General features: G+C 42.8%; 1 protein-coding gene across 2 annotated transcripts; it reads left to right on the top strand.

The window, feature by feature from the left end:
- The first annotated feature begins 28,793 nt into the window (after positions 1–28,793).
- On the top strand, positions 28,794–58,849 carry ITM2B (integral membrane protein 2B). 2 transcript variants are annotated; one of them, XM_057425636.1, is made up of 6 exons: positions 28,794–29,020; positions 48,883–49,011; positions 51,065–51,268; positions 53,272–53,382; positions 56,934–57,084; positions 58,120–58,849. In XM_057425636.1, exons 1-6 carry the CDS (start codon positions 28,922–28,924, stop codon positions 58,206–58,208), a joined length of 783 nt encoding a protein of 260 aa, XP_057281619.1. In that variant the 5' UTR covers positions 28,794–28,921; the 3' UTR covers positions 58,209–58,849. The 2 variants fall into 2 exon arrangements, with proteins under 2 accessions (XP_057281619.1, XP_057281618.1); XM_057425635.1 differs by having other exon boundaries at positions 51,062–51,268.
- The last annotated feature ends 6,800 nt before the right edge of the window (positions 58,850–65,649 follow it).

Genomic DNA, 65,649 nt, shown 5'->3' with positions numbered 1-65,649 from the left:
CCATACAAGGACGATGTTACGAGTCGTTCAGCCAAGTGGACTACTATAGACAAAGGCATCCAGTCTCTGAGGGAATCGGCCATCGTAGAGATGATCTATCACATCAAGGCAAATAACGAGGATATACCCATAGATCCAGATGAAGTTGAATGTACACGACCCATGTGGTGAAAACTTAGACAGAATGCACCATCATCATATGCCCATTCATTGGCAACAGTAACCTGGAATGATGTAGTACCACTAACAGTGGATGAAATGGTTCATAAACTCTGAGAATTTGAAGACAATCTCACCCCTTCCATCATCTCACCTGTGTAAAAACTGTCCCAGGACCTCAAACAATTGAGGGATGATCTATCTGATTTATCCAGCTCCTCACGTGTACCAACACACGTCTCAGCTATTAACAAAAGGCGTCCTATTGTTCGAGAGAGGAGATACAGGAGGTATACGCCACGGGGTACCCTATGGTTTTACCTGCGGGATCACGGAGAAGACATGACAAAGTGGGATGGAAAACCTACTTCAGCTTTGGAGGAACGGGTGAGTGAATTGAAGAGGGGGGCAAGGGCCATGACTGATCATCCCATGAGAGCTACAGCTTCAGTCTCTGATGAGCAGTTTCCCAGATGGAGTGGAAGAGCTGATTTTACTCCAGCTCCTGTGATAACGAAGAATAATCCCTTTCACCACAACTTAAGTGTCCAATGCTGTGATGACCATTAGAGGGGCCCTGCCTCCAGCCAGGTGGACGTAGGGGACAATCGGATTTACTGGACTGTGTGGATCAGATGGCCTGGCACATCAGTCCCACAGAAGTATAAGGCTTTAGTAGATACTGGTGCACAGTGTACCCTGATGCCATCAAGCTGTCAAGGGGTGCAACCCATCTATATTTCTGCAGTGACAGGAGGATCCCAAGAGTTGACTGTGCTGGAGGCTGAAATCAGCCTGACTGGGAGGGAATGGCACAAAGCACCCTATTGTGACTGGTCCAGAGGCTCCATGCGTCCTCGGCATAGACTGCCTCAAGAGAGGGTACTTCAGAGACCCAAAAGGGTACCAATGGGCTTTTGGTATTGCTGCTTTGGAGACTGAGGAAAGTGAGCAGCTGTCCACCTTGCCTGGTCTCTCAGAGGATCCTTCTGTTGTGCGGTTGCTGAAAGTCGAAGAACAACAAGTGCCAATTGGACCACAACAGTGCACCGGCGGCAATATCGCACCAACCGAGACTCCCTGATTCCCATCCATCAGTTGATCCGTAGACTGGAGAGTCAGGGGGTGATCAGCAGGACCCGCTCACCCTTCAATAGCCCCATATGGCCAGTGTGAAAGTCTAATGGAGAATGGAGACTAACAGTAGACTATCGTGGCCTGAATGAAGTCACACCACCATTGAGTGCTGCCGTACCGGACATGCTAGAACTTCAGTATGAACTAGAGTCAAAGGCAGCCAAGTGGTATGCCACGATTGATATTGCCAATGCATTTTTCTCCATTCCTTTGGCAGCAGAGTGCAGGCCACAGTTTGCTTTTACTTGGAGAGGTGTCCAGTTCACTTGGAACCGACTGCCCCAGGGGTGGAAACACAGCCCTACCATTTGCCATGGACTGATCCAGACTGCACTGGAACAGGGGCAAGCTCCAGAACACCTGCAATACATTGATGACATTATTGTGTGGGGCGATACAGCGGAAGAAGTCTTTGAGAAAGGGAGAAAAATAATCCAAATCCTGCTGAAAGCCGGTTTTGCCATAAAACAGAGTAAGGTCAAGGGACCTGCACAGGAGATTCAATTTTGGGGAATAAAATGGCAAGATGGACGTAGACAGATCCCCACAGATGTGATCAACAAGATAACAGCAATGTCTCCACCAACTAATAAGAAAGAAACGCAAGCTTTCTTGGGTGCAGTGGGGTTCTGGAGAATGCACATCCCAAATTACAGTTCGATTGTAAGCCCTCTCTATCATGTGACCCGGAAGAAAAATGATTTTAAATGGGGCCCTGAGCAGCAACAAGCCTTTGAGCAAATTAAATGCGAGATAGTTCACGCAGTAGCCCTTGGACCAGTCCGGACCGGGCCAGATGTAAAAAATGTACTGTACACTGCAGCTGGGGAGAACGGTCCTACCTGGAGCCTCTGGCAGAAAGCTCCAGGGGAGACTCGAGGTCGACCCCTCGGCTTTTGGAGTCGGGGGTACAAAGGATCTGAGGCCAGCTATACCCCAACTGAGAAAGAGATACTGGCAGCCTATGAAGGGGTTCGAGCTGCTTCGGAAGTGATTGGCACTGAAGCACAGCTCCTCCTGGCACCCCGGCTGCCCGTGCTGGGCTGGATGTTCAAAGGCAGGGTCTCCTCTACACATCATGCAACTGATGCTACATGGAGTAAATGGGCTGCACTAATTACACAACGAACTCGAATAGGAAATCCCAGTCGTCCAGGCATTCTAGAAGTCATCATGGACTGGCCAGAGGGCAAAGATTTCGGAATGTCACCAGAGGAGGAGGTGGTGTGCTGAAGAGGCCCCACCATATAATAAACTGTCAGAAAGTGAAAAGCAGTATGCCTTGTTTACTGATGGCTCTTGCCGTATTGTGGGAAAGCATCGGAGATGGAAGGCAGCTGTATGGAGTCCTGGACGACAAGTTGCAGAAACTGCTGAAGGAGAGGGTGAATCGAGTCAGTTTGCCGAGGTGAAAGCCATCCAGCTGGCCCTGGACATTGCTGAACGAGAAAAGTGGCCAGTACTTTATCTCTATACTGACTCATGGATGGTGGCAAATGCCCTGTGGGGGTGGTTGAAGCAATGGAAGCAGAGCAACTGGCAACGCAGAGGTAAACCCATCTGGGCTGCTGCACTGTGGAAAGATATTGCTGCCCGGGTGCAGAACCTGGTGGTGAAGGTACGTCATGTAGATGCCCATGTACCCAAAAGTCGGGCCACTGAGGAACACCAGAACAACCAACAAGTGGATAAAGCGGCTAAGATTGAAGTGGCTCAGATGGACTTAGATTGGCAACATAAAGGTGAATTATTTTTGGCCCGGTGGGCCCATGACACTTCAGGCCATCAGGGCAGAGATGCAACATATAGATGGGCCCGTGATCGAGGGGTGGACTTAACAATGGACACTATTGCCCAGGTTATTCATGAGTGTGAAACATGTGCTGCAATTAAACAAGCCAAGCGGTTAAAGCCTCTTTGGTATGGAGGACGATGGTTGAAGTATAAATATGGGGAGGCCTGGCAGATTGACTATATCACACTGCCACCAACCCGCCAAGGCAAGCGCCATGTGCTTACCATGGTGGAAGCAACCACCGGGTGGCTGGAAACATACGCTGTGCCCCATGCCACTGCCCGGAACACTATCCTGGGCCTTGAGAAACAGATTTTGTGGCGACACGGCACCCCAGAGAGAATTGAGTCAGACAATGGGACTCATTTCCGGAATAACCTTATAGATATTTGGGCCAAAGAGCATGGCATTGAGTGGGTATATCACATCCCCTACCATGCACCAGCCTCTGGGAAAATCGAACGGTACAATGGGCTGTTAAAAACTACACTGAGAGCAATGGGTGGGGGAACTTTCAAGCATTGGGATACACACTTACCAAAGGCCACCTGGTTGGTCAACACCAGAGGATCTGCCAACAGGGCTGGCCCAGCCCAGTCAGAACTTTTATATATTGTAGAGGGGGAGTACAAAGTTCCCGTGGTACATATGAAGAATTTGCTGGGGAAGACAGTCTGGGTTATTCCTGCTTCAGGTAAAGGCAAACCCACTCATGGGATTGCTTTTGCTCAGGGACCTGGATATACTTGGTGGGTAATGCGGGAAGATGGGGAAGTCTGATGTATACCTCAAGGGGTTTTGATTTTAGGGGAAAACAGCCAATTAACTTAATTGTATGCTGTTGCCTGCTGTGTAATACTTTTATAGCTAGATGTCTCCAGGTCACCTGAGACTAGCCCTGACTTTCCTCTAACCATCATCCCAACAGAGAATGAACTTTGATAGAACCGGATGAGTTTCGCAGTAAAGAAACAACCAGCATCAGCAGGCAACGATCCAAGACTGCACACAGCCTTTCCTGCCCTGAAAGATTGTTACAAGAGATGGAACCTGATATCATGGACTGAATGGACTCGGCAGCACTATAGGGATTTGTCCATGCACTAAGAAAATTATCTCTTTCTCTTGGTCTGTGTGTATATGGATGTATATATGTGGGAGAGCAATGGTATATTGAAAATGTGGGATCTGAGCATGACGTGAATGGTATGGAATAAGGGGTAGATACTGTCCTGGGTTTAGCAGTAGCAGTCAGTTTTTCTCCTTCTTGGTAGCTGGTGTAGCACTGTGTTTTGACTTCCAGCCTGGGAACAGTGCTGGTGATACCGATGTTTTCGGTTGTTGCTAAGTGATGTTTACCCTGACCAAGGACTTTGTGAGGCTCATGCTCTGCCAGGGAGGAGGGGAAGCCGGGAGGAAACATTGGTGGGACGCCTGACCCAGGCTAGCCAGAGAGGGGGGTAACTGGGGGGTAACTGGGAGTTACCCGGAAGGACACAGGCTTCTGGGTCAGACTCATTTTTCTCTGCGGGTGGTATTGTATTCTCTTTCCTTGTTATTTTCTCTTATCATTGTTGTCATTGGTGGTAGTGGTGGTGATTTGTGTTGTACATTGGTTGCTGGACTGTTCTTGTCTCAACCCTTGGGAGTTGCACTCTTTCGATCCTCCTCCCCATCATACCGGGAGCGGAGAAGGGGAGAGCCCTGGGGGGGAGAGGGCCTCGATTGCTTTCAGCCTGGCACCACTCACTGGGAGCGAGTGAACAAGCTGTCTGGCTAGGGTTTAAACCACCACAACGTCATCTACCCAGACTTGTGCAAAGCGTTGGACACTGTCCCACATGACATCCTTGTGTCTAAATTGGAGAGACATCAATTTGATGGATAAAGAACTTGCTGGCTAGCCGCACACAAAGAATTGTGGTCAATGGCTCAATGTCCGGCTGGAGACCAGTAACGAGTGGTGTCCCTCAGGGATCAGTGTTGCGACCGGTCTTGTTTAACATCTTTGTCGCTGACATGGACAGTGGAATTGAGTGCGCCCTCAGCAAGTTTGCTGATGACACCAAGCTGTGTGGTTCGGTTGATACACTGGAGGGAAGGAATGCCATCCAGAGGGACCTTGACACGCTTGTGAGGTGGGCTGATGCCAATCTTATGAAGTTTAACCATGCCAAGTGCAAGGTCCTACACCTGGGTTGGAGCAATCCCAGGCACAGCTACGGGTTGGGCAGAGAAGAGATTCAGAGCAGTCCTGTGGAGAAGGACTTGGGGGTGCTGGTCGATGAGAAAATGAGCATGAGCCAGCTTCAGTGTGAGCTCACAGCCCAGAAAGCCAACTGTATCCTGGGCTGCATCAAAAGGAGCGTGACCAGCAGGTCGAAGGAGGTGATCCTGCCCCTCTACTCTGCTCTCGTGAGACCTCACCTGGAGTATTGTGTACAGTTCTGGTGTCCGCAACATAAAAAGGCCATGGAACTGTTGGAACAAGTCCAGAGGAGGGCCACGAGGATGATCAGGGGACTGGAGCAGCTCCTGTATGAAGACAGGCTGAGAAAGTTGGGGCTGTTCAGCCTGGAGAAGAGAAGGCTGCATGGAGACCTCATAGCAGCCTTCCAGTATCTGAAGGGGGCCTATAGGGATGCTGGGGAGGGCCTTTTCATTAGTGACTGTAGTGATAGGACAACGGGTAACGGGTTGAAACTTAAACAGGGGAAGTTTAGATTGGATATAAGGAAGAAGTTCTTTACTGTAAGGGTGGTGAGGCACTGGAATGGGTTGCCCAGGGAAGTTGTGAATGCTTCATCCCTGGTGGTGTTCAAGGCCAGGTTGGACAGAGCCTTGGGTGATATGGCTTAGTGTGAGGTGTCCCTGCCCATGGCAGGGGAGTTGGAACTAGGTGATCTTAAGGTCCTTTCCAGCCCTAACTGTTCTATGATTCTGTGATTCTTTGTGTTGCTCAAGGGTCTGTGGTAGGGCCAGTTGAGGCGTTATTTCCATAATTTTGATCATCCACAAACTTAGATACTGAAAACTCATTGAACTGTCATTCTTCATTAGTAACTTATGTGGGTGCTTGCAGGTAGCCAACAGAGACCTTTAGAGAGTCACCTCATCTGCTTCTGAAATGGATGAAGCCATTCAGCAGCATTGCCAATGCAGAATCAAAGACTGCCTTTCAAATTCACACCATCCCTCCAGAAGACAAATCCTAACTACAGTTAACATTTACTGGTGTATGTCTCTTTTTTAGCTCTAACTGCAACATAGTATTGACATAAGGTCATGAAAAGCCATGAAGTCTTATCATGCCACCTTGTGCTAGATAGGTGGCAGGCAACAAAAATAATATGCTAAGACTTCAAACATAATTAAAATAAATGTATCATAGAATTATGGAATAGATCACACTAGACCAATAGATACAGTATCACTGATATCTAGGGCATTTTGAAATCCTGAATGTTTTTCCTATTTAATCTAAGCTTCTAGTGGAAAGTGGTGTTGGCAGGGGTGTTGGAACTAGATGATGTTTAAGGTCTCTTTCAAACCAAACCATTCTGTGATTCTATGATATAAATTGTCTCTTGTGTCTTGTAAGAACACAGAATCTTGCTCAGGTCCAAGATGTTAATCAGAATTTCATATGTTATGTATATGGCAACACTGGCATTGGAAAATCCTGTGTTAAGAGCCACTTTGTAGGCATGAACTTGGGCACGTAAAGCATGTATGCAAAATGCCCTGTGGAATACAGGATATGAAAAGTAACTAGCACAATCTGTCACATGTTAACAGACCCTGAAAAATGTCATGACAGAAGAATAATTTACATGTTATTGTTTCCTAAACCTCACCAAAGTCCTTTCATAATCTCTCACCTGCCCTGCCCCCAGTAAGAGATATATACTCATTTACAATAGGGGGGAAGATGGCCAGGCTGGGATCAGAAGTAATTCTTGTCCCCAGGTGCTTCATAAATCACACTTAGGTAATCTGGTAATAAAGATGGTAATGGAAATGATGCTGTGGCAATGAGTTATAGGCATTTGCAGGTGGTAGGACAAGGAGTTCACCCCAAGAACGCTCTTACTCAGTTGTCTGCTTCTTCCCCCCACAGTATCCCTTGTGCTTCTAATTCTCCCTTGTCTCTGATTTTGTTCTGGTTACTCAGGGCGTGAGTCATACACCTTGAAATAACAGTCACACTCATTTCCAGATTCAAGCTTCAAAGATGCATGAGCAGTTATGGTACTTCGAGAAATTAAGGTTCAATTTTGCCAAGGGTTTACCTTATGAAGTGCTGAGCTATTTTGCCCTCAGTTCAATAACATGCCTCTCCCTGTGTTTAAGTTTTGGACTTGGTTGCTTGCAATTAAGCACATGTTTAAGCTGTTTGGTAGATTGTGGTCTGAGTATACAGTACCTGGCAGATTCCAGTTGTGCAGGACAGAGTACTCGGGGATGTGTTTGTGCTAGGGCTACACAAGTACCTTTATTCTAGATGCTGATAACTCTGCCAAATGCTTCTATAGACCCTGCCTTCCAAGCCCTCACATTTTGTCCTGTAAAATGTGTATGAAGTGTATATATTTTATATATATAAGGTATAGTTCTACTGCTCTTGGAGCATTTCCACAAGCATGGAATTGTATCTGGCATGGATGCAGGAAGGATACTTACTGAGTTGTGGGCAGTTGAATGAACTTACTGGGTGGCTTCTTATATGACCACTCCACTGTCACAGGAGAATATCCTTCCACATTCGCCCAACAGCTCAAACTCCCTACACAACCAGTATGGGTTAGATATTAGTGCTGGAGAGGGCACTATATTGTACTCTCCCCACCAGCACTAACTATACTATTTCTGTTACGTGCAGCTGAAAGCAAAATCAAAGAATCTGATGAAGTATGTCTAAACTTCAGAAGTCAGGAGTGCCTCCACAATAGTCCCAAGTCCAGGCACATACACCTCTCTGGTATGTAAGGGTGAGCCGTAGATGTGCACCAGCCTATCCTTTTGCCTCACCCACTTCTTCACACCTTTGTTCCATGGGAAATAAGCTCAGAACAAAAGACAACCATGACACATTCTTCCAGACCCCCAAGCAAGGAACATATGTCAGGCATTCCAGTCCTATGGCATTATGCATGTAGCCACATGTCTGGTGGTGTTTTAGGGACTTCAGTCCTTCTCTTTCTGTTAAGTCCCACCACCCATTTTGGAATACAGTTTTCAGAATATACTTTTAATGAAGCGTAGATATTTCATAAACAAGCTTGCTTTTGTCTTTGTGAAAATAATGTCCCACCCCTATGGGATTTCTCCTTCTCTCTGTCTATCTGATGTCCTCTGCTCATTAGGACCCACATAAAACTCCTGTCTAGTGCATTCACACCTGCCTTTGGTTCTGTCATCTTCCTAGACAAACAGCTGCCTCTCTCTCACCAAAACACACAATCCAGGTACCCAGGTGCAGCCTCACAGGAGAGGACCATGCCAGACTCTGTAGAAATAAAATCCTAAATCCATAACCCTCCTTTTCACCCAGCTCTTCTTCCTGGCCTGAAAATAGGTGCCAAGAAAACAAGAAATGTGGAATTTGACGGACAGAATAGTGTTTTTCTAAACAGTATCCTAATACTACAGAGTTGGTAAAAAAGAGGAGTATTCAGTACTTAAGGTTTTTAAGATTATTCATGCAAAGATATGAAACAGAAATTCTGTCTGACATAAGCAGTTAGAAAAAGGTTCTACACATAAAACTTAAAAATCTTTAAACTTTAAAAATTTTGCAGAGACTTTAGTTTTACCTTTTTACATCATTTTAGTGCCTGTCTGTTGCAGACTTCGTACAAGTATTTGCTGTTAATCCCATGTGCCTGGTTACCTCAAGGCTTGTTTTTATCAAAACAAAAAGCTGTGGTTTGTTTCAACATCTGAACATCAGCAGCAGATTAGCCATGCAATGTCCCCAGTTTCAGACTGACCTCTGGCAATCCTGCTTCCTGGTAGAATAACAACACCATGTGTTCACTTCCTAACACCTGACATGCACTTATATTCCAGAAGTAACGGTATGTAGGAAGGGAATCTAACATTCAGTCAAACCCATTGTCTTTATCTTTCTGAGAGATGACAAACTTCTGTTAGCAGAAGTGGAACTGAAACAAGTCCTTTCCAGCTAGAAGTTTCACACATTTTCAGGAATATGCTAACCGAAGTTTGCTGAAAATAAAATGGAAAGTGATGCGGAAGCTAAAGTAACTTCACGTGCTATATTCAAAGCCAGACAGTGAATGGATTTCTTGAAATACCGAATTCTAACTGTAAAAAACCTGTCAGAATGCATCACGTATGAACACAGAAAGACATTACAGACCATAGGGAGATGAATATCTGTGATGAGAAAAAAAACCCAACTGGCATGTAGGGAAGTGCTTGAAGCTTTCTTTGTTATGACTACAGTAAAAATACACATCTATTTTCTTAGAATAACAAAGCGTTCATTCTCTTTTCTGCTTGGAGCTCTTGGGCATTTACAGTGTGTTATTAGCAACTGTACAAACGTCTTGTGTCTTGAAAAATCAAAGGCATTAGTGAGTAAGGAGAATTAATACCTTCCCTATAACCCTGCCCCTGGATTTCCTTAGATGTTTTGCTTCAAGGATTTACTGGATAAAAAACCCCACAATCTATGCTGGAATCAAGGACTGGTGCTCAGGACCTCATCTCTCAAGGAAGCACCTTGAGGGTTTCGAGTACAGAGTTGGGCTTCCTATTATTGCTTGTGCTTTTCCTGGCTTTGTGATTCTTTGGTGCTTTTTTGTCCAGTGGTCTCTGCAGTGAGAAGGAAGGCTCATGCAGCTTAGCCTACTAGCTCTGGTCTAAGAAGCTTCCATTTGAGAAGAGGAAGTTGCAGGTTTGAACACTGTCCCTCTGAGGAGAACCCTGATCTCTTTTCTCCTTGGGTAGATATTCAAACCATTGCATATTTCTCCTCAGAGCCATTTTTCAGCAAGACACATTTGTTCCCAGGGCATGAGCTAGTTACCTAAATCTAGAGGTGATTGAAAAGAAGGAGGGTTCAAAATATGTTCTGGTCTCACACATGCAAAAGTCTAAAACTGAGAAGTGGAAGAATCTCAGCTCTACTCTGCCTTCTCATTTCTCACTGGTTGGTTTTGTTACTAGGAAAAGGATGCACCACAAACTAACTCCCTCTGTGCCTGGAAGGGGAGAGAGATGCCTAAATGAAGCTCATGAATCACAGTCCTTGAGTACCTGCCTAGAGATAAAAAACTCAGCTTGAGTCCCTTGTGAATCTTTCCCTTTTGTTCCTAGTGTCTAAGCCTGAAAACATGCCTACCATGCATATGAAACAAATAAAAGGTTGTTAAAAGGGCAAAATGTCTTTATTTCCTTTCTTTATGCTATCAGCTAAATGTTTGTGCCCCTTCCCTTGCATAAAATGCACTTGTGAAGTGGTCCCATTCAGAAAATAGATTCCTGAGGAAACAAACCACTTTCTGACAGGTTAGACTCTAGCTACATTAGCTCCCTGAGCTTGCTTTGTCTTCTGGCGCCATGGCACCAACGCCATACAAGACGCAAGGCCAAAACGTGCCAGAAAGGAAGAAATGTGTGAGTGAGGAAGGAGGAGAATCAGACAGCAGTAGCCCAAATTTAGAGCAGCTTATGCTGTGTTGGAATGGTACTCTGAGGTACAGTTTGGGCTGTTATGTGCCCAGTGGGTTGCTATCATCCATACCTCCTGTAAAATAAATCTGTTTGAACTGCACACAGGGTCCCAAAATAGATTAGATATCACCCACTGTAGGGGGTTGCGATTAAAAAGAAAAGGAAAAAAAAGACTTGGCAGTGAGCAAGGCCCAGGGGTGGGTTTCATGTGATGCTGAATGCAATTTAGCAGCTTGCTGCTGCTGAAAGGGGGCTGATCATCTTTTTTTCTCCTGCATTTCCTCCCCCACAGGCACATGCCAATAATGCTTGCCTTGCAGCAACTCCAGCATTTATCTTTCACTTATTTTAAGAGCGGGTCAGTTTGTCTTGCTAACCACATCAGAAAACGGAGCCAGCTAAAGAGAGAGTGGTCTGCTGGGCTTAGGAGTTGAGTCAGCTTTCTTGGTCACCTGCGCTGGTCAGATGAGCACCACACGAAGCAACGCCAGGGAAGGGGCAGGAGGCCCGGCTGGGAGCAGGAGGGTGCCGGGGGAGGCAGGAGTAGTATCGCAGAGTGCTGGCAATACCAAGCTGCTAGGTTGGCTCAGTTTCCTATCACCCCAGATCTTCTTGGACTTTGCTATCCAAAGCACATTATTAAATGCATGCAACTCCTGCGTCAGAGCCCTGCCAGCCTTTTAGTATATTATGGGACAAATGAGTTTGCAGATCCTTGCAGATTCAAGAACCAGCTTTGTTCTTGGCTCTTGCTGGCAGCTTGGGCAAGTCGTGGAACAGTGGTGCAATGCGCATTGCCCTTCCCTGCCCTCGGGGCAATTCTGCTTACTAAGGGAGCAATCTAATTCCCTTCTTGAAGCTTTTGGAGAATCTGTATCACCAGCCCCCTGGAGGGGAGCTGCAGTAATCCAGATGCTAGGCAACAATAGTAGGAAACGCTGTGATGAAGCCTGCTTTCAGTAGGGAAGTATGTCTCCTAAATGACAGAATACCTACTTGAGAACTCCCCCTCTTTGAGCAGCAGTCTAGCGACTCCTTTGTTAAGAGGAGTTAACATTTTGTTCTCTGTCAGGTCAGAGTTTTTACAGGCCGTTGTTAGAATGGGCCCAGCCTCTCTCTGCTAGCATTTTTAAGCCAAGAGATTCACAGATTTGTTTCATAGGTCACAGCTCTGGCCCTTCCCTGTTCCACAAACAAAAGCGATTTCAGTTGGCCAATAGTCAAGCAGTAAAGGGAGCTCTTTTGCCCCTGAGGTGCAGGAGGATCCCATTTGAGTGATTACAATCTATAAAATCAACCACATTCATTGGACAGAGAAACCATTAACTCTGTCCCTGACCCCCAGGCACCCAGGCAATAGGATCTACTCAGAGGGGTTTGAGTCCCACTGTGAGTTGGTAGAAGCTGTGGTGGAAACATAGGAACCTTTCTTCCCCTCCCACACAAGTTAAAATATGAGCTTTCCAACTCCTTCACACTGAAGTCGATTTGCTTCAATGAAAATTCCTCTGTGTGGTACATCTGCCGAGTTCCTTCCTGCAGCATCTGTTGCTGAGCTATTGTTGAGTATGTAATGGAGCCATAGGAACCCTGGACTCCAGATTATTCCTCACAGAATCATTCAATTTCTCTGGTTTTATGCTGCCAATATCTGTAAAGAGGATGTGTGTGCTTACTGACAGAATTTGGGAAGTTTCAGTAACATGGCCAGGGATTTCTAAAGAGGAGGTGTCCTGAGTTTTTTGGCAGGGTTGAAAGAAGCAGGCGTGAGTCACTGGCAGTGTAGTAGAGCTTCCGTATCTTCATTTGGGGTAGTGGCTGCATTTTCTGCTTTTCCACACTCATGCCACAGTGTGCATGGCCTTTGCACCCCATTGCAGGTTCTAGTTGTGCAAAAAAAATTATTTCTTGTGACTGCAGTCAGTGCCTGGTGTGGAGCCTACTTTCTGAGAACACGCTTGCCTTAGGCTTGCTCCATGAGTCTTCAGATATGCTTAGCATTAAAATGTGGTTAACTCGGTTTCTAGCCCAGCTGAACTTTTACAATTAAGAAAGACATTCTGCAGTGAAATCAGACTTTTTTGTTTGTTTATTTTTAGCTTCAGTGCAAATTACAGTGATGCAGTCATGCTCTGAGCATATTTGTGCTCTTGGGTGTCTGTCTGTCCTCCCTTTGCAAGTAACTCCTGGCCATTCTGAGCCCAATTTCACTTACAGCTAGCAGTTTCAAACATACTGGGTCCTTACATATTTCATGAAAGAAGACAGTTGAATATAGCAGAGGGAAAGTCTACAGCCTTATACGGAAGAAAATGTATACGACCAGCCCAAGCCATGTTAGGCATAAAAGAATCTACACAGGAGAGCAATATTCTATGTCCCAACCTCATTAAAAGTTTTGATTAGAGGTGACCACCAGAGAATCCCACCATCAGATGAAAATGAGCCAGAAAACAGGTTTCATTTGCTTTGTCACATATGGAAATACATGATTACTTAGGAGAGTAAAAAATAAATACTTATTTTGTCTCCCCGCCTTCTTGCTTTTCTTCTTTGCTGCAGGCCTGTAATACAGAACCAGGTCCTGTGTCACCAGGAAGTGAGGTTGATAGCTATGCAGAGAAGGCTTAATTTTAAGAGAATGTTCATGGTAGGGGGGTTGGAACTAGAGGATCTTAAGGTCCTTTCCAACCCTAACTATTCTATGATTCTATGATTCTATGAAATGTATCCTTTGAATTTAAACATGGAATGTTTTACTTCCTATGGTCTTGTATGTCTTTTCCTTAACCCCACGTTAGTTAGGTCTTAGCAGATCACTGTGTGTTTGGTATGTCCATCACTGAAACTACAAATTAAATGAATTAAAAGGCTTTATTGGAGAAAAGCACAATAAAACCATGCTTTAAAATGGTGGTAGGCTTCTAGCTACTTTCAACAGTCCACACATCACCTGTCTTGTGGTGAAGGCCTCATCTTCCCAAAACTGAATGGTTCATACTATGAATTTTCTGAATCAGTTCATAGCGAAGTGCAAACAGAAATATAATATAAATTTCAGTTGCCAAAAGAAATAAACTAAATGTTTTAATGCACATTCCTGGTGGCTTTTACTGTCTCTCTTTGTCTCAGCCACAGTGTCTAAATAGCCACCAGATCTTCTGAAGTATTTGGAAGTCTGGGGCTTCACAGAACAAATGCATATGAATATGCAGAGACTGATGTTGTAATAATTACTAATCATATTGTAGTTTTATATATATAGTACAACATACGCTATACCTTCATTATGATGAGTTATTCTGTTGACTTTGACACATTTATTCATGTTAGTAGACAAATGCGCTGTACTCCCTATACTGGTGAAGTAAACAGTGAATATCTCCTGGAACTAGAATTTGAGTGTCCAGACTATTAAAATGGAAGAAGGAACCCTGGTAAGAAGGATCTTCTGACACTTGATCCAGGGTGTGCACCCTTTACCCACACAGTTCCTAGATGCAGTATGGTAATCAGCCAGCAATCAGCCACCCTGTTTGGGGAGATAAGAGACTTTAACAGAATGGGTAGTTATAGTGGGACTCAGTGGGATCGTAAGCACATTCAATTTACTAGCATAGGCATAGACTTACTATCTTGCAGTTGTTAACGTGGATACAGCTAATGTGAATTTGTGAATATAGAAAGAATCTCCTTTAAAGTCTGACAAATTATTTGCTGCTTTTGCTTATCCATTTTGTTCTTTTAAAGACTTTTTAAACATCAATTTCTCCTTCACCTTTGAAGCCCAGCTGTCAGCATTTCCCATTTCCACAGCTGACCCTTAAAGTAGGGTAGACTACTTATGCTCCCCTAAGTAGCAGCGATGTCAGCAAGTATTGCAGAAGCAATGCAAAACTGGAAAGAAAGACCTGAACTCATCTTTGGCAGGATTAAAAACCTGTAATTTCTCAGTGTAAGAACAAGCCTGTGTAAGACAGCATTAGCTCAGAATGCATTTTACATTAAAATTCAAACACTGTCACAGGAGAAAGATGCTTTTCTTCTTCTTCTTTTTTTTTTCTTTTTTTTTTTCCCCCAAAGGAAAACATTCTGGTGCATATTTTGATCATTGTTTGTTCTGCTTCTTATAGAAGTCTGCAAGGGAAGAGTCAAAATAAGAAAATATTGTTCAAACAAGGCAAAACTTGAGTAATTGAGAAGTCAATATATGCTTTTCATTAGTCATAGATGTGTATTAGTCAACAGTTTCAAACAAGTTATAAACTGCTGTTCAGTCCTCAATTACTTTCTATTCCTTTTCCTTATTGCTACTTTCTTATACTGTCAAAGCATCTGGAGGCCCAGTCCTGACTGAGGTCTAAGGTCACCATTTTGCTCACACAAAGAACCTAGGCTTGGTGGGTTTATCTTTCTTCCAAAATGTTTGTTCAACTATGGGTATTACTCAAATGATGCAATACTATGAATGTATATTTATGATTATCATGGACAGATGGTCTTGAATTAGCCCACTGTGTTTTGTTGTTTTAATAAATTACATGCTTTAATTAACAGAAATATCGGCCAGACATTTACCTATCAATTTTCCATAGGCTTCCTTTTCCCTTTTACTCATAACAGGAGCCATTTCACGTTTCGGTGTGCAGAATATCCATATTAACAGAACCTTTTGTTGGTAATTTTGAAGCCACCTGTGAATCAAGTGCTTACAGGCAAATAATTATTCTCTTGGTGTACTCATATGATCATGAAAAGGGCTGACATTGTCAGCATTCCTTGCTTTGCTGTAAGTATTCCCATTTTACAGAGGAGGGCAGTAAGAAACAGTTTAGTCCCTAATTTTTGAAAGCTGTTATCGAGCAACTTGTACCCTCTGGGTGTGTCTAAAATCGTGGGACAGAGACTTTTCAGTTCCTAAAATGTACCCTGATCATGTTATAACTGTGTAAGGGAATAAGATTCTGATGTACAGTTTTTGCTCCTTCCTGCATCATGGTTTTCACTGGAAAGAAATTCACATATATGGAATAAGAAGGCGCTACTGTGTGCTCCAACTGCTATCCACTTGGACAGGCACAAGACCATGACAGGAGTGAGGACAATGAAAGGGAACGACAGAGGGATGCACCCCCACAGTACCCCCCACACATTGCCTGCTACCAGTGACAGTAGATATGTAGGGTGAAAAACTTCCATTAGGGCTAGCGTCCAGATAAAAGAACTTCTTGGCAAATATGGCACTAGGGCACTATTTTTTAATTGGGGGTTTTGGTCTTATTCCAGGATCATTCCTTCCCTCATTTCTGTTTGTTTGCTGCTATAGAACCAATGTGGATACTGTGGTATTACATATTCATATTACAGTTGCAAAATAATACTCTCCTTTTTAGAAAGTAACTTTTGATAGCAAATCTGAGAAAGCAACAGATTTCCTTCCTATGGTCAGTTCATCTATAGCCTCTCTCTACAGCCACATTTTCTTGTCCCTGATACTCACCTACAGATCACAGGAGGTTTTTTTCTGTTTGTATTTCCTTTATTACTCTTCATCTATGACAAGTATTTCAGTTTCCCTGCAGCAGACTGGCATTTGTTCTGGGATGTTTCAAGGGGAGCTAATTTACATCAGGAAATTGCTTCAAGGTGTCCCATCTGGGACAGTCAAAAAATCTGCATACTCTATATGTGCTATGTAGATGTATTTTGTTATTTGTTTTGTACTTCACACATCACCTCTGGCTCACAAGCATATTCCCACCATGACCAGTCTTTGTTCTTTTCATAGCAAGTGGGCAATAAACACATGGTTGCCAATTGTGGCATCCCAAAACAACTGGGAAGGAAGAGTCCATCAACAGCTGGAGACCAAAGAGGACTCCCATGGGTCAAGGCTATCTTCCAGCTCTGAGGAAGAGTGCTAAGGGACAGAAACAGGTCCCTTCTTTGCCTGGAGATACTGTGAAAGGACTGATCAGAATGTTCTTCCCTCCTGCACAAGGTTATTTTTTTTGTGCCAGGTCCCAAGTTGGAAATGCAGAATGCTTCATTTACCACTCAGCATCAAGTCAATGGGTGCCATGCAAGAACTGCAAATGGATTAAATAAAAGCAGTTCCAGCAGGGAATTTACTGACACATCCTACTTTGCTGACTGACACTAGTCAGATTCAGAGCTACATATGTTCCTAGTCACAGGCGAAACAAAACACTGTATTTCTGCAAAGGTCCATTTCCTGCTCCCTGTCCAGCTTTGATCTCAGCCAGAAAGGGGAAAAAAATGGGATTGCTTCAAAGTGGGAAGTAGCATGTACTTGAAGTAAACTGCCACATTTCCAACCAGCCCATGGCATGGCTCTCATTACATAGCAGATGTGGCTTTTCTTCTTTCTCTTTCCTCCCTTTTCCCTCCATCCAACCCTTTTTTTGATCAGTTGAACTGATCAGGCCAACAAAAGCAGTCCTTCAAAGAGGCTACACAGCACTAACAAACATATGCACTGAATCTGCTACTGCCATGGCTCACTTCGAGATCTCCATTCTTTGTGCCCCTGCATCTTTCTCTAGAAACATCACTAAGCTTGTCATCTTACACTGCCCCTCAGGTATTCCATTACATTCCTTAAAACTACCTTTTTGAGAATCGCTGACAACAGCTGTAGCTGTCTGTATGCTGTAGACTGTCATGCAGGTCTGTCATGATCATAGAATCATAGAATCAACTAGGTTGGAAAAAAACCTCTACGATCAAGTCCAACCGTTAGCGCATGACTGCCAAGTCCACCACTAAATGTTGTCACTAAGGGCCTCATCTATATGGTTTTTGATACCTGAGTTGTTGTCTGGTTTGTCTGTTCTGTTGTCTTCAGTTTGAAGTTTAACTGCTCAGTCCTGAGAGGTAGGGATATTCTGTCTTGTGTCTGTACAGCACACAGCACTGTGGTGTCCTGCATCCGTTGCTTCAGGTTTCTAAAAATGCATGCAATCTGATTGATCCTAATTGCTCGTCTCCATTTCTAATGCTTAATCATATTTTGTGTAATCCTACTCCCCCTACCTAAATGAGTATGAAATTATACTCACACCAGAAAAATCCACAGGGATAGGAAACAAAAACTATTTTCTTGACTTCTCTTTAATTTTTGGGACTGTAGTGTGTCTCCTCAAGGGCTCCTACACAGGCCTTTTGTGTCCTATGTCTATGGAAGTGCTATAGCTACCCTGTAACAGGCTACTCAAACCCACCACCCCTACAGATTTCTACTGCTTCACTCCAAAACAGGCAGCCTCTGCCTGTAGCACATTTAGGGAGTGGAATTTCCCAGCCATATTTGCCTTTCCTACATCTCTCACCAAGCAGAAAACAGCCAGCTTGAGATGGTATTAAGAGCACAGCCTTGCTCCTGTGTTGATGCTTCCTGAGGCAGATATGTTCACTCCTGCTAGATAAACGCCGTGGTTATAACCACAGTGTTAAAAAAAGATCGTGTGTCACTGAGTATTTGGTGGCTGCTCTGTGGTGAAGAGAAAGCTGTCTGAAGCTGTGCAGTTCAGGATGTGCTTTAGTAGCAGGGCAAGTATATATCCGAACAATGGGTTAGATTAGAAAAATACACAAACTGTTGTGTGACAATAATGCAAAAGAATCTTGTAAAGGTACTGATGACTCTATGGCGAGAGAAAAATAGGGCATACTGGAGTATGGATGGGCAGGCCATATGTGCAGGGTTACTGGTTTGGTGGAGTTCTGAGAAATGGCATCCTGTAAACTGTCTTTTCAGCATCTGTTCTTTCTTAATGCACTGTGAATGCACTCTCAAAGCACTGGACAGACTGAACACAACTTGCCATCACTCATAAAATATTGCTGTTCAGGCCATGAGGATGTGCTGCTCTAGCAGAGTATATCCTCACTCACCGTCTTCCAGAGTGACACATGGCTCCCTGGAGGAGATGGACAGCTGGGAGGGAAGTTCATGTTTGTGGGGGCTGTGGAAGTGGCTAGGATTAACTCTCGTACAGGATGATCTGCCTGAAGACTCTTCCCAGAGCCCTTTCATGTCCCCAGGCACCTTAAGGCAATATGGGAGAATTTACCACAAAGCAAAGGGTCTCAGGGGATCTGGTTCCTGGAAACTTCCAGTTCGACTGGATCCCCACTCTATGAATCTGTAAAATTTGTCCTTTTTAAAGCCATCTTTCATACTGTACACAAAAAACCCTTCCCTATGTGACACTTTCCATTTCAGCCCCATGTTTTATACCTAAGGCACCATGAGGTCATTTTTAGTACCTTGCTGGTGGCTCAGTGTCCCTCTTCACCCACTCCCTACTTAAAAGGTACCATAATCACTCCCACCTCCCATTCTCCATAGATACACACCAGTCTACCCCAATTTTTCCACTAGGATCTCAATTCCCTTCCTGTGCCAAGGGTTCTCTGCCCATACCATTTTCCCTTGCCAGCTACCCTCCTACCTAGTGAAAAGCTTTTGTCTCCCTCTCATTTTTCCTGAGGTCATGGTTTAGCTGACCCTAATTTCCTTATACTAAAGACTTTATGGTCTTCTTTTCAATCCAGGCTCCCCCCACCTCCTTCCCTCCCTACCTCCTGGGCTGGATTGATACCCATTCCCCCACTGTTGTTATGGGGTTTTTCTTTTGTCTGGGAGAGGAATTATTCAGAGTGTGGGTGTGTTCCAGCTGTATTGAAAGGATAAACAGAGAGGATGGATGGGCACTGTTATCTTGGAAGGTGTTAATGGATTTTTAGTTCACTATACACTTAGAAAAGTGCCTGAGACTGCAGTTCTGATAAACATAGGGGAAAGGCTCTGAACCCTCTTCACTCTTTCTTCCTTCTTCATTATTATTTACTAAAATCAAGGTTTCTCCCAATCCACTTGTACCAAGAATACTTCCTGAAATTCAAGAAATAAATAGGAAGTGTTCAGAAGTTACTGCCTTAGAGAAGATAGAGGTACCATGAAGCTGAGTGTAGGGCTCAAATACTCAGTCCATAACTCATACAAAACACAGGGTGCAGCAAATATGATAATGTATTCAAAGATGTCTTCACACTAAAGAACATCTTTTTAGGCCTCCTAAACCAAAACAAGGTGGCAGCCCCCATGCATACTGTGAAAAGCATCATATGCCAAAACATGTCTACCCACTATTTTTTCTTTTGTAATAACTTACCACTTTCCTCTTAATTTGGGTTTAAAACTAGCATGAAAATCGCCTTAACCTCCACACTCACAGTCTCATTAAATCATCTATTTCTCTTTCTCTTTTTCCTCTGTTTAGTTTTTTTTTTTTGGCTCCTTCTCCTTCACTCCTGGTTTGCATTTATTTGTGTTTGTTCTTGTTTTTCAAATATGGGACCTGCTTCTATTGTCTTTCCTCAGGCAATTCCTTATTGAAAGCAAATGGCAGTCTTACTGGAGAAAAGGCAAGAGAAATGATCCATGTTTTTCATATTAGGATCCGGCTTCTGTGGCAAGCTGCATGCTGGTAGAGATATTTACCAATATACAAGTAGGCTCAGATTTTATCACAGTTGACTGGTTAAATACTATGTTTCCATTTACAATCTATGTAAGGAATTTATTGCTCATAAAGTTTTCTATTTTTAATCTCTTTCTAAATGATTTCCACTCAAAAGGGGCCATAGTATTTAGGGATCTAATTCTTGTGCTATGAATTATTGAAGACTGAAGGAAAACTAACTGGTATGCTGGCAAGGTATATATATATTAAAACACTGAACCATGCCTTTGACTGATGATGGCTTCTTATCAATCATCTGAGTGATGCAATTTGTGCAGAACCCTCTGTATTCTGCTCTGTCACTTCCAGAAATGGCCAGGTGTTTCTTGGCATGTAGATTTTGGTGATCTTAACAGGGAATTGTAAGCTCCTTTTTTAGGAGAGTGAAGATGGATGATTTATCTCTAAGGCAGTCAAGACTCATAACTGCACATCTTCATTCCATGTGACTATTGCTCTTGACTTCAGTAACTACAGAACAAAGTCACAAGCATGACAGATCTTTGTCTCAGCCTCCCCAGAGCAGGTAGTTGAGAATTTTTCTTAGATTGAGACTACAGTTTTCTCTCTGGGCCTTCGTGTTTCTTTACAAATTGCCATTACTTTTATTTTTCCTGCATAATTTATCTCCCTAGGGAGAGTCTGAGCCATCCTGCACAAGTAGGTAGTCACCTTGCCACAGCTTGGTTTACACTGTGCTGGTGCACTCAATGCTGCATTATACTGGATACAGAGAAGTTCTTACCAACAGACCACAGGGGTTTCCTGGGGAAATATTTCTAACATGTCTTTCAGCTTCTTCAGTGTTTCATTTTTGTAATCACTACTCCAATAACCAGCCTCAAAAATATAAAGGAAACTTTATTTGTTACCTCTGTAGCTTTAAATAATCTCGGAGAGAAAAATATTGGGGAGAGATTGCTTTTATTTCTCTTTTTTTTTTTTCCCTCTATAACCAGGCAAAAATTGAGGCTTGCTGGGGAGTAAACATCTTTCCACAAATCCATTGGGATTTGAGAAGGTGATCTTGCAAACTTTCTTGAAGGAAGTTTTAAAACAGGTTTAAATTACTGCCAGATACCTATTTTTCTTTGGCCCAGGGAGAATACTTACAAGCAGTATGCTACAGCCCACTCCACATTCTGTTGTCATTATAACCATGGTTTTAACTTTCCTCTTCTTGAAATTGTGAGCAATACTGGGAAGTCTGAGCCGTATGATATGAATAAGCCACTGTCTGGGGACGCATGCTTATTGCTCTACTTTACTAGAATTACCATATCACAAAGGAAACCTCCCTCATGCCAAGCATTCCTTGGGAAATCTTTCCTCGTTCCTATTAAGCCAGGTGACCTTTTTGAACTTACAGATGTTTTAAAATATATATATTTAAAATATATAAAAGGGGCTGGGCTATTATACAAGTCTGTAAATTGAGTAGAAAGGTAACTAAATGTCCTAGCATCTTAATCTTACCTCAGATGCGAAGGTAGGGATACTCCTGACTACCGGTGGATCCCATCCTCTCTTACCAGTATTCTCCCTCAGCCCCTCTTAATTTATGTTGTTCCTGTTGTCTTTCCAGTGTGCCCTGCCTGTCAGGAGAAGAAAAAGAATGGATGAACACAGAGATCTCAGCATTTGGGCTATTTTACACCTCCACCACCTCCACCATGTTCATTACCAGGCTGATAGTGTCAGTTGTTCAGGCATCAAGAGCAAGGTTTTGTATTACATCTAAATCAAAGTATCTGTGCACTGCTGCTGCCTGCAAAGAGCCCTTTCACTGCTCCTTCCCCTTTCTCCCCCACCAGTGAGCTCCAGCTGCTTCCCTGGAGGCAATTCTAGAGATTGTGCAGCTAAAGGAGTGAGTGAGAGGCTCAGAGCTGATCCACTGCAAGCTCATGCGCCAAGCCAGTGCAGTAATAAGGAGAAACATTTTACTCTTGGATCCAGCTTATTGTGACCACACCAAGGCCTGGTTCATAGGAAACAACTGGGGTAGCAGATACATGCAGTTGTCCAAAATTAGGTGTAACATGAAGCTTTTGAAGATATCAGGTGATGCTTTAAACATACACATCTAGGTGCAGTCTCTGACTCCTGCTGTTTAGGAAAGTTTGTCCTAGGTGTGGCAGAGAGCTAATGGAGAAATTAACCCTTCAGTGCAAACCACATTGAAACCTGTTTAAACAAGATAGAGCCTTTCATGCTTTCTATTGTGTAACTCATGCAGCTTTGCAGAAGTTTATACTAAAAACCACCAGTTGCTAGGTAGAATTAATCCTACAGCATCAGGCTGGAAAGGTGAGTTTCTTACTTTTTTTCTTTTTTTAACCAAATGCTGGTAAGCATAGAAGAGATTTGAAAATCAACAAATGCTTTAGGGAAAAACAAAGAAACAAAAAAGACCTTGACAAGCAGAAATTTTGACAAATTTTGCAAACGAGAATTTTGTTTCAATCCCACCACTGACATTCCAACCCCCTGCTTGCGTCGAACCCCCAAATGAACAGCAAGGATACTGTCTGAATGGTTTGTACCACAAAAGTGCCTATGGCACAAGGCTAGTTAGCCTGTGTCACACAGCAGTGTGCACGCTCACACTTAGGGACAATCACAGGTGCAAAGACATGAGAACATAGCAATACACAGAAAACGGGGCGGGGGGGGGGGAAGGAGTGAAAACAAAAGTGCAGAACAACGGTAAGAGGTAAGATGATTTGGACTAGTGAGGTGAGCAGCCTATTACTTCAACCGTATCAGAGCAATCATCTTACCTGCCTGATGGGGCACAGAAGGCTGCATCCCAAGTTGCAAGACTGCAGAGGAACAGTAGCAGTAGGGTCTCCCAGTGCAGGGGTCCATCCAGCAGACTCAGTGCTTCAGGCATGGCCTCATCTTCTCCTCTGTATAGACATCATTTGTCCCAAGGAAGAACAATGCTATAGCATTAAGTGCAAATATGTGAGATCCTATTGATCTGTCTGGGAAGCATGAGATAAGGGCAACTTTACAAATCTGTGGTGACCCAGCTGCCACAGAGGTGATTCTTCTGTTGAGCTATGAACACACATAACTTGAGCAATGTTATTGTTTTTGATGGACACAACAGCTCCTTCCATGTGAGGGTGACCCAGGGACAAAGAAAGGAAAGTTTGCACCAGTAATGATCTGCTATGAGATCTCATGACCAACATGGATGGGGCCACTTGCCAGCTAGGGAAGGCCTGGGAGGCCAAATGAGGACGTTTGTGTTTGATGCAGCACAAAAGGAGACAAAAGGACAGGTACAAAAAACGCCTGAGGCTTAAACAGAAATTTGAGACTATGACACTCTATGATAGGATATATTGCAATGGAGTAAGGTGAATTTGTCCTTAACCTCTTAAAGCAGGTGTCCTGGCGTAAATTAACCAGCAGTTCTGGAAGTCTTGGGTGCTAATGGACAAAGCAAGAAGGAATGATAATATCAGCTCAATAAAGCCTAAAAGAAAAAATATATTAGCAGTGTGTATTTAATGTATAAAAAGGTGGAAAATTATATTTGTTGGGCCAGGAAGGAGAAGGCAGCTGCTATGATACTAGAGGACAAGGGCTTGCACACATTTTTTATTTCTGTGAATGGAAATGGGAAAAGGCAAAGAGCTTAAGGGAAAAGAGAGGGAGCCTTCAAAGTTATTCCGTGCCCTTAACTTCCCTGAGAATTTTTTCTTTCTGTATCTGATTTGGATTATAAAATCCCTGCGGCAGCAGTAGTCTTTAATTTGAGTCTTCTTCAGTACTGACCAAATCACTGATGCTTAATGAGCAAATACAATGTCAATAAATTAATATAAATGTTGCCTTCTTGCAGTCTGGTGCTTTATAGATGACATCCAGTTAGAATTGAAGTAAAAACATTTGTATTGAACCTGAGCTTTAAGAGGAGAGCATGAGTCTTTCCACTGCCTTCAAACAAGGGAGGATCTAGCTCATGTTGCAAACAATTCTTTGAAATTAAGAGTGTGCAACTGAGTACTGTACACACAGGTACATTTCTGCATATTGCATATGGTAATTTCCTACCGAACTACAGACCCAGCCAGGCAAGCTGCTGTGGACCCTGGGGTTCCATGTGGGTGCAGGAGACGGTCATGCAAAGCAGGTTGCATAATTCATTGCAGTGGTGCCACTTAAGCACTCTAATGGGCTTTCAGCAGGGATGACTGAGGTTCCAGAAGGCACGAGCCAAGCTGAAATAGATTTGTCAAGCTTATTTCATGCTTTGTTGTAGTAGCTACATTTTAGACAGATTGTGAAAATTACATTATTTTTTAAGATTTAGATTATGATACTGCCTAGAGACTAATAAAAATAGGGGATTCTGCTGTAATGGTTGGGTCCCAATATATGCAAGTACACCAACAGTCTGCAATCTGAACCATCTGCAAGTTAAGAATGGCAAAGACTTATGTAGCATTCGGTTTGCCAACTTCAGCAGGCTCTGGGTTATTAAGAAGAATATAGAGGCTGATAAACAGATTCATATGCCTTTTGATGTGTTTTCTTTCCTATCCTGTTCACAATAGTAAGTGCCATCCTTTCCCTTCTGCTCTAGCCATCAGGAATTTATGTTGTTCTTTTTGAGTTGCAGGAAAGGTAGATTTGGAGGTGGTGGGAAGTTTAACTCAGGAGAAAGCTAAAAAAATGCTGCCATGGCCATTTCCCTCCCATCTAACCTAAACAACAATCTGGAAAAGATTTCCCAGATCAACACATCAAGCAATGGGGAAAGGAAGAATCCTTTTGCTGATAAAGTGGCATTTCCAGCACAGGGTTTTGTCACTGGAACTGTACAAGTAAAACTAGGAGTCTTTTTTTTTAAAACTAGAAGTCTTGTATCTTAAGATTAAATCTACTCTCAGGACAATTCCTTGTGAATGAATTCAGGGATCCCACAAAAGGGACAGCACAACAGCAAGGGGGTTTTGGGCCATTTGGGCTATAAGAATCTGGTAGATGAGACTTCTCCAGGTGGAGCTGTGGGGGCTCTGTAGAGAAGAAGTGGGGTGGAAAGCAGAACAGGGCAGAGAGGAAAAGCCAGCCATGGTGTGAAAAGCCTTCAAATGATGTAAATGGATTTCAACTTCTAGATAAGAAGGCAAGCTGAAGAAATGTCCGTCACAGAAACAATTTTTGCTTGTCTCCTCCCTCCCCTTGCCCAAGAAATGAGAATGATACACATAGTTAGGCAGATACATTTATATACATATATATATATATATATATACATGAAACTGGAAAGAGGGGTTGAAGGAAAAGCAAGACACACCATAGCAAAATGTCATGCAGTTAACAAGAAATAAGGAGTGGAAGAAACAATTAAAAAATACTGTGACACCATATGGAACTTAGCACATTCAGTTGCATTTAAAAGCTTTCTAAAAGAAACTTTAAAAGCAACTACATCCTCCTCACCTCAAAATAGTGTCCTTTGTTGGAAGACAATATCATTACTTACCTACCCCTTGCCCCCTGCAGTTTTACATGTTTGAATCCACAGATTGTCTAGTACAGGCATTAGAAACTTATGATTCTAGTGTAAGAGACAGCACATAGGCTGGTTTTGAATTGTAGATGGGCAAGCAGAGGTATGGCTTGGAGCATTGTGGCATTTTAGGAGAGACGAGAAACAGAAAGTGACTCCCAGTCCTGATGGATGCAATAACCATTTTCCACTCAGGGTAAACAAGGAATCAATGAGATGCCCCCTTTTTAGTGTCAGCTGAAACAATGGAAAACCTCTGCCCAAGGACACAAAACACACAGATTTAAACAGCATAGGTCATCTGTTCCTCGGAGGGGTCCAAGATCAATGGGCCAGGGGACTGGAGGAGATGAAGCCTTGCCCATGAAAGAAAAGGGGCAGAAACGTGAGAGAGAACGAGGAAGTCATACGGATATAAACTGAGATGCACCTGAGAAAAACTGAGGCTGTGGTTTTGAGAGATGTGGTGGGCTGATTTAACACTTGCATCTGGGTCTTTCTCTGCACTTCACCCCTCCTCCCCATTCTTGGCCTTGCAGGACCACTGTTCATACTGGTGCTGGTCCTTGTATCTCTCTAAACTCACACAAATCATCAACCCAGCAGAAAACTAACCCAGAAAAACTTTGATATGCACCGGTCATACATGCAGCACAGTATCCTACTGTGTGGGATTGCTGGTGGAAGGAGGGGAGTACAAAGAGTGAGATACGGGGGAAGATGAAGGGCAAGAGGAGGAAGAAGATAAGGCAAGATTTTCTTTCAAAGGAACAGAGCCATCCAATCAGCCCAGCTGCCTGTGAAACCACAGCTTGAAAGCAAGCATGTAGAAGCAAAGTGCAGTCCAGAAGTAAGCTGAGATATTCTCTTGATGCTTTATTCTTATTCCGTTCTCTAATAGAAAGAACCCCAGATAGCCTAAATTCTAGCTAACCAAAAGGTCAGGAGTGGCAACCCCATAAGGGTGCTGCTCTACTCCACTTGTAGCAAGCCACGATGACTTGTAAACATGATTCAAGAAGCAGACAGAGTATATTTGATCTGGACAGATAAGAGCATATGCTGCCTAGGGAAAGAGTTACATATACTTTGACATAGCTAATAAAATGCCATGCCTCAGCTTTGACTGTCTTCTGCACACCCATCCTTCCGTGAGGAGTATCTGAAGATGTCATTAAGGACAACAAAGCAAAGCAAGCCTCTGAACTGCAGCCTAAATAGTGCCCTGAATACACCATGCACCTGCACACATTCCCATTGAATTGGGAGCAGAGGTGTCACCCGGTGCTTATCTCAAACTAGGAGTGGAACAACAAAAGTGCAACTTATAAAAAAATGTTAAAATCCATGGCAGTATCCTGGGAAACTACAGTTTATGATAGCCTTCTTAATGCACTTTGTGGTTTTCACGTAGAATGCTCAAATACTTTTTTGGAAAGTTCCTACTAAAGCAAAACCTCCAGGATCACACCAAATATAGTCAGAAATTGCCTACAGAAATCTCTGTACTCTTTCTTTCTTGGCACCCATGACTTTTTATACTTCAGTGAAATACCTCCAAATGAGTCAGTTAACCTCTGTTAAATTTTAAGGTAGTTAAATCTGAATTCTTTAAATACCTGGGGCAATTTGCAGTCTTGGGTACAAGCTATACCATCAGCTGTTTTATCTTGAGATCACATAAAATGATCATGGTTTGCTTTGTGGATTTTATATCTTTATGAAAAAAAAAATCCTTAAATTACCCATAGATCCTCAGGTAAAAAATACTTGATGATGATAGCATGAACCAGGTTAACTTAGCTTTTTCTGTCAACCATTTTAGGTCAACAATTTCAAAGGACACAGATGACCAGGCACATAGTGTAAGGATAGTGCAGTTGTGGTGCCATGTGAGAAAGACCAGATTTTGCCCAAGTCAGCATCACAGCCCCGCTGAGCTCAAGGACTGCCATTTGCTTGCCAGGTATCTTACTAAAAGCAACAGAAACACTACTCTGCCAGGCTCTTGCCAGGAAATCAACTCTACCCATGTGAGTCACCAAAATGAAATCCTTCTCAGAGCAGGCTATAACCATATAGATATTAGAACAAAAGTCTTCACTGTGAGGGTGGGGAGGCACTGGCACAGGCTGCCCAGAGAAGCTGCGGCTGTTACATCCCTGGAAGTCTTTAAGGTGAGGCTGGACGTGGCTTTGAGCAACCTGGTCTAGTGGAAGGTGTTCCTGCCAGTGGCAGAGGGTTAGAACTGTATGATCTCTAAGGTCGCTTCCAACCATAACCAGTCTGTGATTCTATTACTTTATTCTGTGACTTTCCCTTTATGCTGTTGATACAGCATTCTGGGGATTTTCTTTCCAACCCTAATACCCATAAATTCAAACAAAAGTCAAATTACAGTGGCAATCTGAGAAACGCAGACAGGGCACTGGGTGAACCAAATCGCTTGTGCCACCCGTGTTCTCCCGTGACAGTGCACTCCTACGTGAGGCTGCAACCCTACAGCCTGGCCAGCAGCGTGCCAGGGCCCGTCAGGCCGCCGCCGGGCCAGGACCGAGGCGCGGGCTTGCCCCGAAGGCCATGCACCGAGCGAGGGCCGGGTCTGGGGGTACGGGTCCCCGGGGCCCTTCGCCGAGGCCGCCGCTGGCGATGCCGGCCGGGGGCACTGCAGGGCACCGGCAGAGGCGCGCCCTGCAGGTGCCCGGCAGTGCCCCCGGCCGGCATCGCCCTGCCCGGGGGGGGGAGCTGCACCGGTCTCCGAGCCAGCCCCGTGGCCCCTCAGCTCACCATACCACGGCGGGCTGCACCGCGCTGGCGGAGGCCGAGAGTCCACCGCCCCCAGCTCCCCCGTACCGCCCGCCCTGTCAGGCGCCGCCTCCTCCTAGGCTCTCCTCCTCCTCCGCTGCCTGACAAGGGGACGGGGGCGGCAGCCGCGGCTAGGCGGCAGCGGGGGGGTGACAAGGCAGGAGTCAGCTTTCGAAGCTCCGCGGGTTCGGGTTCCTTGTCGTCGTCCTTTTCCTGTGTGCGGGGCACTGCGGAGCGGCCATGGTGAAGGTGTCGTTCAACTCCGCGTTGGCGCAGAAGGAGGCGGTGAAGAAGGAGGAAGAGAACAGCCAGGTGCTGATTCTGCCGCCGGACGGCAAGGTGAGGAGGGCAGCGGGGGAGCGAGCCGCTGCGGCCGGGTGGGCTGCGCGGAGGCGACAGGCGCTCTGCTCCGCTCCGTTCGGCGGCGAGGTGCTATCGGGGGAGGAAGGGAGCCGAGCACGATTTAATTCTTCATGTGCTCCTTCCCCCTGCGGCGATAACCCGCGGGCGGGCAGGCAAGGGAAGGCTGCGCAGCGGTGAGCCCCGCCGCCCCTCTTGCCTCACGCTTCTAAAATGGCTGACAGGAGAACGAGCTTTAAAGCTCCGCTTCTCCCTACTTTCGGGATTTTTGTGGAGGCTTGGGTTTTATTCTCCTTTTGTTTAGCCCGACAGTGCTTGGGCCGCGTCCAGCTCGACTTTTAATGCCGCTTTAGTCTCCTCTAAGGCGTCCCGTGTGCGGACCCGCGAGTGTTGGTGACCAGAGGGGCCGGCCCAGAGAGGGGCTGCCGTGGCTGGCACTGCCAAGCCTGCTGCCCGCACGGTCCCGCAGCCTGTCCCCGACCGCCGCCTGCAGTGGGGAGATCGGGTTGGCCCTTGAGGGTGTTTGGGTGGGTCAGGGAAGTTGGTTTGTGTGGAGAAGGCGGATCGCGTTTGATCTTCACACCGTGTTGAAACCCCTGCAACCGCACGGATAAGCCCGGCAAGAGGCGGCTAGCGAGCTTCAGGGCAGGGAGCGCTTGGTGAGGACCGGTGTGGAGGTTTGGCCGTGCTTCTGCCGCAGCGTGTCTGCGGAGCCCGGTGGTTGTGTGGCACAGCGAACTTCGCCTTGGAACTTGGGCTGGCTTAACTAAAGGAACAAAGAGCTGCTTCCCCCCGCCCCAAAACAGCACCCAAACTCCAGCCGCTGTCGCCTTCCCTCCGCGGCTCCAAACGGCAGCAAAGAACAAAACAGCAACGGCTTTTAAAGTTTTTGAAGTGCAAAACTGCTCAGAATAGAATGGTTTTGGGTTGCAATTTCTGTGCTCCTGTAATCAAAACCAGTTTTTAATTAGGAGTAGCGTAATTTTCTCAAAGCTCTTTGAAAAGAGAATGAAAACTTGAAAAACGGCCAGCTGCACAGAAACAGCGTGCCTTACTGTTTTCATTTGCTTTCACAGTCTTTTGTGCATCAGGCCTTTGAATTGTCAGATTAGATCTGCAGAATGTGTTTATTAATTTCCTGTGTCTTTGTGATGAACTTCTGCCTGGGAATACAATATCTGTGGAGTTTTTAGCATGAAGTTGTGTTCCCAGTGAGGGTTTTGCTGTGAGTTTGATAGGGCCACGTTCTTCGCCTACAGAATCTGTCATCATTTCAAAGCCCAGGAGGACCAAAGATATTTCCTAGTCACATTCTCCTGGTATAGCAAGTGGTTAAATTTTACACTTCTACTGGATGTACTGCACCTATAAAACGCTGACCAAAATATTTAAGTTCTTAAAACACTGTGCCACAGCAAATGAGACAGTATCATTACTGAAACTGCTTTCAATTGCAGGAAGTCAGTTAAGTGATCTGTGTGCTTGTTCCTAGGGGGAGTGCCATTCTGTAGAAGGTAATGGGTTCCCCCGGCCCAGTTGGAGCTGTGGAGTTACTTCCTGACGCCAGGTTTGGTGATCAGTTTGACACCAAGCACATAAGCAAGACACAAACTAAAGTCCCAGAAAGCAGGTTTTATGTGTAGCCTTGAAATCCAGATCTGCTCTGATGATGTTTATTTCCAGATAGCCTACCAATTTTGGCTTGTCGTTCCTACTGCTAAACAAACAAAATATATCTGGCAAATTGTACACTGGGGAGCAGATCCTCTTGACCCTGTCCAGAGACTGATGGAAGCATCTTATTTGACTATTATTTCCGGAACGCAGAGCTGAGGACAAGATACAGGATCTGCCTTCACTTTGCCCAGGTCGTAGTACTGCTTTCCTTGCCTGGAAATGAGACTTGCAAACATTTATTAACCTGGTCAAAGGCGGTCTGGTCCCACAGTAGCTACTTAAGAGCTCTTGCGCTGTTATCAGGGGATGAACATGCCTGAATAAGGCTTAAAACAGTCCTAAAATATCATTCTAGGAGCAGATGCTCTCTACAGATGAAAGTTCCAAAAGCAAATGAACACACTCTTAAGGGACATTGGGCCTTTGACATTCTTCTTGACCCATTTCCATCTTTCCTCAGCAGAACAGAGACCTACACCTACCAGTGTGCAGAATTCTCTTGAATAAGCTTTTTTTGAGCTTGCATGCTTTAGAGCATAAATACAAGCAGATCTGAGCACAGTATCATCATCTGTAGTTTTAGTAGATAAGACTGCAGTCCATGCAGGATTAAACAATATTGAAATGAATCGTGTCATATAGCTATAGAGGTATTTGGATCTTGGAGTCTATGAGTTTACTCCCAGATCTCAGACAAAAAAATAACTGAGGGCCATTTTAAAACTTGATACCTTTGAAGTAAGTGCAAGATATGCACTTACTCTAATATGAATGCATTAGAAATGAATCTTTTCCTTCCCTTCCACAAGGAACTTCTACGCCTATGCAGTTCTTTGGAAGGAAGGAGAAAATAAACCACATCTGAAAAATGCATTATTCATATCACTTCATTGCTGGAAAACCCTTAGCTTCAAGTGAAGTTTGAAGGCAATATAAGAACGTGTATAGAACAGTGAATTCTGGTAGACTGAAAAAAGGCCCCATCTCCTAAAGAGGATATATGGTACATCTGTTTTTTCCCTCACCAGTATCTTTACAGACATTATTTCTCTAGGTCAATAAATAGATCTGGAGCGCAAGGGAAACATGAAAAAATGAAAAAATACTTCAACCTTTGACAAAGCTTGCTTTTATGAAGAAAGTCCTGGGAAGTGTTCTGAACTGAAGTAAGCAGAAAACGTGAAGAACAGAAGAGGAGCAGAATTGCACATTCAGCATTTTATTATCAAGAAATTCCAAAGATTTGAGCAAGAGACATTGGAAAACCAGTTTATATTTAATGAATAAAGCCAAATACTCTGAAATGTCCAGAAAATAAAGAGAGTGGGACGAGCTTTGGGCTGGTTCTTTGACAGTCTCATTCTGCTGCTTTTCCCAGCATGGTGTCATGAAGACTGCCACTTTGTCTGCCATCACAGGATTACTCTCAAGTAGATAATCTTCCTAGGGCTTATTAGAGAGTGTTTGCAGCCAAAATATGCTGATAATGTGGTATAGAGATAATCTGATCTCACCAAAAATTGCCCATACTGTCTGACGCAGACAGTAACAGGAAACTAATTGGGGAATGGAGGAGAGGAAGATGTGAGACGAGTAGGGGATGTATCATGGGAACAGCAGCTTAAAAAAAGCTTTTGCAGAAAGCAATGATCTTATGCATTGGAGTGTGCTACTTAAAAAGGAGTTTAAAAATCAAGAGTGCTAATCCTGTCTCTGCATAAATCACCTGTCAGTACTACTGCGTGTTGTGAAAGTAGCTCCATCCTTACTGTAGGCAACATTACAACTCTGCTACTGCTGTTGGGACGATACTTCTATGCCATAATTCTTGGCCAAAATGCAGAATGCATTTTGAAGTGAAGGTTCTCAGGCCACATTTAGTTTTCCACTTTGCTCATTGTCCACATAATGGGGTATTTTATAACCCAGTTTCCCAACAAACAATGTGTGGTATTTTAACATTTCTCCCTACAATAGATCTTTGGAGAGCTAAAGCTGGTTCTGAGCATAGTTGAAGTCTCTGGACATTTTGCAGTCCATTCAATAGTTTAAGATCTCCCCAAAATTCTTTGGGCCTTCAGTACCTCTCAGACAGTTGCTGTCCTCTGCTGGGGGAGGTGACAACCTTTTCTTTCTTTATTTATTTTTTTGGGTACTCAGCATATCTTTACCAAGTACAGCTTTATGTGTGGAAGCTGAGGGTTCACACATATGTATCACAGCTGACCTTTGGATAGCTATATCTGCGGAGAGTTCAATGTGGAAGTGTAAATGTTAAGAATTTTAGAAGCAGCAGCTTTGTGCATTTATTCTTTATGAGAACATACTCTGCAGTGTAAAATTAATCTTTTTCTTTGTTTTTTAGTTTAGCTTAATCTTTTCTAAAGTGTACTGAAATAGGTACTTTTAACACAGAGGAAGAAGGTCCACATGGGAAATACTTTTGAACAACTAATGAGTACTATTTTTCCATGTTGAAAAACCTTTAGATTTTGTGTAATTGATGTTAGATATTTCTGAAATAAAGGTGTTGGCTTTACAGTTGCTATACTCTGTGCGTGTAAATATGTCTAAATACTATATAACGTATGCTATATGTTAGTATGTACACTAATAAATAGACATTTGCTTATTGTTTTGCTGTCAAGAAGGCAGGTTTTCCTACTTCCTGTGACATGACTTTAGATGGAATTTTGGGGTGGATTGGTTTGATTTTGGTTTCTTGGAGGAACTTCCTTATTTCCTTTATAGCCTTCTTCCGGCAACATTTTCTATAGGTCTTTCACCAGTCACCATGGGGAAAGAGCAGTCTTTAGTTTCCTGTGCTTTCCATGATGCAACTAGGTCATTAAACCAACCAGCTACTGCTGTCTGTCAGAGCACTCTGGCTTAAGGCACAATTGTTTAAAAGAGGAGCAGAAGTAAAAAATCCTAGCAAACTGAATTCTCTCCCCTTTCTCCTCCCTGACTGTGTTAAGATTTTAATGAAAAGCTACCAAACCTCAGATGAAAACCCTCCAGTTTCAGGCTCAGAGGGCACACAGGATTCTGTTACTTACCTGTGTGTACGGATTCAGGGAAATTGAGTTAGAAAACAAAATTTGTGTCAGGAGTTGTTCATAAGAAACTTTTCCTAAGGAAAGAAGCTTTGTGGCTGATGTCATCCTTTTTATGGGAAATCTCTGCTACTGGTTAAGTAGTGCAGCTTTCTGAAAATAGGATTGCTGTGGTCTTGCGACGTTTGGCTCCTGAAGCTATTCTGTAGAGGTTGCCAGCAACTGAGAGAACAATAATAAAACTCCAAGGTCTTCAAAAGTTTGTGGTGCTCCTCTGGAAGCCTCTCACTATTTTGAAGTGAGTTTTGGAATTTGGAGTTAGAAGTTTGAAAGTTCAAAAATTGATTTGGAAGAACTTGTGTCATCCCCATCCCCCCAGGAATGGAAATGAGCCCATGGGACAGCGGAATTCTGTCAGTGGTCCTTATTTTGCTTCCTTTTCTGTTTCTCATCACTTCCTGACCTGAATAACAAACACAAAGCTTTGGCCGGCAAGTACAACTATTTCCCAGAAGAATTATATTTAATATTTCAAACCGGATGTATTCTACCAGACCCTTGTGATAACTGCTTTGTCAGTTGTTTCTATCATTTACTGTTTTGGCTGGCTTAGTAAGAGCTGATGGCTGTATGTTAGAGCTTATATGAATTCAGTGCAGGGATGAACACAGACAGTGCAAATACTTTATGCAGTTCTAAATGGTTTATCTTTCCAGATTAAGAAATTTATTCTTAGCTGAGGCCCCTTGCCCTAAAAATGTATTTGGAGACCTTTTTTTGCTTAATATTGTCCTGTGGAAAAATCTGTAATTAGGTGAAGCTTTATATAGGGCAGTATCTAGAAAAACTATCCTGTAATGTATTGTTATAGTTAATGCCATAAATAGTTCTCTTACATTCACTGCTGTCTTTCTGTGCTGTAATACTCTCTGATGAGCTTCAGGAAACTAGCTTGGGTATTAATATTGCCAAGTGGTATGTAGAGCAGTGCTTAAACAGAGGCTGTTGGAACCAAAAGCTCTGTTCAGTGGGAAAAGCTGAAGTTAAATTAGTTCATTTCTGAATATGCGGATCAAGATAAAATGCTGAGCTTTCTTGTAAAAACAAACATTTGAAAGAAAATATTCTTGGAAACAACAATATTTTCAAAGGAAATGGTTTAGACACTTTCCATTATAATGACCATTTAATCCAACATATGAATGTCTGTTTCAAGAAAAGTTTCATTTCAAATCATAATGTATATGTGTATTTTTTCTGCTAAGCATTTATTGAACTGTTTTCAGTTGCAAACAATCTTAACAGTTTTGTTTTAATAGACTCAAATCAGTTTTCCTTGTTATTTGAATGGAGTTTTTCCTTTTTTTTTTTTTTTTTCTTGGCAATTAAATTAGCATTTCTTTCTTGGCAGTTTTATGCATTTTTATGCTAATGGTTGTTTGAGGGGGATATAAGAATAGTAAACACACTTACCTCCAGTAATGTTTTTGGTTAACTCTTCTGCAGTTGTGACTTTGGAGTATTTGTCAGCATTATACATATTTTCTATGCAGTAGCCACTAGGTACAGGCACCAAATAGCATACATACAAAGAATACAGTTCTCTCTGTGACACTCAGGAAGTATCTTTGAAAGTAAGTATTGCATTTTAAGTCTGAATCATTTTAAATGTTCTTTATTCTGTGATTCCAAAAACATTATGATGTATTTAAAACATAAGAACTACAGCTGGGATAAGTAATGGTGTGCTCTTATGCCTATTGCATAGACTCCTTTTTTTCTCTTCCCTCCCCTCTTTAATGCTGTGATTGACAAAGGTTGGCATTATCTGGTTTTAGTCTCCTGATCCATATGAATAATACAACATTCATTTTCTTCCTATTTATGTACTGCTTTTTATCCTCAGTGGAAATTACTTTGAGTCTACAGATGAAAAGCATGCTAATTTATAAAACTCAGATATCTGTCCTAATTTTACAGATGTGGTAAACCAAAGGAATGAGATAATTAATAAGATTGAGCTCTGCAATGAAGTAAAAAACGGTTTTGCAGCAGACATCATGTGGCCCAGGGTTTGGACCACAATGGACATGGAGAGAGACACAAGCTCCTAGCTTCATCTGCAAGCAGAGGTTCTTTGTGCAACAGCCCTACAAAATCCACCCTGAAAAACCCAGCAAAGTAATATTTGCACAACAGTTATTATAGAGGTTGTGGAAAAATAAGTTGGTGTTTTGTTTGCTCTTACCCTGTAGTGTCAGTTCATGTGTGTTTATAAATATTTTTTAAAGTTTATATATTATTAAGTATATAATTTATTTTTATATATATATATTTGCCCACACACAAAAATAAACCCCACAGGCATTTTAAGAGCAGAGTTCCCTGAGTGCATATCCTTCAGTAATTTGTAGTTGTCTTCCTCCCAGGGTTCAGCATGCTTTTGATGGTGGCTTTCTCCTGTTTTGAGAGTAGAATGAGAGTGGGATGACTGTGGAAAACGTATGCTGGGAAGATCATAACTGGGAGGGGGCAGTGATCTCTGGGGTGGACCCTACATGGTTGCTAAATCGTAAAGATCTCTTCATTTTAGAAGTCTGAGTAGAAACCCCTTACATTTACATGTTTGAAAATGCAGTACCCTTTGCAGGGTGGGAGGCTGAACATGACTTTCTGAGGCTGCTGCATACTGTGGTGAGTTGTCCCACCTAAGGTTTGCAGGTTTGGAAGCTCTCTTGGTGAGGTGTTTGAATGCTGGCCATTGTCTGTGTTTCTGAAGGGTGTGATGCAGCCAGGTGCTGGTACTGGAGTGTATGCTCTGTGTCAGGCTTGGATAGTCTAATTGCAGTGAAGTCCTTCAGATCGTTACAACACTTTGTTCTAGAAAGAGGGTATAAATAATGTAAGCCTTGCAAGGTCAGCTCTTCTGTGCTGATATTTGTAAGTGCTACAATTAATTGTTTGCATGTAGAATGATTTCCAGTGAGAGAATTCTTCTTGCTGTACAGCTACTACTTATCTTAATTCACAATTCATTTATTATCAAGGTATGTTTGTTTGAGGACAGGGCTGCCACTTAGAGGAACCTCAGCAGGCTACAGTAATGGATGGAACAAAACCTCATGAATTTCAGAAATAACAAATGCAAAGTCCTGTACCCGGGAGCAGCCTCACCCATTCCATCAGGACCTGGCTGAAAGGCACAGGGTTCCTGGTGGGTGGTCAGCTGGACACGAGTCACTGCCATCACTGACCATGGCAAGCTTTCCAATCCAAAAAAAATAAGATACTGACAAACTGGTGTGAGTCCAGCAGGAGCCACCGCCGTGGTCAGGGCTGGAGCATATGCCCTGTCAGGAGTAGCCAAGGGAGTGGAGCTTGTTCAGCCTGGAGATGAGACAGCTGCGGGTGGACTTCACGGCAGCCTCCCAGCACCCAGAGAAAGGTGGCTGAAAATGCAGTAGCCATAAATTGGGAAATCAGAGCTTCTAACTGGTTATAAGCAACATATTTTTCAATCTGAGGAGAACCGAATGCTGAGCAGGTTACCCAGAGGAGCTTTGAAGTGTCAGTACTTGGGAGGTTTTCAAAACTTGACTGGACAAGAGCCCTGAGCAACCTGGACAGACTTCAGAGTCCACTCTCCTTTTGAGCAAAAGGCTGGACTAGAGATCTCCCAAGTGACTTCTGTGATGCTACATTCTGCTTTTGAGAGAAACAGACATGGTGTTTGAAACTTGCTGGAGATGACATACCATCTGTGGCTGAACTGGGAATAGAGTTATTAAATTCTGAGGCTCAGTGGTGCATATGTGCATGCTAATGAGATCTCTTGGGTGAAAGAGCCAACACCGCTTGGGAAAATAGCCTTGAGAGAAATCTAGGTTAAATCCACATAGCGTTCCATCATACTGATGCCTGAGATTCAGGCAGTCGTAGGAAGAAAATGGAGACATTGCAGACACAAGAAGCAAGCAGGAAAAGGAAGAGACAGGAACTGGAACAATCAAGGTCAAAAAGATAATTTGGTATTGATCCATTTTAAGTGGAATAGGAACCTTCTAAGTTCCTGTTTTTAAGCATTGATCTAATTCAGTATAAAATTGAGAGAAAGACGGCATTTAAAGTTACAGATTTATTTAGTGTAGGTTTTTTAGGTATGGTAGAATTGTAAGTCAAAGAGTGCAGGTGGAGAAAAGGGTTTATTTTGGCAATGTGTAAAAATGAAGCATTTTTCAAATTTTAATGAAATGCCATGTTTGACAGGCTGTAACCATGAAGGGTGTAGTGATTTTTTTTTCTGAAAGCCAAATGTATTATGAAAAATGTCCCATATAACCTCTTAGGTTGGGGTTTCATGTGAAAAAATAAACACCCTTCGGGCACCTCTTACCAGATAATTTAAGCCTTTCATCTGAATGTTTTAGTCTATGACTTGCAAACTGTTGTACCAGAACACTTTTCATAAAAAAGTTGAGAATAATAGGTGTGAAATGCAGGACAAATTTCTGTCATTCTACTATATGAAAATATAGGTATATTCATCAACATTTATATACTCTATAAAAAAACTGACTTCCACCACCTCTTCACCGGACAAGCTTATGAAAACTTTTTGTATCCAGTACACTACAGAGGCAGTTGCAGATCTCTGTGACTGTCAGCAGCACAAGAACTTCTCACTTCAACCTCCAGACGTTTAAAGGCAACACATTTTCCAAGCGTTGCAGGTTTTGTTGAAGTTTCATGTTGGAGGCAAGGTGGGAGGGAGAAGGCAGAAGAATCATAAAGCTTCAAGCCAAAGGAAACAGAGGATGTGTGGAGCTTTATTATCTGTCTAGTGCAGAGCCCACATCCTGGATATTTTTTATTATTTCATAGAATCACAGAATCATAGAATAGTTAGGGTTGGAAAGGACCTTAAGATCATCTAGTTCCAACCCCCCTGCCGTGGGCAGGGACACCTTATGCTAACTCATATCACCCAAGGCCTCATCCAACCTGGTCTTGAACACTGCCAGGGATGGAGCATTCACAACCTCCCTGGGCAACCCATTCCAGTGCCTCACCACCATCACGTGAAAGAATTTCCTTCTTATATCCAATCTAAACTTCCCCTGTTTAAGTTTTAACCCATTACCCGTTGTCCTATCACTACAGTCACTAATGAAGAGTCCCTCTCCAGCATCCCTATAGGCCCCCTTCAGATACTGGAAGGCTGCTATGAGGTCTCCACACAGCCTTCTCTTCTCCAGGCTGAACAGCTCCAACTTCCTCAGCCTGTCTTCATACAGGAGGTGCTCCAGTCCCCTGATCATCCTCGTGGCCCTTCTCTGGACTTGTTCCAACAGTTCCATGGCCTTTTTATGTTGCGGACACCAGAACTGCAAACAGTACCCCAGGTGAGGTCTCACGAGAGCAGAGTAGAGGGGCAGGATCACCTCCTTCGACCTGCTGGTCACGCTCCTTTTGATGCAGCCCAGGATACGCATACTGCAGCCAGCTCATGTTCATTTTCTCATCAACCAACACCCTCAAGTCCTTCTCCGCAGGGCTGCTCTGAATCTCTTCTCTGCCCAACCTGTAGCTGTGCCTGGGATTGCTCCAACCCAGGTGTAGGACCTTGCACTTGTTATGGTTAAACCTCATGAGGTTGGCATCAGCCCACCTCACAAGCGTGTCAAGGTCCCTCTGGATGGCATTCCTTCCCTCCAGGGTATCAACCGAACCACACAGCTTGGTGTCATCGGCAAACTTGCTGAGGGCGCACTCAATCCCACTGTCCATGTCAGCGACAAAGATGTTAAACAAGACCGGTCCCAACACCAGTCCCTGAGGGACACCACTCGTTACTGGTCTCCAGCCGGACATTGAGCCATTGACCACAATTCTTTGTGTGCCATCCAGCCAGTTCTTTATCCACCGAGTGGTCCATCCATCAAATTGATGTCTCTCCAATTTAGAGGCAAGGATGTCATGTGGGACAGTGTTGAAAGCTTTGCACAAGTCCAGGTCGATGACATCAACTGCTCTACCCCTGTCCATCAGTTCTGTAGCCCCATCATAGAAGGCCACCAAATTGGTCAGGCAGGATTTCCCCTTAGTGAAGCCATGCTGGCAGTCACCAAGCGCCGTGTTGTTTTTCATGTGCCTTAGCACGCCTTCCAGGAAAATCTGCTCCAAGATTTTGCCAGGCACAGAGGTGAGACTGACTGGTCTAATTCCCCGGGTCATCCATTTTCCCCTTCTTGAAAATGGGGCTTATATTTCCCTTTTTCCAGTTGTCGGGAACTTCACCTGACTGCCATGATTTCTCAAATATGATGGCCAGTAGCTTCGCAACTTCATTCACCAGCTCCTTCAGGACCCGCGGATGGATTTCATCAGGACCCATGGACCTATGCACGTTCAGATTTTTAAGATGGTCTCGAGCCAGTTCCTCTCCTACAGTGAGCACAAGGTCTTCATTCTCACAGTCCCTGCGTCTGCCTTCCAAGCCTTGGGTGGTTTGGTCAGAGCCTTTGCCAGTGAAGACCGAGGCAAAGAAGTCATTCAGAACCTCAGCCTTCTCCAAATCCTGTGTAGCCAGTTCTCCTGAGAGCTTCCTGAGGGGGCCTACGTTCTCCCTAGTCTGTTTTTTGTTTGCTATGTACTTGTAGAATCCCTTCCTGTTATCTTTAATACCTCTAGCTAAGTTTAATTCTAACTGGGCCTTAGCTTTCGTAACCTGGTCCCTAGCTTCTCAGACAATATCCCTGTACTCTTCCCATGCCACCTGTCCTTGCTTCCACTTATTATAAGCCTCTTTTTTCAATTGAATTCTCCTCAGGAGCTCCTTATCCATCCAAGGAGGTCTCCTGGCCCTCCTGCTGCACTTCCTTCTAGTTGGGATGCAACACTCCTGAGCTTTTAGCAGGTGATCCTTGAATATCAACCAACAGTCTTGGGCCCCTCTGCCCTCTAGGGCTATATCCCATGGAACCTTCCAAAGCGGGTTCCTGAAGAGGCCAAAGTCTGCTCTTTTGAAGTCCAGGGCAGTGAGCTTGCTGCGCGCTCTTCTCACTGTCCTGAGGATCTCAAATTCGACCATCTCATGATCGCTGCATCCAAGGATGCCCTGGAACATCACATTTCCAACGAGCCCTTCCCTGTTGGTGAGCACGAGGTCAAGCATGGCACCTCTCCTTGTCAGCTCCTCTATTACTTGCAGAAGGAAGTTGTCTTCCACACAATCGAGGAACCTCCTGGATTGCTTGTGCCGGGCCGTACCGTCCTTCCAACAGATGTCAGGGTGGTTGAAGTCACCCATTAGAACAAGGGCCTGCGAGTGTGAGGCTTTTCCTATCTGTCTATGGAGTGCTTCATCCGCAGGTTCTCCTTGATCAGGTGGTCTGTAACAGATCCCCACAGTAATGTCTCCCGTAGCTGTTCTCCCTTTAACCCTGACCCACAAACTCTCTGTTAACTGCTCACCTGTCCCCAGACAGAGTTCCATACTCTCCAGCCTACCTGTAACATAAAGGGCAACTTCCCCTCCCTGCCTGCCAGGCCTGTCTTTCCTAAAGAGCCTGTAACTTTTCACTCCAACACTCCAGTCATAGGAGCCATCCCACCATGTTTCTGTGATGCCTGTTATATCATACCTCCATAGACATGCACACATCTCTAATTTCTCTTGTTTGTTCCCCATGCTACGGGCATTTGTATAGAGGCATCTGAGCCGAGCTCCACATGAAGCTGGCTCATTGGCTGGAGCGGCTGGGATATCTCTACATTGCTCCAAGCATTTATTTTTAATGAAGCAAGTGGTTATGGTTATTTATTAATCATCTTCCTGTATTCTATTAATGTTAATTAAAAGCTGTAGATGTGTGTCACAGAATGGCTATGATCATAAGGAACCTTTGGAGATCATCTGGACCACCTACCCTGCTTGGGCAGGGCCACCTAGAGCTATTTGCCAATGATATGTCCAGTTGGATTTGGAGTATCTCCAGAGACTCCACAAGCTCCTGGAACAACCTGTGCCAGTGCTTAGCCACACTGTAAAAAGGAATGTACATTTTGTATATTTCATGTACAGAAGGAATTGAAAGTGGTATTAAGATCTTGTGCTAATTGCAGTACAGAAAAAGGAGAGCCATCCTTGGCCCTGAGTGTTCCCAGTGAAAACACAGGGCAGAGGCACAGGCATGCTGACTGGTGGGGCAGGGTCAAGGTATAGAGCACTTCTATGGCCGTAGTCCAGCTCCTTGTCCCAAGACTGAACCACGCTGATGCGGTGATGGTTTATGTTATAGCAGTAATGAAGGAAGGAAATGGAAATAAGGTCTGCCTGATGCTCTGTGAGCAGCAGACTGGAGAAAGTCACAGGGAGCACAGAGGCAGGGTAAGAAGGAAATTATAGGAAGACTTGAAACCAGTGGGTTCGGTGGTGAGAGAAGGGAGTTGGTGGGTCTTGGAACTGGACAGAGAAAAGAGGAACATTTTCCAGAACACAGTTTGAAGACAACAGTAGAATATAGTGTGTGGTTAGTTGTACAGTTGCTGTAGACTGCCTGGGATGAGGATACAGCCAAAACCTGTGCATGTGAATTACCTGAAGAAAGTCCTTACTGGTCTAAAAAGACAGAACTTTCAGGCCATTTAAATAAGTGTATTCAGTTTTGGGTTTTATTTTTTCCCCAGCTTTCTAGTCCATGTAAGACCACAGCTAAGAATAAAAATAACCATTCTTAACAATACTGCTCCCAAATTTAACTGAAGTGGCAGACTAAATAGTTACAAGCTTCTTCCTTCTTTATCCATCCTCTTTAATTGTTGGCTGCTATCAAGTTTCATAATGACTTATCTCAGAAGTGGAAGGCAGTGATTAGGTAGGTCAGGATTACTCACATCAGTTAAGAGTTGCAGGATTACTCTTCCAAAACATTTTATTGTCCCTCTCTCACATAGCTGTGGGTGAACTGCTGATTCACATGCTTTACATTCACTTTACGGTTGTAATTTTCCTCTACTTCCTGCCAAGAAATTGAACTCTTCATGTTCCACCATGTTTCTCTCTAGTTTTATTTCCTGCTCCCCTTTCCTTGCCTGTCTTCTGATTTTTTCTTCTCCCTTCAACTCCATCTTACCCAATAAATGCAGCTACCTTCTGATCCACCAGCAGATTCCCTTTTTAAGATGATCCGGAGCTGGCTGCTTATGTAAATGTTCCATGATGGTTATGACATTAAACCATGAAATGAGTCATTTGACAGATTTGACAGATGCCTCATTTTTTAATAAAGCACCCCCATTGTTTGGCTAAAGGTAGTGTTCAGTTAACATCAAGATGACCTTGCATTTTGAACTTTGGAAAAAAGCTCTTGGAGTGTATTTTCTTCTTGCTGCTGGATTTCTTAGTGCTATACAACAGATATTGTATTTATAGTATTACTTTATAGAACACATACAGATACTAGAAATACAGGAGGAGGTTAATAGTGCCAACTGCCTATTAGATAATTTTAATTAATCTCGTTGGTTATGTAGGCTACGTGACTACTGCAGGCAACATGAGAACTAAGGTCTGGTTTTCATGCAGTTCTTTAGGCAGATTGCCTTTGGCCAGATGGACAAGTCCGTGTCCATCTTGAAGAAGAACAGGCAGTGCTGCCACAGAAGGGTCACAGTGTTCAGATATCAACTACGCATGAACAACCATAGCTTGTTTTCAGGCTTCGTCATCTGAGTAGAAAGAATATGTCACTCCATGTGATAAGAAAGAGATCTCTGAAGCATCTATTGTATCTAAAGTCTGTTTTCCCAACTAGCAAGTTAAAAGATCATTGTACATAAAATTTAAATTTTGTTTTATTAGGAAGCATAAAATTGCTGCTTGAGAAGCAGATCAGTATTATGGCCTTCCAGATTTGCAGCATCTGCCAAGTGAGGAGTCTTGCAAAAGCCTGCCTTAATTTCCCATCTGCAACAAGTAATAAATAGAATACCAGTCTTGGAGCAGTCTTCAGGCAGCAATACCATGGGAGGAATGCAGAGCTCTGTCTAAATTAAGTTAATTTTAAATTGACTGTCTTTTGGGAGGTTTTTCTACAGATGTCAGATTTACAAGTCAAAGCAGGCAAGCCTGACCAAGAGAATTCAGTTTATACAGCAATGGTCAGTATTTTATTTCAAGACTTTTTAGCATCCCTCATTAAAAAACACATTTAGGGAGACATCAGTAACTTACCTTCTCCCTGCTCCGCTAATTAAAGCTGCACTTGGTCAATATTTGCCTTCAGGAGGCTCAGTCTGCCCCACTGCACTCTGTCCATCCATGTGAGCTAACTGTCATGTAAAAGAGCTCAGAAGAGAACTGTTGTGAATGGCTTATAGCCAGTTCTATGCACACTAATTGTAAGATTTTATATGTATGTATATATATATGTATGTACACACACGCACATTAAATGTCCAGAATTATGCATCTGAGAATAACAGTGCGTATTATGCTGAGACATTTTTAGTAATACTTGTAATAATAATATTCTGCATCTGATTTTTCTGTGGATCAAAGACTGTGTGTTGGTACTGAAAGACATTTCCCCCTTGCAGAATTATTTTTGTTGCTGTTGTATCTACTTTTAAATCGGGCCATTATTTTTTTGCATAGGTGCACAATGGTCCTGCAATATTCTGGACTCCCCACAGCATAACCATCTTATCTGGTTTAGGTGGATCCTTACTTCACTGGTTCATATGTTGGTGTTTTTTTAAATCATATTAATTGATGTGGCCTTAATTCCTGCAAAGAAACGAGGTCTGATAATCTCACCCATTTTCATATGAACTAGACATATGCCTTGTAAGTTTTTAGACTGCTTTTCTTTATAGTGTTAAAGCAATTATATTCCACTATGTACAAAAAGCCACGAGGGGAAAATCTAAGTAATTACCAAGTCTAATTATACACATTTGTGGCTTAGTTTTGGAGCTTCTTAGAAGAATTTTGTGCTGTTACCCCAAACATGAATTTGGTCCTTTCTGAAATTCAGCATTTACTTAAAGAAAAACAAGTAGCATTGAAATTGAACAGTGAAAAGAGCAACAGAATACATGGCCAGTAGCTGTTAATAACTGCAAATGTTTGTAGGTTTAGGGGGCATTAACATTTTTTCTTTCTTTTAATCCACTCATAAATATGTCTCTGTGATGATTTCTCTGTAGTTGAGAGGTGCTTTGGTAATTAGTTTGTGGTAGCATTTGTCTGCCCCCAAAGTGTTTCATTAGCTACTGTGGTCACTGATGAAGGCATCGTCATGGAAAAGTGGACCTTCTCTTACCATCTTGAACCTTCTTTGTGAGAAGAAGACAGATTTGAATCTTGCCAATCTCAAATAACAGATAATTTAGTACATTTTCTATCTAAAGTAGTTCCTGCAGAGCTTGAAACTATTCAGGTTGGGAAATTCCAAACCATTTAATTTTAACACTGTAGGATTTAGTGTACAAGTAGTAGAAAGATGCTTCTGTTTCATGTCTTGTCTATGGGAAATAGGCTAATCAAATGTTTTCCAATTAGAACAATCAGTTCATCGAGGGAAACAAGCCAGTATTGGGCTTGCATCCAGTTCCTCCTAAGGCATTTTGCATCAGAGAAGATTAGTTCTGTGGCATCATCTTAAGGTTGAGGATTCACCAGGGAGTTGGAAGTACACAGGGTAGTGATGAAGCAGAAGAGGGGAAAGAAAAGGACCGGAACAGCAATAGTGAGTTATTACTGCTCACAAAAGTAGAGAAGGATATTTTTAGAGGTCAGTCTTGACCTCAAGTACATGATGCTTTCTTTTGTCAGATACCTCTGGCAGCGGAAGGCTGACCTAGAGAAAAAATTAGTCACCGAGGCTGCAATATCATGTTGTGCTCTGGCTTCAGAAGCCATCGCTGCTATCTGGGAACAAAGTGCAGTGGGAACTATGTGGGGAGAGGTGCTAATTCAGCACTGTCCCTCTTGGTAGGGATCATCTTTCACTTAATGTATTTTTTCATTCAGAACATGAGTCACCTGGAAGGAGGGTGAGCATCCATCACACTTTCTTCTCTTGCAGTGCGGATGGTCCTTTATATAGCAAGGGATGAATTAGTCTTTTGGGTCAGTTCAGCCCAAACTAAGCTGTCATGGCAGCAGTACAGCAGCTTAGCCAGCTTAGCCACAGGACAGCTACTAATATGAGTATAATTTAGCTTCAGTAGGGTATTTATAATAATTTAAGGTGGTTTTAAACTGCTGGATAATGTACTTAGTTTTCAAATTCAGAAGAGGAAATCAATTCTGTGTTCTTCAACAGCATAAAGTGTTTTCAGTGTTACTTAATGCATATGGTTCCTCTACAGTGAGATGCAAGACCTTCATGCACCCACCTAAGCAAGAGGCTAAACTGGGCTTGGACTCTTGCTCTAAATTTGGTGTGCTGTTTTCAGTAGACTATGGACAAACAAATGCAATAGGCAACTACAAATACAGAATAGCTTAACATGCTACCACTAGGGATGCCTTCAGAAATAATAATGATTAAATTTACCTGCTGTTAGAGGATAAGGAAGTTGTATTAAACCTGTTGTTTACCTGTCTCCTCATATATCAAACCAAAATTCTTTAGGGTGTAATACTCCAAAACTTCTTCAGGTTCCTCCAACATGGTAAAAGTTACTTTTACTGATTATTTTTGTGGCCTGTGCAAAATTAGTTTGACATTAATCCCCATTACCAGGTAGGTGTTCACACTGTGTGTGCCTTCTGCACCGTTTCCCAGATGCCTATTTTGCTAGTCTTCCTGAGCTTAGAAAATGATCTAAAACTGGAAGAGGCAATTATTGCACTAATGGATGATTCTGCTTGGAGTTTAAAAAGTGGGGGGTGTAAAAGCTGCACTGGGAAAGAATAAAGATACTCTGTATTCTTCACTAGGGAATATTTTGGCATTCTATCCCAAAGCGAGCTTGCTGTCCTTTTTTTCTGACATTAACTTACAACAGTTTAAATGACATTATTTTAAAAAGTTTCTATCTGGTGCCCTTTATGCTCTGAAATGTCTGGGGAAATAGTTACCTAATGATACAGGGCAACATAAAAATAAAAATCCTTGTTTTACCTGGTTTAGATTTATAATTGAGATGATTTATAAAAGAATCCACAGTGAATCTTAACCTGACCTGAAAGTTAATTAGATTACCATGGGTATTATGTCCTATTCGGAGTCTTTGCAAACAGCCAGGTTAAAAACCATGCAGCCAGTAATCCTGCGATTCTTTACACTGAATTCCTTAAATAATTAGTAATGTAAAAGCTTTTAAAAGCTGCTACTTGTCTTTTCAGTCTGCTTTTTCAGGCCATGGCAACTGTTTTCTAGCCGCGCTCACTTTGTCTTGTAATGTATCCCAGAAATGTTGGTTGGAAGGGGCTTCTGGAAGTCATCTGGTCCAACCTCCCTTTAGAAACAGGATGGTTGCCAAAGCAAGATCAGCCATGGCTTTGTCTAGTTGAGTCTTGAAAACCTCCAAAAATGGAGATTTCACAATCTAATTTACTGCAGTAGTTCACAAGGTAACGTAAAACAAAATCTGTGAAATATCTTCACTTTGACTCTAAATATTTCCGAATCAGATTTTGGCAGCAGTTGCCTGGCAAAGAAGCTGCACTGCCATTGCTGTATGAAAGATAATTGCAATGTACTGTAAGGGTGGGTTTCACATCACCTAGTTTTAGCTGCATATCAAGTAGGTACCTAGTTAAACAAGGAGTTTCCCCCTGTAACCAGTGAAATCAGTCCCTCCAAAAGACTGTTTCTCCCTCTTGGGGATTGTTGGGATGAGTCTGTCTCAGAAAGTGCCTCTTTCTCCCTGCCATTTACAGGGAATGTCCCCTAGCATTAGACTTGCTTAGATGGCCTTGGCTGGATGAGGGGAATTCCTTCCAATCGGGCCAAGGCAGTGTGGGGACTACACCCACAACTTTGATCAAGTGGGAAATCATCCTCATTAGCAAATGCTGCAAACCTGCACCATGAGGGGAACATCATCTGACAGAACATCGACTGGCAACCAGAGCTATCAGCCTCCTCAAGTGCTCTTCTCATGCTCTTCCCCCATTTTATGGTTTGGGGTTTTTTGTTTATTTGGCCATAATGATTTTGCCCTGGTCATCACTCTACCCTACTGTTGCTTTTGGGTTTTTTGTTGTTGTTGTTGTTGCAAAGGGGTATTGAATTACTTTGTATTTCCTTGAGTTCTGGTATTTCCCCAGGATTGCCATGGTTTGGAAGAGGGTGACTCAAAAAGACGGTTTGTTGATTGATTTTTTTTTTTATGGATGCAAGTTATGCAAACACTTGGGGGAGGAAAGAGCATTGTAAAGTGGCTGATAGAGGGAAGATTTTGCAAGCAGCAGTGTATTGCTTAGAATGCCTAGGGGGACTGCATGGTTATGCAAAGTAGTGCCCCAAGGGGGAAACATCTTGTCATTCCTTTAGCATAACATGAACAGCAGAAGGAGGTGTGGCCAACAAAGTCTCAGAGCGGAAAGGTTCCTTAACAACAACTTACAAAGCATTTTTTTTCATACCCACTCGTATTATTCTCTTTTGTCGTGATGGAACAGCATAAGAAATGATATGTTTTGCTCTCCTTATTACCTTTGATCTTTTGTTGGTTCTTCAGGTTCCCTTAAATTGCATATAAAGATAAAAAAGAATCTGACCTTTCTGAATTGGCTTCCTGGCTGTGCTGATGTTGCAAGAGGTTGACTGAGAACAGTTATTTTTCTGTAGAGTGGCTCACTGTATGCTGTTAGGTTTCTCAGGAGATTTTGTTACGTTTTTCTCTTCCGTAAGACTGAAGTCTGCTGATTTAGTCAGTGACAATTGCATTAACAATTACTGTTAGTGCAAGTATTCCTAATAGGGGTTTTAAACTTTACCAAATAAAATGTGTCTCCAGCCAATTGTGATAATGTGCATATAGCCTTTTCTGATGGATGCAAGGTTTGGACTTGTTGGGCCTGAAGTATCTGGTGTCATACATGTCTTGGGAGCAGTGTGCTGAAGGTCTCTCTCTGATACACTGCAGGACCCTGAGGATGCTGTGCCTGTCGGGCAGAGGAGGGCCTGGTGCTGGTGCATGTGCTTCGGATTGGCCTTTATGCTGGCTGGGGTGATCCTGGGTGGTGCCTATCTGTACAAATATTTTGCATTCCAGGTAAGTCAAATACATTTCGTTATGGGAGGGTTGTGTTTTTCTCTGTTAATGCCTTACATTTAGAAGAGGGAGGAGGAACAAAATACTAACCCAAACAGCCTTTCTGCTTTTTTTTTGTTTCCAAAACGTAAGCATTTCTAAAGGCAAAATATGTGGCCTGCTCTGAAGTTAGCTATTAGCAGAGGAGGGCAGAAGCAAAGCTGGCATATAAAAGGGAGCAGCACTTTTGGAAATCTTACTTTGCAGAGGAAGGATTATATCTAAGTAGGACTTGGGCTCAGGAACTGCAGCGGTGTCCCAGATTTTCACCTGTTCTCTCTGTGTTCCACAGTGACGAATACTGGAGGTGGATTAACCCCTTGAAAACCTCCTTGTCTGACCCCAGGTTTCCTAGACACATGCAGCACTGCTCATGCACAGGAAAGGGACTGCTTGTCAAAGTGCAGTGATTCTCCCGCTTCCTAGCCTCCAGAGGGATACAAAATACAGGCCCTGCGGGGCACTTGGTTGAAACTCAGTCAACGTGGTTAAACATGCTCTGTCAGGTCTAATCCACACTGACAAGATCAGACCTCTGACAAAATGTATTTTCAGTCTTTAACAAGTGGCACTGCTGCAGTGGGAACCCTTTGAAGACACTGGTGCCAGGGAAGTGGAGCATTTACCCAAAATATGGGAGACCTGAGTTAAATGTTGCCTTCCTCAGGGAGAATTGTCACTGGGCAGCACTGGATATATGCTGGGATGTTGCCCAAGTGGTGTGAGCACACCCTCTCTCCTTCAGAAACTGCCAGGGTTGCAAGATTCACACAGAAAGGGAGAGTATAAGTGAAACATGAATCCCTCTAGCCCTCTGGTTAGTATAAGGTATAAATTCTGTGTTCTTGTCCCTGCTACTGGGATTATTGTTTTTCTCCCCATTTTAGTAGCTGCAAAGGAGGAAGGCAGAGTGATTAAACATGAGAAATTCTAGCTGAACTTGCATTTTATAGTCTCTTTGCCTGTCATGTTAACCTCGTTCATAGGGGATCAGTAGTATTGCAAGTGATGCTTAAACAGCATAGTGTATCTTGGTGGATTAACAAGCTGAGAGTAGCTGAAGGCCCGTTGTAACACTAACTCATGTTCCATCCGTTCCACCTGCAGTGCTCCATCTTTCACATCTCAGTTAGCTGAAATGGAAGGTGCCTTTTCATTCAGATTTGTTTATGTCAGATCTGGGTTGAAGGAAACATTCAGGAATTGAGCTGAATTGCACTGAAGACGTGTTTCCAATTTAGAACTTGAAATTGATGGCATGTGCATATACATAAGTTACATGTTTCTAAAACTATCTGGCATATAAATTTGGAATATGACTTCCTCTGACTCAGGACTTTAATTTATACTTCATTTAAGTAACCTGCCATGTGTACTGTGACAAAATTGGTTGTTTTATTTTCTGTTGTTTGTCTTTTAAAACTGTTCAGAAGTGGTTTAGAAACTGACTTTCAAAACTTTTGAAGCTTTGCAAAAACTTAAGCAACTTCACAGAATAATGAAGGTTGGAAGGAAACTTTTGCAGTCACCTGGTCCAACCCACTGCTGCGAGCATGACCAAATTTGGAGTTAGACTTGTTTTTTAAAGGTGATCTGGATGATCAGTTTCAGTATTTTAAGTTGTAATTATTGACCACAGTTAAATAATAATTTAACAATAATGTGCATGTATATAGATGTAGGAACTTCATTATCTTTCTAAAAATAAGATACAGTGTGCCACAGCTAATGGATGCAAAACAGAAGACTAGATTTTAAGAACCTGCTTTTGGGATCCTGTTTTCCTTGAATTCCAGGGAAGGGCTCCCTCTGGGTTCAGTACAATCAAGGTTTTACCCATGGTCCTGTTGTAGATAGATAGCAACTGGCTCCTGCTCTGGTGTATAGGTCAAATTAAAGGGAAAACATTTCATTTAGGCTGACGGGTTTTTCTTCTCCACTGTGCTTTGAGAATATTAGTTTTAAACTTGTAGGCTGATGATGTTTTTGTTGCTGGGTTGTTTATTTTTAGCAGGGTGGCGTGTATTTCTGTGGAATAAAGTACATTGAAGATGGCTTAAGCTTACCTGAGTCTGGGGCAGAGGCTCAGAGTGCTCGCTACCATACAATTGAGCAAAATATTCAAATCTTGGAGGAGGAAGATGTTGAGTTTATCAGTGTGCCAGTCCCTGAGTTTGCTGATAGTGATCCTGCTGATATCGTCCATGACTTCCACCGGGTAAGAAATACTTCTGAAGAGCTTGAAAGCATTTAAAACTGGAAAATTGCTCCCCCTCAGTCATCCTGATAAATGTACTCCCTAATTATTGTAGTGGGGGAAAGCAGAGGGTGGAGGAGGCAGCAGAAACGTTTTGATCAGCAGCAGGCTGCAAGCAATTATTAACTGGGCATACAAAGTACAGCATTATACAGTCATCAGGAGGGAGTCTGTAAAACACCATCTGCAAATACAGTTCTGTTTTTAGAAAGGGAAAAAATCTTAGAGCTGTTTCCTTTTGTTAGTATGAGGAAATAAAGAAAATATAGTTTGTGCTGTGCTAAGTCCACCAAGCCAGAATCTGACCAGCTGCTGTGGTGCCAGGGGAGTTTAGAAAGGGCTGTCATAGCTTTGACCTCAGTTTGCAAGGACTGATTGCTTCTGGCATGAGTAGGTTCAGGCACCCCGAGAGGTGCTCTCTGAGCATGGCTCAAAAAGCCCAAAGCAGCAGCAGAAAGGGAAGGAAGCAACCAGTTGTCTGACCTTGGAAGAGAGCTCTTTTCTCAGGTGTCTTAGGAAGCCTTGTGCGCCACAGGCTACTGTGATTCCTAAAGGCACTGAATTAGGGTCTCAGAGCATTTTTAGCTGTTTCTTTCTTTTTTGGAGAAACAACATTGATAGGGATCATGGTAATGAATTTTTTTGCTAAGGCAGTTGACAGGCCTACAGCTCTCGATATTGGCGAGATCTGTAAAAGATTTAGAAACCCTTTTTCTCTGTAGCAGCCTGATGGAAGCTGTCTGATAGCAATGAAATGTTCTGCAGCTGGTTTTCGGGAAGCTGAATTTCTGTGAACATTTGAAGACTTCACTGAGCAGCTTTTTAAAGCAAGGCTGGAAAAGAATAGGGAAGTGTCCTATTTTTTTAATGCAAACCTCAGAGTTACAATTTTCCAGGCAGAATGGGTTCTATCTATCAAATATTCATAACCAGATCTGGAGGAAAACATTGCTTGCTCAAGCAATGTCATTTAATATTCCTGAATATATTTAGGGAGCTTCTGTTAAGAGTTAGAGCAAAGACTCTAAAGAGGAACAAACAGGAAAAAAGAGGGGGGCTGAGAAGTATCTAAGAAGTGAATAGGGACAATATTGGAAATTTACTTTTTGATTTACTGGGTTAAAGGCTCTGCTCTAAAGGTCAGTGCAAGGATCATTTGCCATAGGCACAGCACTTACTCCAATGTAATGAGATTAACTGCACTGATGATTGCTGTCCTGGTACTATTTTGACTGTTGGGATCTTGGTGCTCAGCATTTTATATACGTCTGCAGGCTCGGAGCTTTCAGCAGCTTGAGATAACGTTGTGTTTAGCAGGAACAGATGCAGTAAAACACAGCTCAGTGAACAGAGCCATAGGATTCATCAGGATAATTCCCGGAGCTTTTACATTTCTGTCTTTATAAAATAATGACAAATACTGCCATCCAGGTACTATAAAGATAATTATTCAGTTAGGAATAATCATTAATGCTTCAAGCCAGTATTATTTTTGAGAATAAAAGGATTTTTGCTGTGTTGTCTGTGACAGTATTTTATTTTCCCTTCTATATTCTGTTCTTACCAGTGGTATTTCCCTTTCCAGTATAACAAAAATATAAAAGCATGGAGAATAGAGCAAGGTTTTTGCCCTGTTGTTCCAAAATGCAGGCACTAGGAATAAATGAATACTATACTTGATTCCATGACAGCTCAGCTACACCTTTGTAATTTCATTACTGTGGTGCATTTGAGCTACTTATCGCCTGCTGCCCTCCACTAATCCCTGTCATAGATTTAAACTATCGAGCTGCCTTTTATTTCTGCATTTACCTACCCTCAAATTGGGGTTGTTTGGACAGGTTTTATAGTGAACAAAACAATAATTTGAAGAACAACACGAGGCAATAGCACTTTACCAAAGTCTGTATGTGAATTTTCTGATGTTCTTGTAATTTTGATTAAAATAAATACTTCCTCTACAGAGACTCACTGCCTACCTTGACCTTAGCCTGGATAAATGCTACGTGATTCCTCTCAACACTTCTGTTGTTATGCCACCAAAAAATTTCCTGGAGCTGCTGATCAACATCAAGGTACGGTTAAACAGTAAGTGATTCGTTCCTAAAACAGGGGAAGAGGAGACGTTGTACCCCCAGCTAACTCTGGCATTCACACAAAGCTCATGTATTAGTTAACTGATCACTAGAGATTTTTGCAAAGAGAGAAGAAAGTCTACAGTGCTCTTAGTTAATTAATTACCATTGTGAAGGAATTGTTAATTTGAACAAATGTGATTTTATTTTTCCATGGTACAAATTTGGCTGACAAAATCATGTGAATGTGGTGTACCTTGACTCTTTGATAGTCTTGTGTGTTTTTTACTTTTTAATCCATTGTGGCTAAAGCTTCCACGAAGCATGTATGTACTGGACTAAGACTGGTTAGCTGAGATGCCTTAAGTGGATATACTGGGAAACTCTTCTAACATGGGCATTGTTTGAGGCATGGGTCCCTGGGGTTGGCTCCTAATTTGACCTGATCTGGCGGCTTGAGGGTGTGAGGTGTATTGGATCTGCTATGCACACTCTGGGAAATGAGATGTGGCACACATCACACAAGGTGTGATGGGCTAGCACTGCATCCAAGTTCATGAGGCTTCCACCAGCCTTGAGATTCCACCTTCCTGTTTCCAGGCAGGTTTTGTTGTGGTAATGACAATTTGGACTGTATGGTTAGCAAAACCCACTTAAGATTCTGCAAGCACCAGACCTTCAGAACAAGATTCCTTGGCCTTAAAAACAAGGACCATGGAAAGGACAGAGATACCACAATCGCTGAACAGCCCAACATGAGTTTTCAGTATCATGTAGTGGGAGCTCCTAATGACTTCTCAGCAGGGTTTGATGATTGAACACTACTGCTGGGCTTGTGGTGCTGGCTGGCTTGTCGCCACCACAGGGACATGCTGTTCTGTTAGAAGGAGAAACTGGGTGAAACATAATGGCTTGTGAAATAGAGGAGGCCAAAGTAGAAAATCTAATGGGATCTTTTACTAATTTAATATGAATCATCTTTATCTTTCTTTTTAACCCTTACATATGTATGTTTTAATGCAGGTTTGTATAGCTTTTGTCTTGGTTTCTTTATAGAACAGCAAAACACTCTTGGTGGGGAAGAGAGCTGATAACTTATGTCTAAGATTTGGGGAAAGTGTTATAAATTTCATTTTACTGGGCTTCTGTAACTTCAGAATTTTTATTATTGTCTTTGGGTTTGCATCTTCCGAAAAAGGCTTTGGAATTAGGCCTTCAGGAACCAGTTCAGCCATTTCTTAGTGGTTTGTGTATATAAATGAATTTCATGTGAGAAATGACTTCACAAGTAAGTCCTCTGCTGCGTTTTTGCTGCCTATTTTGAGACTGGCTATTTAACCGCACTTTCATTTCCCGTACACAAGGATGAGGTGGTGTCTGTAAAATTCAGTGACCCGGTATCTTTTTATTTTGTGTATGCTGTTCTGTTTCCATTTTTAGTTCACACAAATTCCACTGTTAAAATCTGTTAATTTCCTACTTTGTTGTTAGCACTGAATCAAATATACTTGGTTTACAAGTAAGAGGATAACCAGGCATCACGCATTTAATTGGAAATCTGTGCAAAAGCGAACTGTTTTGATCATTGTCCCAATCAGCGAGTGCCCTAATTTTATGAGACATCTGTTTAATTCTCATTGTATTAACAAAAAGCTGTGGGCATTTGATGTCTCAGAAAATCAGGTTAAATGTTTTGTAACTGAAATTTGGGAAACAGTTCTGCAAATGCACAAAGTGAGTAAATTTCTGCTCGTTGTCCTGCGGCCACACTGGTTGCACAAGGAGAATATGTATGATATTAAAGTGCTCGTTTGATTAAAATGAGCTCTGAATACATGCAGAGGGCATTTTATGAAAGTGGAAGTGCTATGGGCTGTTTTGTTTCTTAGGCTGAAATTATGGCTTTCTTTTAAAGAACTACATTTCTATATATTGATACAGTTTGCTTGAATGTGCAGACAGTGAAAGGCCTCCTTTCCTTGGGAAGCAAAGTGGAAACCCAGGTCTAATATTTGTTCATCTACCTCCTTCCCATTGCTGAGTCAACTGGCCAATTTTAACCATATGTGATGCACTGAGTGTCTCAAAGAGGATGATATTTGTGGCTGTGCTGGATCTCAGTGCTCAGTAATTGCTTGTGCAGCAGCTAGGCAGAGGATATTCCCACATTGAGCTCTCCCTCTTCCTGCACCCCGCGAGAGGGCTGAGAAGGCCATGTCCATGGAGTGGTCCAGGAGGTCCTGTGGTTTAGAGGGCACAAGCCCAGGAGTGTCCTCCCAGGCTGCCCCAAGGCTTCAGCAACAGCAGTGCCCACTCTGCCAGTGCCCTGCCCTGCTGAAATTCAGGAGACCAGCAGTTAAGATACAGTAATTTACAGCAATTTAATTACCAAATATCTAGTGGGATAATTTGGGAGTGTGAAGTCTTCCAAGCTCTTGCTTAAAAAAAATTGCTGTTGTTTTCCTCATAGTACATGCTGAAGAAAATTTTCATAATTTAAAGTGAATTTTAGTCCTTTCTTTACTGAAGAGAACAGCATTCAGTTGGTGACTCTTCAGCATGTCACTTGGACTGAAAAGGCAGTCTTGTTTTGCAGTGGAAATTTCAAGTTGTTTATTGTCAATACAGCAGTCTTTCACCACGGAAGTTGACTTTGTTTCCATAGTAAGTGATCATTTTATTTTAAGCAAGCAAGCAACACCTTCTCTACTGCCATAAACGAGAATCACACTAACAGGATTTCTTAAATGAAGCAGTATTTGAAAGAAGTTGATGGCCATTTACCAGTGGCAGTCTTGGGAAATCAGCTGACAGCCAAGTATGTGCATCTTCAGATGCGTGCAGCCAGGTGTGCGCAGAGCTGGGTTCCTCCATCATTTCAGCCATGGCAGAATAACACAGAACGGGCTGCAAAAGGCTTGGGGAGCCTTCACATCTCTTCCTCTTTCAGCATGTTGCCTTAAAACACCTGATAATACCACTATGACCTTCTAATACCTTTCCACGGGAACAGTTGTGGGAATCACCATAATAACTTACAGGGCTAGAGGGTTTTGGGTTTGGCTTGAGGGCTGTGATCCACACTGTTCGTGGTGTCACACGAGGCTTCCCAAAGCCTGTAGGCTGTTGCTGGCATGCTTCATAGCAGCTCCATGTGGAGCATGTTTCTGCCAACTCCTCTTTGGAAGCTCCGTTGGGATGTTGTTAATGAAGTGAAAACTGTGGATGGTAAGTGCAGGACTGATCTGGGACAGGGGGTGCACCTGGAAGGAGACATTTCTTCTCTACTTGAACCCTGAAGTTACTGTGGCAGGAGGGAGGTGGATGTGTGCATCAGTGGACATTTTGTAACCTTTTTGAATATAACCATCATTTATCTCCAGTGCAGTCACGTACGCGTTTACAGTAAAAATCCTGTGGGTAATACGTATTTTAAAAGAATTCTATGAAGATATGTCACAGCTGAGTTAAAGAACGCTTCTAAAGTGTTTCTTGTGTGCTCAGACCAGGAAAAGACAGCTTTTGACAGAGCTGTTACATTTTTTCAACAGGCTGGAACATACTTGCCTCAGTCCTATTTGATTCATGAACAGATGATCGTTACTGATCGCATTGAAAATGTGGATCAGCTGGGATTCTTTATTTACCGCCTCTGTCGCGGCAAGGAAACTTATAAACTACAGCGCAAAGAAGCCATGAGAGGTAAGGTTCCTCCTTCCATCTTTGGAGTTGGCAGAAAGTTTAATAAATAGGCTTGATTGTGTTGAAAGAAATCACTCTTATTAAAGCAGGTGTTCCTTATGGTGGTAGCCAGCTCAGTGGGCTTAAGTATGTCTGATATTTTCTGTGGAGCTATGGAAATAAGTCATTTTATTGTGCAGAAGTACTTAAGGCCCCATAAGCTAGGAGCTGCTAAAATGTGTGTGTGTGTGCGTGGTTGTGTTTTCTGGGGTTCAGGCTTTCATGGAGGCCTTTATTTAATACTTGTTTCTTGACCCACCCACCCCAAAACAAAAAAAAACCCAAACAAACTCACTTTAATGTAAGAGAAACCATAGCCTTGTAGCCCAAGTTCAGAATTGCGACTTTTTACAAGGGCATGTAGTGATCTGACAAGGGGGAATGGCTTTAAACCAAAAGAGAGTAGATAGGAGGGGAGTTCTTCACTATGAGGGTGGTAAGGCACGAACAGATTGCCCAGAGAAGCTGTGGATCCCTGGCAGTGTTCAAGGCCAGCCTGGACAGGGCTTTGAGCAACTGGGTCTAGTGGAAAGGGGGTTGGAATGAGATGATATTTAAGGTCACTTCCAACCCAAACCATTCTGTGATTCTATGAATTGTAGATTCCTTTTGTCATTAAAGCCATTTTTAAGTTAGTTTAGTTACTGGTTTACTCCTTCGCTGTTCCCTCACGTCCCCACAAGCATTTTTGTAGGCACACAGAGAGGGAGACTGGGAACTGATCTGGGTTCAAATTAGCCTGTGGGGGAGTTGGCAAGTTGGCTTTAACTAAAACCAGAACTGGGATTTGGGTCACTACACCATCAGGATTGCTGCCTGATGACTGATTTTCTCCATATGAACGTGTGCCTGTGTGCATTCCCTCTGAGCAGGGGATCAAAGAATAGTAGTTCTGATTTCTGATGACATCATAGCAAATGTAAAACCCTTGTGTCACTGACATGCCATCATCCCCTCTTCTCTTTGCCCTTCATTGTTCTGTGCTAACACAAACAGGAATTCAGAAGCGTGAAGCTGTCAAGTGCCGAAAGATTCGACACTTTGAGAGCAGGTTTGCTATGGAGACACTCATCTGTGAGCAGTGATGAGCAATATTCTTGCTACCGGAGACTTGCAAACTACAGTATGACCCCACCCCTTGTGTTGTGTGCAGTGATTATTTTTTAAGATTTTCTGTTATGTAAGTAGAGGACAGGGCTTTACTGCTGAACACCTCCCGTACTCCTCATCTCGTGAGACATGGCCTGTCAGGATGAGTTAAGGTATTTTCCTTATTTCCAGGTATGGTGTTCTTCTTATATTTGAATAGCAATTGTATAAAGACTTAGTTGCTAGCGCCTTTCATGTGATGAATCTTGAATACTAGGAAGAAGAGGAAGTCTTTGAAATATCCACCAGTTTTTAATTCAGTAAAATTGAAAAGAATTATTAGTGTACAAATGGACTGCAAGAGCTACTTCTAACTGTAATATTACCTGCTATATAGTTTGTTACAGCATATAGCCAGACCTGTATTTGACTCTCCCTAACAAAGTGCAATTTGTTTCATTTTTAAAATACTGTCATATTTACCTTTTTAGATTGATTTCTGACTTGATGTTTTAAAATGGCAAGTGTTTGCTGTAACAATCTTTTAGAAGATTAAGAAGTAACTTATGTTACTAACTTGTATATAATCCATGTATGTGCAATGGAAAATAAACCTTATAAACCTGTTTGTCTAAAAGTCTTGTGTTTCCTTTTGCTATTACTGGTTTGTTGTTGTTTTTTTTTTTTTTTTTTTTTTTAGAGGAGGGGACTACAACTAAATGTAAAAGTTAAAATTAAAGCTTTTTACTTCTGATGCTATTTTTAAAAGCGAGAAGATAAAAGGGAATAGGCGATAGGGGTGGCTGAGAAATTAAACATGAATAGAGAAGCATGTTTTTTTCAGTTTTTTCTTCATTTAAAGGCAGTATGTGCTGCTTGCTGAAATTCTGGTTGGTATTTCCAAACTGCATACAATAACAGTGGAGATCCAGAGCTGACCTGATATGTTAATATGTGAAATCCCTGTCCTGAGTATTTGTCAAATGAAGAGCATAATGTAGAGTGTACCACAAGTCAGGCTGACCCAGCTAAGAGCCAGGAGTGTTCACAACAGGCAGGACAACACCAAGCTGTGTGGTGCGGTCAACACACTGGAGGGAAGGGATCCCATCCAGAGGACCCTTCACAGGCTTGAGAGGTGGGCCAAGGTAAACTTCACGGAGTTCAACAAGGCCACGTGCAAGATACCATACCTTGGTTGGGGCAGTCCCAAGAACAAATAGAGGCTGGTGGAGACTGGACTGAGAACAGCCCTGAGAAGGACTTTTTGCAGTTGACAGTAATCTCAACATGAGCCAGCTTTGTGTGCTTGCAGCCCAGAAACCAACCGTATCCTGGGCTGCATCAAAAGGAGCGTGACCAGCAGGTCAAAGGAGGTGATCCTGCCCCTCCACTGTGCTCTCGTGAGACCTCACTTGGAGTATTGTGTGCAGTTCTGGTGTCCTCAATGTAAGAAGGATATGGAGCTGCTGGACAAGTCCAGAGGAGGCCACAAAGATGCTCAGAGGGCTGGAACATCTCTCCTGTGAAAAAAGGCTGAGAGAGTTGGGCTTGTTCAGCCTGGAAAAGAGAAGGCTCTGAGAAGACCTTAGAGCAGCTTCCAGTACCTAAAGGGGACCTACAAGAAATCTGTAGAGGGAAGCAGGAATGGGATAGAGGGTAGATTTAGACATTAGGAAGAAATATTTTACTATGAGAGTGTGAGGCACTCAACAGGTTGCCCAGAGAAGCTGTGGCTGCCCCATCCCTGGAAGTCTACAAGGCCAAGTTGAATGCAGCTTTCAGCAACCTGTTCTAGTGGAAGGTGTCCCTGCCTATGGCAGGGGGTTGGAACTACATGATCTCTAAGATCCCTTCCAACCCAAACCAAGAGTCTTCATTAGGAACTGTAGTGATAGGACAAGGGGTAATGGGTTAAAACTTAAACAGGGGAAGTTTAGATTGGATATAAGGAAGAATTTCTTTACTGTAAGGGTGGTGAGGCACTGGAATGGGTTGCCCAGGGAAGTTGTGAATGGTCCATCGCTGGCAGTGTTCAAGGCCAGGTTGGACAGAGCCTTGGGTGACATGGTTTAGTGTGAAGTGTCCCTGCCCATCCATGGCAGGGGGTTGGAACTTGATGATCTTAAGGTCCTTTCCAACCCTAACTATTCTGAGTCCATGATTCTAAGAGACGATTTATGATTCTTCATTTCCCTTTGTTCAACCTCAGGGCATTCTTGTCAGCCCATGTGCTTGAGCTTTGCCAGTTAATCTGGAGCTACCTCAAATATCACTGATAGCGTTCTGTATTGTGTCATTTGCACTTAAAAGTGCAATTGCTAAAGCAAATTTGATTGTTTTTTATTGATATGATGGGGATCCTTGTAATGGCCACTTCTGTGGAGAGGAGTTCAGGATAAGATGTATCATAGTACCTGTTGTTTTGAAGCTGGTTGCAAGGAAAATATTGGGTGAGAAAAAAAGGGAGTAACATCCAAAACATGTCTAGAAAATCTCCCCCAAAATCTACTTCCAAGCTTCAATGATATGGGAACTGGCTTGACTTTCTGCCCAAATTTTGAGCATTGATTCATCAGGAAAGTAGCAATCTTCAGTATAATCTTTGCGTATTTGTTTGCAAAACCCCCACTATTTAAACTGATTTTTAGATAATCTACCCCATAGGTGTCTTTTGTCTTAATTTAATTTAGTCAAGAATCTTTGGACTAATCTTAACTTTTAATCTCTTACAGGATCTTTTCTTAATACAGAGGGAGGATGCTTTACTGGGTTTGGAGCCATTATACAGATGTAAACACGCTGTCATCCTGCTTCCTGCTATTGTGAATGTTTGGATCGAGATAAAATAATTTGTTTTAAAGGAAGTTTCTTAAATACACAATACATTTTTTTTTCCTTCATCTGCATTTGGCTTAATTTACAGTTTATTCTTAGTGTAGGTGCATTATATATAAAATGAACAGTATGATTATTATTTTCTAAAAGCTGGACTTCTTTAATCCGTTCTTGATGGTGCATGGCAGTAACAAACATCAAAACCTCACATAGATACAGGTTAGATGCTCATGTATAATTTATATTTATATGGCTATACTTTGGACTAGATGTAAGCAAGCTGGAAAACCTGATGGGAAAGCTTCAGCTACAGACATGCAGGATGTTGCAATTGTGTGCTTAAGGTCAAATGTATGTCAGGGCAGGGTTACGGGAGCATTCTCTGGAGCCCTGTGTGACATGAGAGTCCTGCTGAAGTACTTTTAAGCTGTTTCCCACTTCTTCATGAGCTGAAACATGGAACTTGTTGATTTTTAAGTAAGTCTTGCATCATCTTCAGCTTGTTTTCAAACTAAAGCTCAGTGAGAAGCTGTGATCTGTGGTGTGTCCTTTAACAGCGACACCAGCACATGAGGCTGCCGAAGGGATGGCAGAGGGGGCAGAACTAGGTTTGTTCTCACAGACAGGAGGTTTATATGATCTCACTGCACACCTGGGTACCAAATAACTTCTGAGCCTGTTGGATGGATGGTGGAGGGAAATTTATTTCCCTCAGTAGTGCAGAAATAAACTCAGGTACACTGAGGGGAAGCTCTCAGTGCACACTTACATCTTACCAAATGCCAGGTGGTTTTTATGGGAAGATGAGCTAAAACACCTGGGGTGCAGGAAAGCTCCCATTGAACTTGTGTCCTCTTACACAATGCCAATGAAGTATGGGACACAAGTCCACGAACAAAAATAGTTCTGGGAGCTGCTTGGGCTTTTTCCCCTCTTAAATAATAAAAGAGTATAATAAACAAACCTAGTGGTGCCTTACTGAAGAAAACCACATTTGCAGCCCAGTGAATTCCAGAAAAGAGTCAGGATAAAAATGACCTCATTGAACAATTATCTGTGCGAATATTTCTGAAGCTCCTTGTAAGAAAGAAAATTAATCCTAATGCTGAGACACAATTTGTCCCTGAAGCAGCGAAATGAAAGCAGTGCCACTGTACTTACTTGGTGTCAGGGGATGTGTTGCTCCCTTGTGGGCCAAGAGCAGCCTCTCATGTTTTGGTAGGTCTTTATATGTGTAAGGCTGTTGAGAGCAGCCGATGTGTATGATCTACGCTTGTAAAGCACAATAAAGCCTCCAGTCTTCCCTGCTCCTCTTGCAGCTTTAGTAAAAAGCCACAGGGCAAGTTTTGGCATGAGGAAGATACTGAAGGCCTGCAAGACACAAAATGGAAGAGTTTGGTTACCTGGCACAAGGCCATCCCCTGGAAAGGTGGGTACATGCTTTTGTTCCTACAAGTTGGATGGGAGGGTGAAAGTCTGACGCATCTGTGTGAGCAGAATCTTGTGGTTTGGAAATGCAAGCAGAGCTGTACTGACTGACATTGCTTGTTCTAGTTGCAGGAGAGTTATGTTATGTTACTGTCATGGAGGAAGCAACATGGAAGGGCCCATAGTACTGGTATCATACCATGATTTTTCTGGAATGCTAGACAAAAACGTTTTCACCTAGCTAGGATATTTCACTGCCACGGCTTGGTAAAGAGTGCTGCCATCTTAGGCACAGTCTTAGCAGATAGAAAACCCCAAGATCATGGGGTGGTTCAGTTCAGCGCAATGCCTGTATCTGTGCACTGCAGACTATGGCTGCTAATTTTCAATTGGTTTTCAGGTTGTTGGTTAAGATTAATTTGATTCCTGAGCAGTGCTTCCAGTAGAACATTTTCTGCTTCTTGTGGGCTTGGGAAATCTTGCACGAGGAGGCATAGAGAGCCCACCAGCAGCAGGACAGGGTGTTCCCCGTGCTGGAGCGCATTCCTCAAGTGGTGAGAGGAAGCAGAACTTTGGCCTGAGCAGGACAGGAAGGGAGGGACTGCAGCGGGGTCATTAATGTGGCCATGTAATTGCAAGCAACAAGAGGTTGTGGTTTGTTGACCTTTGTTTCAGTACCAGCTGGCAGTACCAACTGAAACAAACTGCCCTGCAGAGGGGGCACAGGGAATGGTGTTTTTTTTCTGCTGTAATTGCACTTGCACTGGCACTTTATCTGGTCAATTGCACCAGGCAGGGATTTTATTTTTAGTGGCCTTGTCCTCAGTGCTAGCACAAATCTAAAAGAGACACGACTCCAACAGCCATTTTCACTTACAGAGAACATGCAATGTCTAAGGTCTTTATACAATTATAAGTAGTTATGATCTTCCTATAGTCAGATAAATACTATTATCCAAGGAAAAAGCGAAAAAAAGTGATGCTCAAGTCTAAAAACTTTGATCAATACAAAACCTCTCTAAACCAGTCTCAAGGGGAGAGCATCAGAAGTATCCGTGCAGTGGCCTGGGTCGAGGTTTTGCATATAGGTATCATATACATACAGATGTTTCTCCATCCAGCAACAAGAGTCACAGTGTCCTTTCAGATCCCAGCAGCAATTTGGTCAGACACTGGTAGAGATTCCTGCCTTAAACTGACCACCATGGTACCTGAGACTCCAGCAGTGCACTGCGTAATGCTCTGAGAAGAGGAAGTCACAGATGTGTGTAAATGTGGAGCTAAAATACTGTTTTTATTAATAATGTGTATATATGGAGAGAGGCTTTGGACTGTTATAGGAGGCAATATCTAACAAGTATCTCTCTGTTTAGAGAGAAATGGGTTGAGTTTTGTCACAGTCCCTATGGATTTTACAACACTGTAGAAATATTAACTTTTAGAAATTGTTTTTATCCTTCATATTTTGAACTGAGTCTTCATGTAGGATAATTAGGAATAGGATACTAGGAACCAGGCTCACCAACAAGGGGTACAACGAGATCCAGAAGAACTGGTTTTATCATAACTGTAATTGAAGTGGTAGAGGTCTATGATAATGTAGAAATAAGCAGCTAGTCTTGGTATACCATGAGGTGCACTTCAATCAAGCTTCCCCCTCACATACATTTTAATGAAAACAAAAAAAGTAGCAAGTTTCTATCATATCTGAGCAGTGAGAGTCAAAATAAAAAGGCTTGGGTTTATTTGCAATGGAAGCATGGCTCCAATTCCTACCGGCAACTGACATGAAACTATAGCAACAGTTTAAAATGAAAAAAAAGAATTAAGATAATAAAATTACTTAAGATTGTGTAGCATCTGGAAACAATGAGTCAGGACAGCCTGACTGGGCAATGTTTCACAGACTGCCATCTGTCTATGACCTGCACTTTAAAAGCTGTTGCAGCAAGATGTTTAGAATAAAGATATTGTCAGGTCACATGAGACGTTATTATTAATACTCTATTTGACCTTGCAGTGTTTCCTTTGTTTCTTGTAAGAGCTGCTTTTCTTCTTTCCTTTGTCATTTTATTCCAAAAGCCCAAAGGCTCCATTTTAAAGAAAATGTTTCAAATAATCATCATAGCTAACAAGGAGGGTGGGGAGAGCACAGTGATTTACATATGGTTTTACACATGCATATGCCTTTCTGTGGAAGTACATGCATACTCATTAAGTTACCTTATTGCAGTTTGGATGTAGCTACTACTTCTGATGCTCCATAATGGAGGACTACAGGTTATTGTAGCTCGATTCATCTGCTGACTCCCTTTTTCTCCCTCCAGTTGTAACTTGAAGCATTCTGAGATTATATTTTGGTTGTCTGGGAGCCCTAAATGCGTTGCTTGATGAAAAAGCACATAAAATTTGATTTGAGAAGGAGCTTGGCACACCAACAATTTTAGAAAATTAGTATTTAGACTGACTGTGGTTGTCAGCTCTTTAAAAGGATATGATGTTCCCTGAGCACTAATGCACAGAGGGTTATGACAGCAACACAGATTCTTTGCCTATCATGTGGATGATCTAGGGCCTGGCTCCAAAACCATGTTAAAGCAGCTGTGAGGGATGCGACTCAGGAGGGTGTTTTTCCTTCTCGCTGACAGCTGGGAGGGTCTCCACTGGCTGGGACCAAGTTTTCTGAGATGTTTTGCTCTCACTTTAAATTCTTCCATGCACCTAAAGCCAGTGTGAGGAGAGGACAATGGCTTTGTCTGTTGCTCAGGGGTTAGCTTACTTTTCCAAGCTGGTAGATCTGCCTTGCTGTTCCACTGCAGACACCATGCAGCCCCAGGCTCCAAACCTTCCACAGCATCTGGTATCATCTGACTACGAGAAGTACTTAAACGTGCTTAGAACCAGGGCAAAGTTACTGTCACAGTTTTACTAAAATCATAAGGCATGTCTAAATTCCACTGCAGTCTGCAACTGAACCACCGAATTTTGAGTTTATGTACTTGGATTTGCCCCAGAAATCCCATTTGTTCTGTATTCACTTTACTGTAATTGGTTTAATTCTAATTATGAATCAGAAAAAGACTGTTCTCCTGTTTGAAAATAAGTTAATGAATATAAAGAAAAAGCATGAACAAATTAATAGTGTGTCCATCTTAAAAATACTTGGGAATT

The sequence above is a fragment of the Pezoporus wallicus genome, unplaced genomic scaffold (genome assembly GCF_028554395.1).
Source record: "Pezoporus wallicus isolate ANWC-B61680 ecotype Strahan unplaced genomic scaffold, APGP_CSIRO_Pwel_v1 contig_787, whole genome shotgun sequence".
NCBI lineage: Eukaryota > Metazoa > Chordata > Aves > Psittaciformes > Psittacidae > Pezoporus > Pezoporus wallicus.
The sequence above is the reverse complement of the archived record's forward strand: the minus strand, read 5'-3'. Positions and strand labels throughout refer to the sequence as shown.

Bases quoted from the DNA above. Each gene is read 5' to 3' on its own strand.
- ITM2B (XM_057425635.1), top strand. From the start codon at position 28,922: ATGGTGAAGGTGTCGTTCAACTCCGCGTTGGCGCAGAAGGAGGCGGTG. The intron at 49,012-51,061 runs GTAAGTCAAATA...GTTTATTTTTAG, and splicing joins ACAAATATTTTGCATTCCAG to CAGGGTGGCGTGTATTTCTG. The intron at 53,383-56,933 runs GTACGGTTAAAC...TTTTTTCAACAG, and splicing joins AGCTGCTGATCAACATCAAG to GCTGGAACATACTTGCCTCA.